General features: G+C 42.1%; 2 protein-coding genes across 4 annotated transcripts in view; one reads left to right on the top strand and one right to left on the bottom strand.

The window, feature by feature from the left end:
• Positions 1-13,811: 13,811 nt before the first annotated feature.
• Positions 13,812-56,091, bottom strand: LOC143300751 (arrestin domain-containing protein 17-like). Of its 2 annotated transcripts, none has more exons than XM_076614658.1 (8): positions 55,955-56,091; positions 42,995-43,129; positions 39,811-39,933; positions 36,747-36,961; positions 33,218-33,400; positions 32,714-32,923; positions 31,671-31,839; positions 13,812-26,517 (listed from the first exon to the last, which is right to left on the bottom strand). In XM_076614658.1, the coding sequence occupies exons 2-8, from the start codon at positions 43,107-43,109 to the stop codon at positions 26,315-26,317; spliced, it is 1,218 nt and encodes a 405-aa protein (XP_076470773.1). In that variant the 5' UTR covers positions 43,110-43,129; positions 55,955-56,091; the 3' UTR covers positions 13,812-26,314. The 2 variants fall into 2 exon arrangements, with proteins under 2 accessions (XP_076470773.1, XP_076470774.1); XM_076614659.1 differs by lacking the exon at positions 55,955-56,091 and adding an exon at positions 49,559-49,682.
• Positions 56,092-63,087: 6,996 nt separating this feature from the next.
• LOC143300195 (uncharacterized) overlaps positions 63,088-65,000 on the top strand; it is a 167,252-nt gene continuing 165,339 nt past the window's right edge. For both annotated transcript variants that reach the window (XM_076613757.1, XM_076613756.1), the window contains exon 1: positions 63,088-65,000. This exon is cut by the window's right edge and continues 913 nt beyond it. In XM_076613757.1, the coding sequence (XP_076469872.1) occupies positions 63,694-65,000 (1,307 nt within the window). In that variant the 5' untranslated portion in view covers positions 63,088-63,693.

The following is a 65,000-nucleotide window of genomic DNA, read 5'->3' as shown; positions in this document are numbered from 1 at the left end:
GAAAACGAAGCACAACTAAAAACATAACAGAGACGGGTAAAGCGAGAACAACTTGGTGAGAAAAGATGACACAGAAAGACAAGAACTCAACACTCTGTGACTCCAGAGTTCCCTTCTTTGCTACTAGTAGTGTTAAAACTCTCTCCATACGAACGGCGAAAGAGACGACGTTAACAGCGTTTCACCCCAATTACCATCATCAAAATATTGCAAGCGGAAGGCTCTTATACTGAAGAGGTGAATGTTGACAAAGAATACCACAATTCTGACGACGGAAGCTAAAGGTTGGGTCATTCAGACACCCACTGGACATCCGAGGGGTCTGTGTAGTGGAGAAGAGAGGGCTGGCCGTACTGAGTGAGTTAACTCACCACCAAGACTGGTACCGGCTCCATTGATACAATAAAGTCAAGTCACCAAGAAACATGCATTTTCTTCAGTGCAGGTGAGATACATTAACTCTGTGTGTGTGTGTGTGTGTGTGTGTGTGTGTGTGTGTGTGTGTGTGTGTGTGTGTGTGTGTGTGTGTGTGTGTGTGTGTGTGTGTGTTGTGTGTGTGTGATTTTAGCTGTAAGAAAGATGATTAGATGTCCAAATGTTGCCTAGCTATACTTTAGGAGTTAAAAGATATTTGTCTTTTCTCAACTTTTATGTGACATTGTTGTGTAGTTGGAAACAGTGTTTGTTCTGGGCATGAAAAGATTATTTCGCAGTAATCCTCCATACTCCAGTAGGAGTGAAAGGATAATTAAAGCGAAACTTGAAACTTGTTTTTTTTGTGTGTGTGGGTTTTTTGTCGGTTTTTTTTCTTCTTCTTTTTTTTTATTAATTATTTTTTTTATTTAGAAATGAAGGGGTTAATTCGAAGACCTCTCGAACTGAAGAAAGCCTATCTAACCCACATTTTCCAATTGGACACACAACATCTAATTAGACCTATGCATACACACGTACGTAACCGCCCCCCAACTCCACCCAACTAACGATGCACAACAAAAAGGAAACAGACAGACAGACAGGAAAAACAGACAGAAACAAGTACCGCTGCCGGTAAGTACAAACACACACGCACGAACGCAATCGCGCGCGCACGTGCACACACACACACACACACACACACACACACACACACACACACACACGGACACACACACACACACACACACACACACACACACACGACACACGACACACACACACACACACACACACTCACGACACACCAAACACAACACACACACACACACACACACACATACACACGACACACCAAACACACACACACACACACCAAACACACACACACACACGACACACACACACACGACACACACACATACACACACATACACACGACACACCAAACACACACACACACACACCAAACACACACACACACACACACACACACACACACACACACACACACACACACACACACACACACACACACACACACACACACACACACACACACACACACACACACACACGAACTGACTGTGACAAACAGGAAGACACACAGACGCAACTACGCAAGCACATTCTCACATTCATCATTAACCAGAAAAAACAAAACAAAAAAAACAGGGACAGACAGACAGACAGACAGACAGACAGACAAGCAGACCTACAGACAAAGAGCCCCATATAACTTTCTTCCAGTCGTGACGGTCAGTGATGGCGGACTGGAAAATCTTGTTGTCTTATTTATTTATTTATTATTATTATTATTATTTTATTATATTATCATTATTACTACTACCTTTTTTATATTATAATTATAATTTATTCATTTATTTATTTATCTATGTAAGCTTATCTATTATTTATTCACCTTTTTTTTTCTTTTTCTTTTCTTTCTCAAGGCCTGACTAAGCGCGTTGGGTTACGCTGCTGGTCAGGCATCTGCTTGGCATGGCAGATGTGGTGGTGTAGCGTATATGGATTTGTCCGAACGCAGTGACGCCCGGCCTCCTTGAGCTACTGAAACTGAAACTGACACTGAAACTGGAAAATCGGGGCCGTGTGTTACAGTCATCGTGATCCAAGAGGGAGATCATGATCATAATTTTTCCCCGCCTGTCTCCTGCAGACATCTGCTGCACTTCTTCCTTCTATTTCTATCGGCCCCCTCCGCCTGTGAAATGTCAGCTCGCTCAACTGACTGTGCAGTGGGCTACCCGTTTACAACGCTGGAAAACAGGCTGTTACAGCGATGGAAAGGAAAACAATTTCTATTAAAGAAAAAGAAAAAAGAAAAAAAAAGGAGTAAGACGCCGGGGGGGGGTTGTGGGACGGGGGGGGGGGGGGAGTGAAAGAGAGAGAGAGAGATGGTGTGTGGGGGTTGGGGGGTGGGGTGGGTGGGGATTCAAAGAGACTGGAAGAGACAGGAGAGAGATAGAGAGGAAGGGGGCAGAAATAAAGACAGAGAGAAATAGAGAGAAGAAGAGAGAGAGAGAGAGGGGGGGGGGCGAGAAAGAGAGAGAAAGAAGGAGAAAGAGAGGGAGGGAGAAGTGGGGGGGGGGGAGGCGGAGATCGGAGAGAGAGAGAGAGAGTGAGGGAGACGAGGGAAAGAGAGAGAGGGGGGGTGAAGAGAGAGAGAGAGAGGGTGAAGAGGGAGAGAGAGAGGGGCGGGCGAGAAAGAGAGAGAAAGAAGGAGAACGAGAGGGGGGAGAGAGTGAGGGAGACGAGTGAAAGAGAGAGAGAGGAGGGGTGAAGAGAGAGAGAGAGAGTGAAGAGAGAGAGGGAGGGGGCGAGAAAGAGAGAGAAAGAAGGAGAAAGAGAGGGTGGGGAGAGTGGGGGGGGGGCGGAGATCGGAGAGAGAGAGAGAGTGAGGGAGACGAGTGAAAGAGAGAGAGGGGGGTGAAGAGAGAGAGAGTGAAGAGAGAGAGGGAGAGAGACGGGGCTGAAGAGAGATACAGAGAGTGAAGAGATTCGAGATTCAAGATTCAAAAACTTTATTACTCAAGGATAAAGATTTTAGGCGTCGCCCAGTCTTCCAATCTGTCCTTGTGACAACAATAACAATAACAACATTAACGATAACGACACAAAAATAATAATTTTGTTAACACTGCTACATCTACTGCTACTACAACGAAGAATGATCACCATCATCATCATTAACATCGTAAAAAGTAATAAAATGAACGCATTCATACATTCATATCTATACACATGCACACACTCTCTCCACCCAACACACACACACACACACACACACACACACACACACACACACACACACACACACTTATGCACATACAGAGACATGACCGAAGTGAGAAACATATAGCGGACATAAAGAAAACAGAGAAGCACAACTTTACCATTGCACCTATACAAAAGTGATTAATTTGCTGATGCAGATGTTACAGGTAATAACACTGATCCAATTTACAGGCGAACCAGTAAAAACATTAAAGCACAAAGGTAGAAATAAAATAAATTCACTGCATGTGGGTATAGATACAAACTTCACGGAAAAAGCATGATTTTTGTCTTTTTCAGCTGGTTATTATATATATATATATATATAAAATTAAAAAAAAGCTTTGTGGGTCTATTGTTTCTGGAGCAGAAGTTCTCGTATGCTTGATTTGAAGGAACATAATGAATCGCGCGTCGTAATGAACGAAGGAAGAAAGTTCCAAGCAGATGGTCCAAAAAATGCAAAGCTAGATTTGTACAAATCGATGCGCACACGAGGCAGAATATAATTATCTGAATCGTAACGCTCTGATACCCGTTGAACAAGGTCACTGAGGTATGGTGGTGACATGTTTTTGTGTACTTTGAACATGAGGACCATTTTATTGTAATTGAATTGCTTGTATAGTGGTAATATTTCCAGTTTTGTTAATTTTTCATCTGTTGATAGGGAGTGGTCTGGTAAAATAAGTTTAGCTGCTCGTCTATGCAATGAGTTAACTTTTTTTTAGCTGGTTGTGAGTGGCATTGCTCCAGACTGAAGATGCATAATTGACATGAGAGAGACAGTGTGCCCCGAAAAATAATTTTCTGGTTGGAGTATCGACGTAATATCTAAGTTTATTGAGTAAGAACAAATTGCGGGCTAATTGTTTGCATACATGGTTGATATGAGCTTGCCAGTTCAGTTCTTTATCAATAATTACCCCTAGAACGCGGTGCTCACAAACTTGTTCAGTTGAGTTCTTGTTTACCTCGAGCTTTAAAATGAGAGGTTTACGTTGGTGTTTCTGTCTGAATGTCAATGCCATACTTTTTGCTTTGTGTGGGTTAAGTTCCATGTGTTTTTGATAACACCAGTCTGAAATGTCATTTATTCCCTGTTGTAGAGATGATTCTACTTGATCAATGTCGGTGTCACTACAATGAAGGGAACTGTCATCAGCGAACAGATCGCAGATGACATTGCTAGGTGATATATGCATCGGCAAGTCGTTAATATAGATCCAAAAGAGTAGGGGTCCAAGAACAGAGCCTTGCGGAACACCACGATCTACATGACCTTCAGAAGAATACGAGCCGTCTAAGTAAACACGATGTGTTCTGTTTTCCAGGTAAGACCGGAAGAAGGAAACAGTTGCCTTGTTTTGAGTATAGTCAGTCAGTTTTTTTTATCAGTATTCTGTGATCAACAAGATCGAAAGCCTTCTTTAAATCTAGAAAAACTGTTCCAGTGATCTTGTTTTGGGTGACTGCAGATAACCACAATGCCGGATTAATGCTGTGTGACAGGAGTGATAGCGCCGAAAGCCGGACTGAAGGGGATGAAAAAGGTTATTTTGCTCCATATGTTTCATAAGGTTCTTGTGGACGTGCTTTTCGAGAGGCTTGGACACTACTGATAGTAGGGATATCGGTCTTAAGTTGTTGAGATCTGTGATATCGTTTGACTTTGGCAGTGGAATTACTTTTGCTGATTTTAGCGCAGATGGAACGTTGTTCTGTTCGATGCACAAGTTGTAAATGTATGTAAGGGAGTCTACTATGTAGGGTAGAGCAAGCTTGAGAACAGATGCATTTAAATTGTCTGGACCCATTGCTTTCGTATTCTTTAGATTTGAGATTAAGGAACCAACTTCATGAACAGCAAGTGGAGGGATAGCGAGTGAGGTACTGGATTTAAGACGCTCTTGACAAAATGTTTGTAGCGACGGAGGAGTAATGTAACATTCTGAAGGAAGGTAGTTTGCAGAGAGAGAGGGAGAGAGAGAGAGGGAGGGTGAAGAGAGAGAGAGAGAGGGTGAAGAGAGAGAGGGAGAGAGAGACTGGGGGGGCGGAGATAGGAGAGAGAGAGGGGGGCGGAGATAGGAGAGAGAGAGGGTGAGGGAGACGAGTGAAAGAGAGAGAGTGAGTGGGAGTAAAGAGAGAGAGAGAGGGAGAGAGAGAGACACAGAGAGAGACAGACAGACAGACAGACAGAGAGAGAGGTGTACAAATAAACAATGCGCGCGTTTTGCTCAGTACACGAAAACAGACCGTGGCGAAACAGCTGTGCCCGCCCTCCCACTGCGGAACTCCTGCGAGGACCAAGTTACCTGCTTGCTTACATCCTGTTACTGCACACACACACACACACACACACACACACACACACACATACACAAACACGCGCGCGCGCGCGCGTACGCACACGATCACACACACACGAACGCAGATTCCTTTTATGACACACACGTGCATACATACATACACATACACACACATATATGCGCACATACACAGACATACGCGCGCGCACGCACGTCCTTTTATCACACACACCCACACACACACGCACACACACACACACACACACACACACACACACACACACACCGGTACACTGACACACACACACACACACACACACACACACACACACGCGCGCGCGCGCGCGCGCGTGTGTGTGTGTGTGTGTGTGTGTGCACGTGTGAGTTCGTTTGTCAGTGTAGGCTTTTTATGCCGCACTTTAGTGCATGTGTATATGTAAGACTCAGTTTAACATTATAAACGCCATGGGCTCTGGACTTTGGGGGGAAGGTGTGAGCGTTAGTCTATCACGGTACTATGATTTATTACTACTGACTACTACTATTTGTTATTATCATTAGTTCATTTATTCGGCTTGGACCCGTATGGACCCGGCCCGTGCCGCGGCCATTCTGAATCACTGCGACAAATAATTATGGGTTACCATCATGGACTTGTATAGAAGTCCGTGGTTACAGCACCACCACCACCCCCACCACCCAATCCGGCCCCACCGCCCTCTCATTTCTTTCAGCCACTTTTTGATGGACCATTTTCCTGGAATTCGGTCTACTTTCAGTTACGCATAATATAGAGGAGTTCCAGTTTTACAAAACGACAGGAATCGCGGGCCAAACTGATGCGCACAGGCTTTGCTTTTCCAGTCAGTCATAGCTTTCCCCCTCAGTCAGTCTGCACTGACATGTTGCACTGGGACTCTGCGCGGCGCGCGTGTGTGTGTGTGCCAGTGTGATTACATGCGCACACAGTGCGTGGGTGTGGGTGTGGGTGTGGGTAGGCTACTGACATGATGTTGTGCGTACTTTACGCGCAAGACATAGATATTTGTGAACCCTACCCCCCGCGCATTTGGAACTGGGGTCTTGATTCAAGTGTGTCAGCATGAAAGTAAAGAATAGAGGGGAGGGGGGAGATGGAGGAGCAACTTGACAACAACACAGAAAAACTCCAGAAATGAAAAAAGAGTGAGACCGAAAAAAAAAACAACTGGCAAACAATCCGGGAAAACTGGACACTGGAACATTCGACAAACTGGATTATGCAATTGCCATTTTTGCCTTTCATTGTTAGACACATATTGTAGCTCCTCCGCTCTCTCTCTCTCTCTCTCTCTCTCTCTATATATATATATATATATATATATATATATGTATATATCCACCACCCCCACCCCCATTTTTTCTTTCTAGGCGATGCCATATTGATAGACCAACTGAAGATTGTAGCCGACGCCATTTTCTTGTTTACCTCTTCACTATACAGGTTCCCTGGCCACTGTGTTGTCACGTCACGGTGTGTGTGTGTGTGTGGAGAGAGTGTTGGAGGGGGTAGGGGGGGTTGGTATGGGAGAAGAGAGTCCTTTGACGTCCCCCCTCCCATCTCCTCTGCTTTTCCTAACCTTCCACCGGCCTCCATTAAATCAAGCTGTTGCCCCCCCCCCCCTTATCAAGGTGTTTTTTTTCCACAGACGATTTTTCCTTCAGTCGTCATAAGAGCGATCGCTGGGAGAGAGAGGAGGTGGAAAAACTTCCCTGAAAACAGCTTTCGGTTTCGTTTGACAGTTGATCAGGTCACTACAATGAGGGATGAGTGGAGGGGGGGGGGGTAGGTGGGGGGGGGGGGAGGAGCGAGAGAGACAATGAGAGAGAGGGGGTGGGGGACGGGAGGGGGGAGGGGTAAAAGTAACAGAAGGTCAGGATCAGAAGAACAGCCAGAAGCACAGAAAATTAAATCTAATTACGAGAGTAGTAGCAGCAGTCTTCACTTAGACGTCTTTCCACTTTAAGTGATATTAATCTGACGTGAAAAAAGGGGAATGGGGGTGGGGGCAAAAGGGCGTGTATGGGGTAGTGTGTGTGTGTGTGTGTGCGCGCTCGCGCGCGTGTGTTTAAGAGCGACTTTCATGGGCAGAAGGGAAGGTTTGGGGAGGTGGGGTGGGGGTAAAGTGTGAACTGACAACTACTTAATTTTATCGAGCAATGTTATGTCCTCATTAGGCTTCGGACCGACATGGACCACTTAACTGGTTTCAAAAACGTCCGCAAATATATCAAAACAATCAATATGAAAACAACAACAACAACACACACATACACACACACTAACACCTACACCCACGCACACACACACACAGACACACACACACTGTATTTTGTTTCATTGGCGTGGATCTCGATTTGTTTAACTCTTCTTTCTGTCTGACCAACACCTCACCCCCTTCCTCTCCCACCCCCTATAACCTTTATCTCAGTCCATCAATCAGATCACCGACAGAAACTGAAAGCTGCTTTCTGGTGATACTGTCAAGGAGAAAGGGTATACGTGATGTCATGCAGGTGTACTTTCAAGGCTTTGACGTGCAGAACTGACGTACACTTTATATGTCACTGCATGCCTGGTTAACTGTGTTGTTCAGTTGACATGCAGCGAAACCAACTGCTGTCAGGGCAGGGTATTCAAGCACATGCATGCACAATGATCAACTCCCCCCCCCCCCCTCTTTTCCCCTGTCTCTCAACCTTTCCTTTCCCACCTATTCCGAGTCGTAATCACCCACTTACACACACACACACACACACACACACACACACAAACTTGTTTCTGGGATTACGTGTATCCATATATACGCATATATTGTTCTTGGAAGAACCAGCTTACAGTTTCAGTTCACTGTACGACGAATTCACGTTCGATGAGATTATGGTGCGGGCAGTCACAGTCCAGATACTGTGTTCGGGACCCCAGCGGCCCCTCCCATACACGCACGCAACACAGAAAAAAAAAAGTTATAAATCAAAGAGCAAATTATGCTGCTCAAACCAGAACCTTTTCACCGAAACACCACTTTGATATATTACCCACAACAGGGGACAGGAGGGGGTAGAGCAGGGTGGCTCAGTACAAACTCGGGAAACGAAAAGTTCTGGGACTATTTCTGCTCTTTTTCATTCATTTCCTTTCCTTTCCTTTCCACACGTCTCCAGAGCTGGTCCTCTCTCTCTCTCTCCACAACTTTTCTCGGAGGAACGACACTTTGTCTCCAGATGTATTGAAGAGGGAAGTTTGTGTGTGTGTGTGTGTGTGTGTGTGTGTGTTTTAAAGAATACGAGAGAGAGAGAAAGAGAGAGAACTGAGGACCAACTTCACAACTTCAGCCTTACAGATGGATATAATTTCAGAATAAAAATCAGAATCACTTCATCATCTCAGAGCTATTATTTTACGGGGTTTGCCTCATCAGAAAATCATATACCCCTAAAAAAAAGAAGCCAAAAACACGTTACTCATAGTAACAGGAATCCGGAGAATAAAAGACGTTATTTTTGAGAGCCGGCTTATGTCCCTTGATTGCATTGTCATTTGTGACTTGAGATGAAAAGAGGCTTTTGACGTCATTTAAATTTTATTATCTTTTTTTTTCAATCATCATTCTACTTTTATTTACATATTCTGGTGGAGCATTCTTCATCTAAGCTTTATTAATCACTGACAATTTTTTTTTTCCTGTTCAGACAGCAAAAATTAAAAACTTCAGGAACTGGGGAAACATTTTGAAGATAATCAAGGATCTCAATGGCATGTCTTCTTCTTCTTTTTCTTTTTTAAAATTTTTTTTAAAAAGCAAATAAACAAAATTATAACCCTGTGTGAGAAATGTAAGAACAGTTTGTTGCTGTATTTACAATAAAAAGGCAAGAGACTGCAGTGTTTGATCATTGACAAAATTGGCAGAAACTTAAAACTGAAGAAAATAAAATAAATAAATAGATTTTTTTTTTTAAATGTAAGCTCTCATTTTTTCACAACCTCTTTCCATTTTTTTCCCCTCGTCTATTTACCTTCCATAAAGGATGAGTAAAACCTATGAAACACAAAGTGGTTTGGATATCCACACATAGAGACGTACTGAATTTCACACACAAAAAACAAAAACCAGCTTCTCAAAAGACAACTTTTATTCTGTTTATTTCAACAACTTAAAAGCGTGTACATGTACAGCCAAAGTTGCCGAAGACTTGCAGAACTTTGTGATGAGGAACCACAAAAGACATGACAATTTGCACTGAATAAAACGCAGAGGGTGATGTCAAGAAAGCATATGAACTATCTAGGACTAAAAATTGTTCATCAAAGAGACCAGACAAAGTGACAGTATATTACGTGGAGAAGGTAAGTTTCATTTCATGTTAACTCATAAAACCATGATCCATACATATTCCACTCCCTTAAAAAAAAAAAAATTAAAAAAAAAGTAAAAAGAAAAGAACAAACAGAAAATAACCCAAACCAAAAAAACTCACTGCAGTGTGTGTGTGTGTGTGTGTGTGTGTGTGTGTGTGTGTGTTCAGTGAAAATCAAAAGGAAGGTGTAGAATCCCATGTAATGGAAAAAAGCATGCTCTCTCTCTCTCTCTCTCTCTCTCTCTCTCTCTCTCTCTCTCTCTCTCTCTTTCAGAGACTCATCCTATGTATATGTACATTTTTTTTGTAAAATGATCATGGCACATGGCACAGAAACTCTGTGAAAAGTCACTGACATCAATATGAAAAGAGAATGAAGATATATCATAAATCAAGAGAGAGAAAATGTGTGTGGTGTGTGTGTGTGTGTGTGTGTGTGTGTGTGTGCGTGTGCGTGCGTGTGTGCTGTTGGCATCACCTGCACATGCTCATGTTAGGATGAACAGCGCTAGCAGAGTGTGGAAGCCACATGTAAACAGTATACTATTATCAATATGCATATTTGATTTACCATTACATTGTCATTAACATTCCCATCAAAATACTATACAGGTGGAACTATATTTAAACCAACAGCTGCTTAAGATAAGAAAGAAGACTGCTAGAGGGTGCAAGAAAGACAGGATCAATATCAATGCCAATCCCTCATCAAAGTTCTGACCCAGCACACACAAAAATTATACCTTGAATGAAGCAGTTTCAAAACACAGCCTGTTGAACATGCATATATACATTCTAATCATATCAGAATATGCTCCCGTGTGCATTGATATACTGTACATGAAAATGTTGGGTTTGAAACTAACAGTATCATTTTAAATATACTACAAACTGCATGTTGTGCTTCAAACAAATTCTACTCATCATAACTGAAGAAAAGCAGCTCAAATTTTATGAAAACTTTATCAAATGGAATATGAAAGCACAACTAAATAAAAAGAAATACAAAGGAAATGAAACAAGCATATAATCAATGGCAAGATTTTATATATATATATATATATATAGATAGATAGCTATCTCTGGAAATGACATTATTTGCTAAGCATTTGTATTAATCTTATCGATCTTAACTCAGTTCATGCAATTTTAAAGTTAGGTACTAGTTGAAATCTGCATTAAAAAAAAATTTGGAAGAAAAAACCAAACAAACAAAGAACAAATGTGACTCCTGAAACATTCACATACTTGATGGTCATAATGCACAGTGTGCCCATGAAGTCTCATTCAGTTCTACACACCCATCCTCACTTCAGTATAGAAATATGACAAAGGTAACTAAAATGAACAACAAAGAAAAATCATACATTTTCAAACTGATTCAGTGCTGATATTCCACACCTGTATTCAGGTTTCTCATCAGCACTCATTTTGGTGTTTTGGCCGATAAGGAATTCCTCATCCTGAAAGTGTGTGTGAGTGGGGGCGTGGGTTTGGGGGAGGGGGGGGGGGTGCCGAGGGGGGAGGGGCTGAGTGGGATGGGATGATCTATAACACAGAACAATAACACACCACCAGAAAAACGACAAGCACATTCAGTCAGGCACTCAAATAGCTGGTTCCCAGGTAGCCGAAAAAATGCCCTCCCTTTTCCAGTTTTTATGAGGTTCAGTTTCAGTGGAAATAGGAGAAAGCTTTGTTTGACAGAATCCACTTCCCCCTACAGTCTACACAATTTAGGGAACTGAACTTCAGAAAACTTCTCTTCTGCTCCTCCTTCCTTTGACTGTCTATTAATTTTTTTTTTTTTTAATCTTAAATTGTACCCAAACTATCCCCAAACTGAGAAAACGTCTCCTCACTATTTATACAATGGACATTTTTTTCAAAGAAAGAAAAACATCATGAAACACATTCATACATTCATCAGCTCTCCCCCTGGTTTTGTGCTGATGGAAAAGACTTTAATGCCATGACAACATTTGTGCAATCCACACCCCATCCCTAACCATGTGTACTGTTGAACAACTGAAGATTATCAAAACCACCCCACCCCAAAACCAATCCATGATACATCATCTTAATTGTACCTGAAAGTGGTTTTGTGCATCTGAGAATGGTAGTTGACAGGCAATGTCCTTTGAAGTTACAGCTCCACCAGTTTGTTTCATTTCCTTTACAGGATTCTTTTTCCACATGAACATGTGCCTATAAAGGAGGAACAGTCTGACTGAATTTATACTTTGCATTTGCCCACAGATGTCACCTGTGTTTGAGATGGATAGAACTGACGGCTGATGAGATACAGGCACCTCGGTTGACCCATTCGGAAAAGAGACTTAGAATCTTCACGTCTGGGCTCACAAAGCATCTCTCAGACTAATCAATGCGCAGCCCCAGTTTCCATCAAGGATTAATATTAAAGGTGAAAACTCCCATAGTCTTTTATGGCTATCGTGGGCAGTGAATTCACACCCACTGTGTCTAGAGCTTGACACAGGAAGGTGGGGCTCAATCCTCCCCTTCCAACGTTTTACCCTTCCCCAACTGAAGTTGGGTGCCCTCATTCACACCCACAACACCAGACTCTTCTTCTTCTTCTTCTGCATTCACTCGTATGCACACGAGTGGGCTTTTACGTGTATGACCGTTTTTATCCCGCCATGTAGGCAGCCATACTCCGTTTTCGGGGGAGTGCATGCTGGGTATGTTCTTGTTTCCGTAACCCACCAAACGCTGACATGGATTACAGGATCTTTAACGTGTGTATTTGATCTTCTGCTTGCATATACACACAAAGGGGGTTCAGGCACTAGCAGGTCTGCACATATGTTGACCTGGGAGATCGTAAAAATCTCCATCCTTTACCCACCAGGCACCGTCACCATGATTCGAACCCGGGACCCTCAGATTGACAGTCCAACGCTTTAACCACTGGGCTATTGCGCCTGTCAACACCAGGCTCAAACGGAGCCTCGAACCCTCATCACTGGTGACATTTTGGTGCCTGCGATGTAGCGGTCCAGATCCAGACTGGTTTGTTTGTGGAAATTTTTACGTGACCTGTGCAACGCAAGTTCATTCATTCATGTTCCTTCAACGACAGTTGTTATCTACCACACATGTGCTCACACTGTCAATGTAAATGCAACACCTTCCTCCACTGTTTGATACATGTTCCTCATTTGATTCATATTCCTGAGCTATTTCATGCACATATTCCTGGACTGTTTCATACACATATTGGTGTGTTTCATACAAATATTCCTGGACTGTGTCATACAAAACACATGGATGTACTCTACATCAGTGTCAACAATGCATAAGGAGATGACATGCTAGGTATAGTTGACGGACACCATGGTCATGCATGTGTTGAAGCCGCCACCATAATCTTCATCTTCGCTTTCATCATCTCATCATGACCTCGTGACACAGGGGAAAGAGACATGACAGGGGAGAGGTCATTGGAGGGAAGTGAAGAAGTGTTGGAGGGGGAGGGGGGGCATGGTGGTGAGGGGGGAAAAGGAGAGGGAGGTGACAAGTTCAGTTAGAAGTGTTCACTCTCACAACCTGGTCCCAAAGGAAATGCCACTTTCAATCTCACATCCCCAGGATGGAATCAGGAAAACTCTTTAACATGTGAAGCAAACAGCGCTGGAACTTGGAAGGATTGCAGCATGCAACCCAGCCCTCGTCTGTAACAAACTACATATGTTTGTACCCCAACACTTCTACTTTAGCACTTTAGGACTTAAGTCCTCTTGTTCCTTTTTTTTTTTTTTTTTAAATTTAACTACTACTGTAGCTACTACATTCACCACACAAAACAGCTTCTTCACAACTCTTTTATCATTGAGCAAATAATGTTGATAAGATTGGAAATCAGTTTCTACATGAGGGTTTGTTTGGGCAGGAAGGGAACTGGAGGATCACCCAAGCTGAGACAGTAGTAACGGCTGAAGCTATCAGGATGAAACAGTGTCAAGAGTGAGATAATATATGACAGATAATGTACACAGAGTTTTGACAAACTTCGTCCTTTTCAGGAATATCGCCCAGTTTCAAAGTTCCATGGATCTCTCTCTTCTTTTCTTTTTTTTTAATTTTTTTTTTTTACGTCAGCTGAGTATGCATATTTCTGTTAACCTGTTATTTATCTGTTTCTTCTGAAATCATATCATGTTGATTTATAACCCAGCCAACATCAAGAGACCATTTCAGGGTTGGCAGTTTATCTATATTTTTATTTCTGCTCTCTATAGCAGTTAAAAAAAAACATGACAAATCTGTTTCCCATTTTGTTTAAAACATTTTTTCCCTTTCACTATTGAGGAAAAATCCAACAGAACATTTCAGAGCATGCTTTGTATTTATGGAGACATATGGCTGTATATGGTATAACAGGACTTAATACACCTGCACATTTTCACTCCAAAGTTGTGCTTGCCTCATTTTGAAAAAGGTTACACTTGTTTCTTTTAAATGACATATTATAACAACAACAACAATAATCATTACATGTAAATGTAAACAAGAATAGGTGCTGAATTAAACTTATTAGTTTAAATGTTTACGATGTGCACATAAAAACCTTTCCAACACAAAACAGAAAACAACACAGAGAAAAAAAGAACAACAACACACACAACCAACCACATATTTCGTACTACACTAAAATCTATCTCTGAGAGATATAACTAGGTACTGGAGGGGTGGTGGGGGTGGGGGTGAACAACTACTGAATCATACAATAAAAGCAAACCCCACGTACCTACACCCAAATAGAATCATTGGGTACAAAGTTGAAACACACAACAGAAGCAAGTCCCACACATCTCCAGCCAAACACATGTCACCAAACACTGGGTTGACACCATGCGTGCCATTTGAACTTGGAATAACCACCCTTCCATTTCTTCTCTCTAACCATGGGAGAAAAAAAAAGAAAAAACAAACAAACAACAACAAAAACCCAGCACTAAAAAGCAGGCTCACAGAAAATAATAAGATGCATTTCATGATCCTCAAGTATTCATTAATAACTGTCTGTGAACAGTACCAGAACTTGAAAAAGAAGAAGAAGAAGAAGAAGAAGAAGAAAAAAAAAAGATCAGGAAAAGACACAAATTTGCATCATCGCCAAATAAACTGCTGAAACAAAGCAAGAGTTATTTCCCCTGTTAATTGATACCTCTTCTTCTGAAAGAGCTGCAATGGATGACGGCCACACTACCTGAATCAGTAAATGGTCAAAGCGTTGGATTCCAATCCCAGGGTCTCAGGTTCCATGGTATGGTTCTTGCATCAGTGCATCAGTAGGTTAAGGTTGGAAATGTTTTTTCCTCCGTCTCCCAGGTCAAATTCATTTTCATTACATATTAGTGCCAAACCCACTTCATGTGTACACATACAGAGGACCAAATACATGGGCTTAAGATCTTCCAATCCATCTGAGTGTTGGGTTGGTTTTAGAAACATGAACATATGCTGCATGCTAACCACTAAAAACCACAGTATGGCTGCCTGCCCACATGAAAAAGCCCACTTACGTTCATAAGTGAACCTCCATTCAAACATAAGTGCTAGTTCTAACATACATGAAGTAGGTTTATAAAAACAAAACAAAACTAAAAACATCAAACAAACAAAATACGGCAGTGGATGCACCATATAACAAACAAAAAATCTTACAGTCTGAAAAATATTCAAAAGTCAACTGTTGAAAATCAAGACACTAAGTTTCTTTTCTTTTTTTTAATGGTTTGGGTGTTTTTCTGGTCCACTCTTCTTTCCCTCTGCCTTTCTTTCTGTCAGCTATGGTTAGCACAGTATTCTGAAAACAAAGAATTTCAGAGCAGCTAAAAGGTAAGAAACAACGGTTACCGTTTTCATCATCCTTTGTCTTCATTGGCTCTTCTGGAAATGTGGCCGGTTTCCAGGCTTTGAGTATATATATATATATATTAGAGAGAGAGAGAGATTTTGTCGTTGTCTTTTTGTGCCCCAGCTGCATGCAAGTTTCAAGTGCTTCACGTATCAGTCTTCACTGGCAGGGTTGTGTGGAGGAAGAGGGGTGAAGGTGGAGGGAAAGGGGAGACAATTCCATTCAAACCACATCCAAACAGTTCATGCACAATTCTCCAGCTGTCTGTTCTTCAGTCAAATGGACAATTCTTTTCCAGTCTTTAATGTTCGATGATTGCATTTGTCTGGGGTTGGGTTTTTTTTTGTTTTTTTTTTTGGGTATCTTTTAAAGGCTCTTGTGTGTGTTGCTCTATAATTATGTTCTGGAGGGAGGAACAACTCTTGGTAAATACAAAAAGGCAGTCAACAACATAAAAAAAAAAACCCAACCCAAATTCCACAGGAATAAGACACTGCCTATTTTGAGTTCACTTGATGAATATGAATCCCACAGACGTCCAGTCAGAATCAGTTCACTGTGATTTAGCACTATGAAACAAAAATGGCGTGTCCTTTGCTGATTACCCATTCAGCAACGAACTAGGATGGTGCTTCAGTCTCCCTACATCTAACACAACCATACACAAACATAGTGATGAACCAGTGTCATCAACTGACACCATGAGATCAAAACTTTGCATTGCTGTTCTGGGGGGACTGAACGAAGGAATGCCGGTTACGGATGATCATGAGGTCAGCTGCTGTCATACCACGTAAGCGCATAGAGCTTCAATGATACGCACTTTTGCAAGATGCCTTAATAAATAAATATACCAGACACACAGTTCTTTCTTCATGACTTCTATCACTTTCATTTCTGACATCAGGACAGCGTCACTAACATTGGGAATTCAGAGAGAGAAAGAACACACACACATCAAAATCAAAAACAGTTGTTAAAAAAAGGAAAAGAAGCTTCCCTCTCTGCATGTAGGGGTGGTCATGGATACCCACAGGTCATGCTTGTGGCAGCATCACCAAACCGTTTTAATTCACTGCAGAAAAACCAACCCCCCAAAAAAAACAACTAAAAAAAAACCCACCCCAACCCACACCATTTCCATATTTGCCCTTGCCTCACCAAGACTAACAATGACTTTATAAACATACCTTTCCCGTCAACATGTTTTAATTTGAAAAATCAAGGGGGTGGGGAAGAGAGCTGTGACAGCCAGGACCCACACCTCAGACCACACCACCTTCCACGGGGCAAGATTTCATTCTCGAACAACTCGACCTCAAGGGCGTCACGCAAACAGGTCGCTAACTCAACCCGTGATGTGCAGCTGTGACAACAGTCATTATGAGTAGGCAGAGACCAACAAGAAACAAGTCACCAGTCCAGATCTCCACCATCACAGATAAAGTCACACAACAAAACAAGGACGCTCCATGTACTGGACTGTGCTTGGGGGTGGGGGGTGGTGGGCTTGGGAGTGAGAGGTGAGGATGTAACGTCACTGAAACGGTGCACATGATGGGGCAACAGGCACATGCAAACACACAGGCACGAAGACACTTACTAAAACACCAAGAGGGTATGCTGCGGAACACTGTCCAGGTCCTGATGACCCACAGAGGAATTCAGGATCCATAAACTTCAAAAACTGAAAAATACTGTTCTCCCAGACCATACACTATCGTCTATGTGTTATAGAGAACTTCACAGTCCCTCTCATCTTTGTCTTGTGCATGCTGTATTTTCTTATTATTGTGGAAAATCGTATTACTGAATGAGTACCTGGCTTCACACTGCATTGCCAACCATTATGGAGGTGAGAACTGGAATGTTAAGAAATGTAGTTGTTAGTGTGTGTGTGTGTGTGTGTGTGTGTGTGTGTGTGTGTGTGTGTCTGTTCTGCTTACACATACACTAGTGCAAACATGCCTGTTGCCTGTGTGAGAGAGAAGGTCAGAAACAGAGAGAGATAGAGAGAACAAAAAGTTAGGGTGTAGGTATATGCAAGAGAGAGACTGCTTGTGTTTCAGCAAGAAACCCAGTCCATAGCATTCCCACTCACAAGATGAGAAATTCATGACGGGATGCTTATATCAACTGTGTCAGCATTCAGGTTGTTGATGACAACCACTTCACTTCATCCCTAGATGTGGTGATTTAATTTCTGAGCATCACAAAGCCAAGCTGTCGTTATGATGATTAGTATCATCATTCCTATGAATGTTTATAGCCGAGACGACAACAGGTCCTGCCAAACTGTCGTTAATGCATCAATTAGTAACACCATCAAAGGAATTTTCTGTCACACACACACACACACACACACACACAGTAAGAAATGGTGAACAGATGCCAATAAAAGGATAGGTACTATCTACAGTGACCTCTTCAAAAGCAAAATGTAGCAAATAGAATGAAAAAAGTATGGTTACATAAGGGTATAATCCACAGCAACAAGCATGTGAAGGTTTCCCTCTCTCACATGCATTTCCTCAGAAATACACCAATGAATGCAGACATGCCTGAAAGCCTACTTAACGATGTATACACATATAACCCTGGAATATTGATCTGAAGGCTTTGCTTGACACTTATGACTGAGAAGAAATAAATCATAACTCCAACATTTTGCGATGAGATACAATACAATATCAAACATCTGTCAATTCTACATACACTTTTGTGTTCAACGTTTATCAATTCTACACACAATATAATGTTGAACGTTCATAAATTCTACATACAACATAATGTCAAACATTTATCAATTCTATTTACGTTTTCTGTTTTTGACAGGTATCAATTCTACACTTTAAAACAAAACTAAATATCTTACTCCTTGATTCCTTACAAATTTACTGCTTGACTGACTCATAATCTGTTGTTTTTCGTTTCAGATTATCATTAATCTAACAAATCAACTTGATGCAATTTACACCATCATGCTGGTTTATGAGTAGAAGGACCCAAATCAAAAACCATTTCTGTTAACAACATGAGCATTATGTTCTTCTCAGTTTGTGACATTACATGGTTAGGAAAATGCTGCAAACAGGGTAGAGAGGGGTGAAAGGGATGGGGGATGCAGACATTTCATTTCTGGTCATTTAATCACTCTCAGAATAACAGAGCATTCAGTAACATGAACCAATAACAGTAACATGGGTGGCAGTAATCAAGTTCAGTTCATTTCAAAGTCAAGTTGAGTTCATTTCAAAGTCAAAAGCTCATTCTAAGATTCATATCAGCACCCCTCATTCTCTCTCTGTGCCTCCATCTCTCTCTGCCTGGTCTCTCTGATAAAGAACAAAACGTATTATTTGATGGATCTAAAATAAGAACCATCTAGACCCTGTATGCAGATACAGACACTGCATATGTACACACACACACATACAATTCTGCATGAAAAAAAAATCTACAAACAGCATCTAGGCAACACTAATCTGACCTTAATGTCCCACAGTTTTACTGAAAAACAGAAGCTGAACACCTTCAACCATCAAGTATTTTGAAACCAGTCACCAATGCCAAGCCAGTCAAGCCATAACAACAAAATATCATTTCTCACAGCGCCTGCTGTAGAAACATGATCCTTTTCATTCGGTCACTGATGTTTCTTCTGATAATCATACTGAAAAGTCATCCAATACTGAGTTATAAAACTTATTAGACTTAAAAAAATTTTCACTCATCAATGATCATAAATAATTTTCTTCTGTAAAGTTCATGACCGTACATCCTGTAACAGCTCACTAGTGAACATGCAGGAATATATTGTTTGAAAATTTTGTAGTCTCAGGCTGTATCCTTATCTTCTAACAGCTAGATCCAGAATAAGCTCTTTATGATACTGTGAGATCCAAAACAAAATATTTCAGTTGTTCATATCCAAGGACCCACACACATGTGAAGGTTTCCCAAACATATTCTCCAGCCTGACAACTTCCTTGTGAAGGGTGATAATCAGCATAAATGATGCAACCCTTTCTCCTTCACCCCCTGTCCTCACTGTGTCCTCACCCCCCTGTCTGGCCCTGTCTTCAGTATCCCTGCTAAACAACAGAGAATTCAAAGTCTGTGCATTTTGCATGCAAGTACATACACACACTCACACACACATATACAAACACACAACACACACAATGACACACGCATATGCATGCATGCATACACACACACACACACACACACACACACACAACAATGAGCAAGCTGACAATCACATGAGTCTTTAGTCCTGTATGAAACATGAGCTATCGTTTTGATGTAGTTTCTGCAACAGCAATATTGCACAATGAGGGTTAAGTAAGGGTATTGGCACTGAAGACATTTTTCCTTGCACATAGACAATCACAATATACCATATATACATGCAGGAGGGGGTGTCGGGTTGGGGGGGTCTATCAAATTATAACAACTGGCTTTACTTTACAAACATCGACCATCTTGGACTGTTTGCTTTCAGAACGACTATCTTCTCTTGTGGATCTGAATGAACATGATTCCAGCATCTCTCCAGCTTCCTTTTTGTCTTCATAATTATTACAGACAAAGAGATTTTTCTGTCTGTCAGATTTTTAATTTTGCCAAGGCAGTCAGTGACTTTTTTTTTGCAGCAAAGTTTCCTTCAGACTTTATATGTACTTGCAAGTATGACATTGTTAACTGAACTGACAGTAGGGTTTGCGTAACAAAGGACGCTTTCAAAAAAGAATTACCAAAGAGGAAAATTGTACATGAAATACATGTAAATATATCTATGTACAGGAAATTTATGGACATGTATCTATGTGCATAAAAGGGAATACTGAAGCAGCAATCAATTCAAAGCAACATCGCCGAGGCAGGCTGACTAAAACGCAGTCTGCTGTGCAACCACGTCAACTCCACGTCGGCTGTTTATCCACCATTTCACACCTGTATGTTACATGCACCTTTACCAGAGTTTACAAACATGAAACGCTTGTTGTACACAACTTGTACCTCATCCAAAGCCAAAATAAGCACAAGGCCATACAGAAAGCACGCATGTAGCAGGTAGCAAAAATAGAAGAATCAAACAATGCAACAACAGATCACTCACATTTTGCATTTACATGACAATTAACATTCACATGCATAACAGAATCAGTGTAAACCACATACCCATAGTAGTCAACAATAATTACATAACTACAAACAAAAGGAGGTACTGAACAAAGTTTTCAAATACACCAACAAACACTTCAGAAGCTTGGCAAAATGACAGACATCAATATATCGGTGGATGCTCAGAATCTGTGCTTCTTGCCCATCACTTGGGGAGGGGCATGGAGGTGGGGGTGGGGGGTGGGGGATGGGGGGTCTCTGTAGACCCAGTCAGAATCTTCCCACTGTCAAGATTCTTTCAAGTCTAGTTCATTTTCTTCTCAACTTGTATTTATAAAACTGATAGCTAGAATCAGAAGCCAATTCGGCGATGGTATGAAAAATTGTCCTTTTCCATATATTGCCATTTCATGCTCATCCTTTGCAGCCCATGGACATGAACAAATATTCTTAAAACTAAGTAAGCCACACATAAACACACACACAGAGGGGGAAAACAACTGGCCTCATTTCAGAGTGGAAAACACAAACAAACAAAGAGAAGAATTTCAAATATCTAAGACTTCAAAAAGACATGCTTCGTGTTCATAGAAACCAATATGGGCTATTCCTGGAGCTATAAAAGTATTAAGACCTTTTTTTAAAAAAATGCAGTTACTCTGTGCAAGTGCAACCCTCCTACTGATAAACAAACAAGAGTGTATCACAAGTACCATAAACGCACTCATGTACACACTGTGCATACACAGACATTCGTAAAAACAAATATGGAAGGTCGAACGAAACCCAGGCAACTGTACGCACGTGTAATTCAATGCAAACTGGGTCGAGGGGGGAAGGTTTGTCAATCTACTATTGTGCAGGAAAGTTGGCTGCAGCTGTCAAGATTTGTTACAATATAAAAAAATTTTTTTAAAACTGTCTGTTTAACCCTTTCGCTGCCAGGAAAATAAGATTTAAGTGAAATCTATTTGCCAGGGTTTTTTCCACAAAAAAACGGGTACACATTTTCAAAAAATTATGTGCTCTTTGTTATTGGAGAAAGATCTATAAAAGTATACATTTTCTGAAAGGTAAATGAATAAAGAATACAAAACACATTATATTTTCCCATTTTATATATATGTTAGTGACAAGCTGTTGTTTTGACATCACTGGGGTTTTTTTTCCACATTTTCAACTTGTTCATTACAAACATTGGTCAGGTAATTTGCACTAAAATATCATATTTTCTGGACAAATGAATATCTTCACACACAAAATCATACTAGAACCACCAAAAAAAAAAAAAAAAAAAAAAAAAAAAGATACACAATGCAGTGGGACTTCTCCAAGTGATAATAAGGATGTGAGGCCACACCCCCTCAGTCTCCACCCCCCTCCTCTTCACCCCTCTTACATGATCACTTTATCCAGTTTTCATCAGACTGTGTTGGCCGAGTGCCAAGAAAATCGCTCACACTGTGTCCTGCTAATAATTCAGTCAGTCTGTCGGCTGCTACAACTGTACAGCCGGCATCACTCGCTGATAGTCATATCTTGGCCACTCTCTTGATTGCTCCCTTTATTTTCTATCAAATCATCATATAAATGTTCATCACTGTCTTCTCTTTCGAATTCACGTTTCAATTCTTTCTCAGCATCAGCTAAAGAAAGCAATCTTGGTTGATTTAGTTCGCCACAATCGCATGTCTTGAGCACAGCATCAGTCCCACATTTTGTTGAGTAAGCGAGGAGAGGAGTCAGGCAAACACTGTGGCCAGTCACCCAACCAAAACGTTCAAATAAAGGACTGCCTCATGACGTTGATGGTGTTTCTAGCTATGAATAGAATCTAGAAAGATTCCCTAAGCTAAAGCTACCAGCATTTTTGTCAATGAACTGAATGCAAAGCAGGGAAAAGTCAGAATATTTCGACGAAGAGTTATCTTGTCATTGTGGCAGCGAAGTGTACATGCTTGTCATGACTAGTTATCTCGTCATATAGGCAGCCTAGGGGTTAACATGACTCCTTGGTATCAACTAAAGTCACCTGTGGAGGTGACCTGTCTAGTCAACTTCAGTTTAAAGAGTTAAATTCATACATAAAAATAATAAAAAGAAAAAGAAGAAAAAAAAAACAACAACAAAAACAGCAAGAAACAAACAAAAAAACAGAAAGAAAAAAAAAAAAAAAAAAATCACATGCCAACAAAACAAAATCAAAAATATAATCACATTTCTCATCTCCCCCTTCAACTGATCTGTGTGTTCTCGAATCTATGTATTCATTTTTTTTCCTTGTATTCATTATATTCCATGGCTAATATTTACTTAGCCTAGAAAGGCTTTTGGCATGACAAGATGATGCATTATACTGTTCTCCTGTATACTACAATGCAAACAAGAAAAGAAAGTGTGAGAGAGAGACATACATGTGTGTGCGTGCGTGCAACCATGAATGCATTATTTTTGTATGTACATGCATGTGTGTGCGTGTGTGCATGCTTATGTGCATGTGTGCGTGTATATGTTTGTGAGTATGTGTGTATGCATTGTGCGCATCCCTTTTTCCCTAAGCTGAATCCTATTTTAAATGTATGGGATTTTGAACAGTAGTGCCTGTGGTATTTCTAACTATAGCACCTGCTTTTTTGTTGTTTTTTTTGTCAGTCACTGTGTGATGTCTAAATTGTAGAAACTAAGGGTTCGATGTTGCTCAATAGTTCAAACAAGGAAAACTAAAGAAACCTCAGGAAACATAGTGATCTTCGCTTCCTGTGCAAGACAAAACAGAAACTGGGACAGAAATGAGTTCAACTGATCAACGCAAATGGAAATCAAGGATTGAGATCTCTGGCTAACAGTTGGTCAACGCAAAAAAATTGCTGGCTTCACTCGGATTGTAAATTATTTGTGATTTTCAAAACAAAAAATAAACACATGATTTTTTCTTTCCTTTACACAGATACATGTGTAAGAAAAAGCCAGAACCCTCACAAACACACAAGCTGAAAATATTTTCAAACCAAATGGGATTCGATTCATGAAAAAATAAAGAAATTAGTTCTTCCACAGACCGTAACACAGAAGTCAAAAGCTAAACAAACTAATGCACGCAGAAAACATTCCTTCTCCCAAGTCTCCAATGAGGCAAAGAACACCCACTTTCAACATGACTATCAGCACACACACACACACACACACACACACACACACACACCTACTAGAGAAACTACAGACATAAACTCTGTAGTTCTACTTCAACCTTACAAACTACAAACAATGCTGCATCTGAAGAATCCACGCAATGACACATTAACATCATCACGACAGTCATCAGTCTCTTATACAGTCCCCAAACCAAGCTTTAAAAAATTGTGTAAGAAAAAACAAACAAAAATAAGACAGAGAGAGGAAATAGGGAGGCTTGTGTGTTTGAATGACCCACAGAGCTATGCAGGTAGGAGACTGGTCTTGTTGGGCAACACAAGGCTGAAGGGCAGAGGATGAAGGGTAGAGACCAGACAAACAGTGATTCAATGGTCCACCAGGTTGGGGGCTTAGCATAAGGTCAGCACCCCTGTCCCATTGACAGCCTGTACCTCGGTGAAAGGACTGAGAGAGATTTTCAAACAAAAACCTTCCCAATGCCGGGATTCCTCTATTATAAATGATTATTTCTCTATTATTTTTCTATCTTTTTATCTACCATTCATTCATCTTTATGCTTATTGCCCAGCTGTAAGAAATGTTTGTTCAAACATGTTCAAACATTTTAACATGTGAGCTGAAACAAAAACAAATCTGTACCTTGACACTGCCTTCACACTGACAGAAAATGCACCAAAATGATGGACTGGACAAGTTATCCGGACAAAAAATCAGAAACATACCTGGTGTTTTGAATTCATTGGAAACTTCAATGACAGATATTTAATAATAATAAAAATAAAAAAAAGGAACACAGACTGACTATAAACAAAATGTCAGAAAATAAATAAGATGCTACAAAAATAAGGGTGGACAGCAAATATAGCACTGAAGTTTTGCACAAAGTAAAAAACAAAACAAAACAAAATAACACCCTAAAAGTAGAAAACTGCAACCTTCATCAAGAATTCAAATTGTTGGTCAGTGTCATGTACTATCAAGCTGCTGACCAGAAGAAAGAAGTGTTGGATGTAAGGCTGTGGGATTCGATCCATCCACCATGAACATGACACTGTACTGCCAGGGCCCCTCAGGGCCTCGGCAATCCCTAAGCGAGCAGAGTGACGGCCATGACAACGACCAAGTTGAGTCACAGACACCATCAGTCACAGCCAACTGAAACCATCCACGCACATCCAGAAAGTCGTGTTTACGGCAAGGCAGTGCACAGGTTTCTTGTCAATGTTCCATGGTGCTGACATGTGGAGATAGTATCAATGGAAAATTGACAAAGCTTGGGCTGTCAGCATGTAGGCATTGTTCAGCTGGTCAGGAACCTGCAAAGGGTTTGGTTGCACCCCTCAAAGAGTTTGGTTATACCCCTGCAATCAGTCTGGTTGCACCCCTCTGAGAGTTTGGTTATACCCTTGCAAAGAGTTTGGTTATACTTTTGCAGAGCACTTGGTTATACCCCTGCAGTTTTGTTGTACTCCTGTGATGGGTTTGGTTACACCCCTGCCATCAGTTTGGTTGTACCCCTCACAGAGTTTGGTTATATCCCTGCAAACAGATTGGTTATACTTCTGCAGAGCATTTGGTTATACCCCTGCAGTTTGTTTGTACTCTTGCAAATGGTTTGTTTATACCCTGGCAGTTTGGTTATATCTCTGCAGTTTGGTTATACTCCTGCAATTTGGTCACCAGGAGAGCGGAATAAACAACAGGGAGTCACAGACAGTCCAGTCACTAGAGGACCTGTTCACATGCAAGTCTTGGCTACTTCTGCCATCACTATCCTGATCATCTTTTTCGACTGAAACCACTCTTCTCTCAAAACTTCTACCACTTCGAAATCAGTCTTGCAAAAACACTCCCACACAATCTTTTCTTGATGTTTATTTTTCTTTCCAGTTCTACTTGAAGTGAGTCTTTTTTCTCACTTAATACACTGCAGCAACCACACTCCTTCACATTTTTTCCAACTCTGTTTGAGTACTTCCCTCAACAACTCACATGCAAGTCTGTCTACATTTTCAATCACTATATATGATACCTCTTTTTCAATGCTCTTTGAAGCGAGTCTTCTCTCAAACGCCATCTGTTTGCTGACTATTACCTCAGTCAATACGTTGTTTTCACACAAGCCAAAGCCTCAGCCGTGGCAACAGACTTGTGTCCAGAAAGAAATTCTTCACCACAATCACCACCAGCTCTTGTCTCACAGGGTTCTTTCCCCAACTGGCTAGATCTGATTGTAGGCAGGAGGTTCGGAGGAAGGGGCAGAGGCGGGCTGAGCGGGTAAGATCTGGAAGTGCTGTCGCGCAGCATCGTAGTGATACACAGGGTATGATGGTGCCCACCCCATCTGCCCTGACGTGTGCTCATCGTCATTCTCGTCACGGATCTCCACACGACCAAACACACTCTCCTCATAGGATGGTGGTGCTGAAACAACAACAACAACAAAAATAATACATGTAATAACCATGGTGCTGAACTAATAACAACAACGATAATAATAATAATAATGCATGTAATAACCATAATGATAATAATCATAGTAATAATGGGCATCTACACACACACACTCAGACACACACACTCACATACACACCACACCACATGCCAGCACCCCTCGACATCCATGGAAACAGATTTGTACAGATGTTTTAAGGCCAGACTTGAACTGAGATTTTGTTTCAACTGGGAGTCCACATGGTACAACACAAGCCCTCCCCTACGGTCATGACATCTGCTTCCTCACATATTTCCTGGGTCCCAAGACTGCAGACAGATACCAACCAGTTATCTCCCTTTACCCACCACTGGTCTCCTTGCTTAAATACTAACAAAAAGAGTGTCAATCTTTTAACTCTTTCCGGACGAAGGAATGCTCATGCATTCCTACACAAAACGTATTCGGTTTCGGACGAAGGAATGGAATAGCATTCTCCGAAAGTAAAATTCCATCATGCGCTGTACACGTCATTTTGTGATTAGCCAAGCAGAGTGCGCTATTCTGGGTCACTCCACAATCGAACAGTATGATTGGTTAGTCTGGGATGTGTGTCCTGTCTCGCACACACGCTGACAAAGTCACTGACCGGTCGTCTGCTCGCGTGCCAGCCTGTTAGCAAAGCGGCCTCTTCTCAGAATGTTGTGAAGCGAACAAGGCAGTGACGGCAATGTTTTAGGGTTGCCGAAGTACTTGAAATGCTACAAACTGAAGGATCGGACATTGAAGAGGTGGATGATGACGAAGAAGAAAGCGAATTTAATGCAGAAAGCGAGCATGGGTATGGTGATTCGGGGTGAAAAATAGGCAGTATTTTCTACATATGGCAAAACTGTAAAAATAAGATGAGAAATTTGATTTTTTTTTATCTGTAATAGCTCAACACGTAATAAACCAGTTCTGAAAGTTTCATTTTCTTACACAGTATTTTGTATTTTTTGTAATTTTTTTTTCCAAACCCTTACAAATGGGCCGTCTGTGGGGAAAGGCAAGGGAGAAAACTTGTCGTCCCGAGTGAGTTAAAAAAAAAAGAAAAAAAAAGAAGAAACAGAAGATAGAACAGGGCCAGATATTTGGGTGATGTTCTTGGTCCTACTAACAGCCCTGAGGACACTCAGTTTACAGTCCAACAGTAATGCTCTCCCGACTCCCTGTTCATAACACATCAAGTTATAGTTGAAATGAAAGAGGTGTGATAGGATGAACAGTGCTTTCGGCCATGATATGCTGAAATATGCTCTATGGTGGTGAATGCCTGAATACTGTTGGAAAAAAATGATATGTGGCTAGCGACTTGAGGTTATACCAGAGTAGCTAGGCCTGCAACACTATCATCGCCACTCATTCGCTGTGCTGAGAATCCTGCAGGAAAGCACTGAGTGGGCATGGGTCCTGCAGAGAGGTGAAAGGAGAGGAACTCATGCTTTGAAAACACATCTTATCCAACAACAGTCATTTTCCAGTGCTGGTTATGGTATCATCTGGTTACGAATGTATCTTTCATTGTGGGGAAGCGGTTTGCATTTGTGTGTAGGAGGGTGCTTGTGAGTGTCTGTGCATTCATGCACATGTGGGCGTGTGACTGGACACTGAAAATTCAATGTTCAATTAAACATGTGTATTTTGGTTTGTGTTTCTCATCAGAAGGTTGGGGTGGGGTGGGGAGGGATATTGAGGGTGGGGGGGGGAACAAAATGTAGAGTGCTTTGAGCAGAATCGCTGGAAAAAAACATGCGATATGCATGTCCGATGTTACAATCATTATTATACTGCATACACATGGGACCTGTATCAGCCTACTTACTGTGGAGCTACATAGCAAAGGCACAGGACAGGGAACCACTGAGGTCACTTGCTGACAGCCCATACCCCAGGAAGGGTGAAAGGCCTAAGTAAGCAACTACAAAGTTAACAAGAGGGCAGAAGAGCTGTCAAACAAAACCAGCAAAACAGAATAGAAAAGTTGATAAACATCAAGGCTGATTCTGACATTAACACACTGAAGAAGAACAGCTGGGGAAAGATGAAAAAAACAGACAAAGGAAAAAGAAGACAAAGGGTGACCCAAAGCACAAACACTAAAATACTGTCAAAGTACTGTCAAACAACACACAAGCCAACTTATCCATGGAACACAAACTCAGCAAGATAACAGTAATTAATTTCATTGCACATGAATTCTGTGGAAAAGAAAGAAAACTTTACCAAACAAAAACACTGTAGTGAAATGAAATAAAATTAACGAAAGCCCTACATCTCTTCTTCATCCATGCATGCATCAAACCCTCGCCATCCCCATCTTTCTTGTACTGATTTTAGATTTCCATCTTTCTTTTATTGCAAATTTTAATTCTATACTATTATGGAAATACAAGGAGGGAACAGCCAAGAAACATTTTTTTTATATTTTCTATGAAAAGTACAATTGACACAAAGCTGGCTTCCATTCCAAGGTCAACATCACTCATGATGTAAGGTAGCACAAACAGGGCCCTGGAAATTTTGTGTAAGCCTTTATACCTTCACATTAAACCCCCACCCCACCCCCCAGCCCCACCCCCTCCACACAGAGAGAGAGAGAGCTCCATGCTGATGTAATACTCAAAGCATGTGGATTAACACGCTTCATGCTGACAATTAGTTCTGCCTGACTTTCCCTGTGTGCTGGTTGGTTGTACAGGAGGTGGGGAGAGTTGGGGAGTGTGTGTGTGTGTGTGTGTGTGTGTGTGTGTGTGAGTGTGTGTGTGTGTGTGTGTGTGTGTGTGTGTCTGTGTGTGTATGTGTGTGTGTGTGTGTGTGTGTGTGTGTGTGTGTGTGTGTGTGTGAGAGAGAGTATGTGTGTGTGTGTGTGTGCAGAAAGGGTTAGGTACAGAGCGTAAAATGAGTATGGAGTCAAATCCCTCAACACTCTAAACTGTCATTGTTTCCACATCACCAAATTGTCTTTCTAAACTTAACACTTTCAATCTTGGCTTTTTTTCTTTTATGGTGCTGGGAAAGGGGGAGGTTGGGATGATTTTTGTATGAGTCAGGGGGTTGAATAAGCTAGAAATTCTATGGTGACAATAGAAAATTGTTCATTTATCTACTGTTTTTATGCAAATGAACATTGGGTTTATCTACTTTTTTTATGAAAATGAATGTGGGAACACAGAGCCACCAAACACAGGAAAAGATGACAAAAACGACATGTCCAAACACACACACACCACAGGCAACATGTCCAAACACACCACACCACAGGCAACATGTCCACACCACAGGCAACATGTCCAAACACACCCACACCACAGGCAACATGTCCAAACACACACACACCGCAGGCAACATATCCACACCACAGACAACATGTCCAAACACACCCACACCACAGGCAACATGTCCAAACACACCCACACCACAGACAACATGTCCAAACACACACACACCACAGGCAACATATCCACACCACAGACAACATGTCCAAACACACCCACACCACAGGCAACATGTCCAAACACACCCACACCACAGACAACATGTCCAAACACACACACACCGCAGGCAACATATCCACACCACAGGCAACATGTCCAAACACACACACACCACAGGCAACATGTCCAAACACACACACACCACAGGCAACATGTCCAAACACACACACACCGCAGACAACATATCCACACCACAGGCAACATGTCCAAACACACCCACACCACAGGCAACATGTCCAAACACACCCACACCACAGGCAACATGTCCAAACACACACACACCGCAGGCAACATATCCACACCACAGGCAACATGTCCAAACACACCCACACCACAGGTAACATGTCCACACCACAGACATGTCCAAACACACCCACACCACAGGCAACATGTCCACACCACAAACATGTCCAAACACACACGCACCACAGGCAACATGTCCAAACACACCCACACAACAGACAACATGTCCAAACACACCCACACGACAGACAACATGTCCACACCACAGGCAACATGTCCAAACACACCCACACCACAGACATGTCCGAACACACACGCACCACAGACAACATGTCCAAACACACCCACACCACAGACATGTCCACACCACAGGCAACATGTCCAAACACACCCACACCACAGCAACATGTCCAAACACACCCACACCACAGACAACATGTCCACACCACAGGCAACATGTCCAAACACACCCACACCACAGACATGTCCAAACACACCCACACCACAGACAACATGTCCAAACACACCCACACCACAGACACATCCACACACACACCACAGACATGTCCAAACACACCCACACCACAGACAACATGTCCAAACACACACACACCACAGACATGTCCAAACACACCCACACCACAGGCAACATGTCCAAACACACCCACACCACAGACACACCCACACCACAGACAACATGTCCAAACACACCTACACCACAGGCAACATGTCCAAACACACCCACACCACAGACATGTCCAAACACACCCAAACCACAGGCAACATGTCCAAACACACACACACCACAGGCAACATGTCCAAACACACCCACACCACAGACAACATGTCCAAACACACACACACCACAGACACACCCACACCACAGACAACATGTCCAAACACACCTACACCACAGGCAACATGTCCAAACACACCCACACCACAGACAACATGTCCAAACACACACACACCGCAGGCAACATATCCACACCACAGGCAACATGTCCAAACACACCCACACCACAGACAACATGTCCAAACACACCCACACCACAGACATGTCCAAACACACCCAAACCACAGACAACATGTCCAAACACACCCAAACCACAGGCAGCATGTCCAAACACACACACACCACAGGCAACATGTCCAAACACACCCACACCACAGGCAACACATCCAAACACACCCATGTGACATGCCCAAACACACCCACACCACAGGCAACATATCCAAACACACCCATGTGACATGCCCAAACACACCCACACCACAGGCAACACATCCAAACACACCCATGTGACATGCCCAAACACACCCACACCACAGGCAACATATCCAAACACACCCACACCACTTACGCTCTGAGTAGGGAGGGGGCTCCATGGGGGGAGCCGAGGGAATGGCAGTGGAGGAGGGGGATCCTGGGACCACCTCCTCTGATGGCATCCCAGAGAACTGCATAGGCACAGTGCCAATGATGATTTCACGCTCAATGTTCACTGTTGTCCAGCGCACATTCACCCTTAGCTGTAAAAGAAGGGGCAGCCGGAAATACATACTCTGGTTCGAATGAAACTGACATTGGACAGGCTGAACATGAACATGTTCTGGTTCAAATGACACTAAAAAACTGGACAAGTTGGATATACATGTTCTGGTTCACATGACACAGACTTGGACAGGCTGGAAATATACATGTTCTGGTTCAAATGACACTTAAGACTAGACAGGCTGGAAATATACATGTTCTGGTTCAAATGACACTTAAGACAGGCTGGATATACATGTTCTGGTTCAAATGACACTGAAGACTAGACAGGCTGGACATACAAGTTCTGGTTCAAATGATGCTAAAACTAGACAGGCTGGAAATACATGTTCTGGTTTAAGTGACACTGACGACTACACAGGCTGGATATACATGTTCTGGTTCAAATAACACTGAAACTAGACTGATGTAAGTATCTTCTTATGTTGCGCTTCTATTTTCCCTGGCTGTGGGTGAGCGGGTAAATGGATGGTTGAATGTGCAGCTGAACAGGTGGGTGGAAAGAAATGTCGATGAGTGGGTTTGTATGAGTGAGCTTGTGTCCTGGAAACAGATAAACAGAGTGCGTGAACGTGTGTGTGTGTTTAATTGTGTGTGCATGTGTGTGTGGATGGGTGCGCACACATGCATGTAATCATGTATGTATATGCGCATGACTGCATGCACAAAAGACACACCCTTATCAAAAACAGCAACACAATCTAAAAAATAAAAAAAAAAAAATAAAGCCCACAGTGACACACCCTCACAAAACACACAGCAAAAATTATGATCAACAGCCTCATCCCCCCCCCCACACACACACACACACACCCCGCCCCCCAAAAAAACAATCCCAAAGCACAGCCAGACCTCCACAAAGTAAGAGATGTCAATGATGCCACAGCCAGCCAGGTTAGAGGGAGGCAGGGGGGGCACGGCCACAGCCCTGTGGATGTGCTCCTCAGTGTTGCGCTTGATGCGGTTGGCGTAGTTCAGCAGGGGGAAGAGGTCCACCTTGGTGTGGTGCTTCGGGTGGCCCGACGAGAAGATGGAGTTCGAGTACCCTGTGTACGTCACCACCTGCAAGAAAGGGGCATGACAGGGTGTCAGTTTTGACTAAGTGTCAAGTGGAGTGGTTGGCCCAGTGGTAATCACACACACACACACACTGGTCTACACAGCCACAGCAGAAAGTGCAATGCCCAGCAGTGACTAAATGTCTGGTGCAGCCATCATCTCTTGAAACAGAAGGAGGCCCACGATGACGACAACACACATATACAGACAGACGCATACACACACACAAACACACACACATACATATCCCCTCCCCCCCACACCCCTACACACCCACTCCCCTCCCTACCCCCCCACCTGTTTGAGTTCCAGCTCCACCCTGTCAATGGTGGTGTCACACTTGTTGAAGATGTCCACAGTGTATGTGATGGGCTCTCCCGGTACGTAGCCCGTCTTGGCCAACGTCAGCCTTGTCTGCACACTGCCCGCGCTGCAGCAACACCCCTCCACTGCCTCGTCCTGCTCCCCCCACACCGGCATCTGTACACACATGTGATACTAATGATCATTGTCATCATCATCACAATAATAATATTGTGACTTTCTATAGCACCTCTCCATTGCATCGTCCTGTTCCCCCCACACAGGCATCTGTACACACAAAATAATGAAAATGATCATCATCATCATCATAATAATAACAATATTGTGACTTTCTATAGCACCCCTCAACTGCCTCATCCTGCTCCCCCCACACCGGCATCTGTATACACATATGAAAATAATGAGCATCATCATCATCATAATCACCATCATGATGATGATAATAACAATATTGTGACTTAATATAGCACCTCTCCACTGCCTCGTCCTGCTCCCCCCACACCGGCTTCTGTACACACGGATAATAATAATAATGACAATAATAACAAAGATAATAACAGTAATAATAATAATAGTAGTACTACTACTACTAATAATTGCAACATTGCGATTTTATACAGCACAAAAACCAGTCAGTCAGGCCATTAATCTACCACTAGAATCATGAACCCTATTCTTCCCAAGTTAATCTGTTTGTATTACCTCCCCTTGCCCATGTCAATCGGACCAGTACTGTCAGTCAGCTCAGCTGTGGCAGAAATATTCCAGTAACATTTTTGGAACACATCTACATCCAACACAACTGGAAATATCTAAGTCGTTTCCCTTTACCAGAAGATTAAAGTCATAGACAGAAAGTACTTTTATTTTTAAGTCATGACTGAATTCTAGAGCTGACAGCATTTTGCAAAATGTTAATGCTGTGGCCGTAAGTGCATGGTGTGGCGAGTCAACTAAATTTCATCATGACAGAAATGTGTCATAGTAAATTGAGGACGTACCAGAAAGATCTTACAATGCTAACTAGTTGGACAAAGGTGGCTGTGGTGTGGTGGTTATAGTCAAAGCCTACTGATATGGAGGTTACCAGTTCAAATCTCATCATCAATCAATAATGTTAGCAACACTGAGATTCTTTTTCCCTATCACAATCTGATAACTCAAAGACTGGAATTGTTAATGGTTTGAACATGGAGACTGGGAGCACTCAGTCATGAATAATCAATTTCAGGAATGTATGTATATATGTGTTAGGTGAAAAGGTTCAAGTTCCCATAGCCTTCATGGCAATCAGGACAGTGAATTCACATCCACTATGTCGAGTTCTCAGCATTTTAACCCTCCCACACCAAACTCAAGTTCCCATTCATTCAAACGTGAGTGGAGTAAAGAAAATAAAGTGCTTTTCTCAAGAACAAAACACCATGCCAAAATGGGGCCTGAACACTGATAACTGGTGAGCAGTGAATCTGAAGTCCAACACTTAACGGAATATGCCATGGTGCCTCCATGATATATGAGGGTGCAGCTCAAATGTCTTGATTATCTTTGCAGGTTTCAGTTTCAGTTTCAGTAGCTCAAGGAGGCATCACTGCATTCGGACAAATCCATATACGCTACACCACATCTGCCAAGCAGATGCCTGACCAGCAGCGTAACCCAACGCGCTTAGTCAGGCCTTGAGAAAAAAAAAAGAAAAAAAGAAGACGATAAATACATAAAAAAAAGAACTACTACTAATAATAATATGTATAAGGCGCAAAAACTTGATGAAGTGAACTATAAGCATACAATTTTTTTTAATAAAAAATAAAATAAAATAAAAAATAAACAAATGAATAAATAATAATAATATAATTTTAAAAATAAACTAAACTAAAATAAATAAATAATAATAATAATAATAAATTAAATAAATAAATAAATAAATGAAATAAATAAATAAAACAGACAACAATGATCATAAATAAGCAAATAAATGTAAAAAAAATGCAGACACACATTCACACATACACACACATATGCATAACAGATATGCACCAAACATGCAGTTTCACAGATATGAAAGCACAGTCAAATACACATAAACGTACAGGAGTCAGGATCTATATCTCTCTGTATCTTTCCAACCTGTTTGCTGCCAAGATATCTTATGAAAAGGACCATGTACAACATAATTGTGGTGTCATTCCAAAATTGAAAGTGTTTCCACAGCAATACTCACATCACACTTCACACAAATGATGCGTAAGTGTCTCCACTTCTCTGGCCCTTCAAGTTTTGTTTGCGTCATGAGCCCTTAGTGTTGATTTCCTCTCTATTCACTTCCAGCTATCGTGTGTGTTTAGATAGTTTCTGCATGCCGAAAAATGTAGCTGAGTATGTAGTTTCCGTTTCGATAGGGATTGTCTGTTTGTGTTGAGTGTGTGTTCATGGGTGTTAAGCGTGTGGTGTATGCATGTTGTGTATGTGTGTGTGTGTGTGTGTGTGTGTGTGTGTGTGTGTGTGAGTGTGAGTGTGCGTGTTTGTGTGGCTCAACCCCTATGATCCAACATCATCCACAACTGTAAGTCATTCCTCTGTCACCAATCTACAGCGTGCAGAAGAAAACTACACAATGACAAACAGCATTTTTCTTTGCAAAAACAATTCTAAACACCATTTAACTTCCATTCATCAAACTGAATTGTGACACTTAAGCCCTGACCAGTGCACTGAGTTTATGTGAAGGTCAGGCATCTGCTCACTTTTCCCCAAAAAAACAGATGTGGTGTAATGTATATGGATCAGGCCACACACTTTGCCACATCCAAGAAACTGACACTGTGTGTGGTGTAGTGCAAAGGAGCAGTCTGCATGCTTCTGACACCTTTTGATGGGCACAACAGCTGGGTGATTAAAGCGTTGGACTTTCAATCTCTGGGTGCCCGGTTCAAATCTCGGTAACAGCACTTGATGGGTAAAGAGAGGAGATTGTTTCAATCTCCCAGTTCAACGTATGTACAGACCAGTTGTGCCTGAACCCCCTTTGTGTGTATATGTACCCTGAAGATTCAAATAATAAAACTTAAGATTCTGAAATCCATGTCAGCTTTTGGTGGGTTATGGAAGCAAAAACATTGCCAGCATGCAGATCCCCCAAAACAGAGTATGGCTGCCTACACTGCAGGGTAAATACACAAAACGGTCATACATATAAACTGTTACGTATCTGTCCAAGTGTGTATGTGTGCTTGACTGAAACCTGACTGAATGATACAAGAAACGAACGATGAGCACCCAATGGCAGCCGTCAGTCAGCTCTACCCTGGTAGGCAGCCTCTTGTGCAAATGACCCCATGTTTGTAAAGCGCTTAGAGCTTGGTCTCCAACCAAGGATATGCGCTTTATAAGTATCCATATCACTATCACCTCTTGGAAACTGACATGGTGAGTGGTGTAGCGTGTATGGATCAGTCCGCATGGTTTGAAACCTCCATGAAACTGACAAGGTGATACTGACCCCAGCAGTGGGAACAACGTTGAGGTCCAGAGGGTGGATGACGGTGAAGGCCCGCTTGGTGTGCTCGTCAAACTTCCAGGGGCGGGTGATGGATGCCTTGCAGAAGTAGCGCACATAGCCCCGGCGACCCTCAAAGGATGAGGGCAGGGAGGCGCCCAGCAGCAGGCAGAAAGGATAACTGTGCTCCCCGGCGGGGTGGTCTCCTCCTCCTGAACCTGAAACAGACATCACACCCATCAGTTTTAATCACAGTGTCGGACTTCTTATTTTGCAACTTCTGTAACAGATACAAAGTACAGAAAAAAAGAGAGAAAAAAAGGGAAAACTTGTGCAAGTATATTCTGCTTTGATGTCAATACATAGCATGACAGACGACACAACGCCTCGTCCTCCTCAGTCCAAAGTTCATACCATCCTGCCACACCTGTGGGCACCTGTGCGCTTCCAACTCTGGGCTGCTGTCACTGCTGAGTGCACAGACCTCACTGTTGGCTCCCGACAGACTACCATGGAATAATACACAGCATCATGTGAACAGTTTGTGTCAGCCCTGAAATGGTCCCTTTGTGGTCAGCTGAGCTGTAAACAAGGTGATTCAGGTTGTGCTGTCCCCACCTTATTCCTTTGTTTCCTATGTGTGTGCAATGCTACCTTTATTCTGTGCTCTTGACAATGTTCTTCCTGCACATCCATAAACATAAAACAAAAACCAGGGTGGGAAAAAACTGACCCAAATGTCAGAGCAAAAAATCACTGACGCTGCGACAGACAAATCTGAATGTGGCTAGCTATGTACAGGAGACTCAGAATGAGCCATGGGAGTAACAGCTCTACTGAAATGGTGCTGGGGCAAGAAAACACACACACACACACACACACACAAATACTTCTAGAAGAGTAGTCTTGAAGTACTGTCTTTTTCCCAAACTGGGTTTTTTGGAGTAAAAGTGGCCTTCTCTTCTCCATGACCCATGTTTTCTGTTTCCCCTGATGAAATCGAGTGGTACTTGACATGGTTAAGTGCTGTGCACTCCCCTCATATGGAGTGACTGGTGCGGCAGAGATGAACTCTCTCCCCTCACAGACACCGACTGCAGACATATTTCTACTGTTGTGTCTGTGCTGTCCACTGTGCAGTGGGGATTTTCTCTCTCTCTCTCTCTCTCTCTCTCTCTCTCTCACTTTCTCCATTACACACTTCTCTCTTTTCTATTCTCTATTCCCTTCTCACCTCCTACTTCCACTAACCCCTCCTCCCGCTCCTCTCTGTCTCATCCATTCTCCTCACAACCCCTCCCCTCACAACCACACCTGCTACTGTGTCTTCTCTCTCTCTCTCTTTCAATCACATATGTATCAAGATATATTTTCCATGCTATCAATACAAGGAAAAAGTTAATCTGCAGTCAGTGATCAAGCATGGTAAAATACTATATAAAAATAATTGTCTATATGATGGGCACATTGTTTAAGTATATATTCATTCAGTTTGTACTTGTTTTTGGTTGTTGTTGTTGTTGCTATGGATATCACAATGTTATATGCAACCCCACCAATCCACCCTTCCCCATTGTATTATGGCCCAAGGCCGATGTACATTAAACTTTCTGAGTTCTGAGTTCTCTCTCTCTCTCTCTCAAAATCCATTTTCATTCTGTTTTCATTATATCATGTCTTGCATAATTTTTCATCATTTTGCCAAGTATTGCTGAGCTGTGGGTTCTCTGGTAACCTGGAGGGCTGGGCTTGTCAGAAGTAATCCTAATCTCTTTCTCTCTCTGTCTGCCAGTCTCTTTGTGTTTATCAAAAATAAATCTTAATCTCTCTCCCTGTTGTGTATCTTTGATGTGTCACTTTTTATACACCTTTATGACAAATGTAAGCCTTGTGATTTTGCCAGGAATCATTTTGCAATGTGGACCCTGAGGACATACAATGATGTAAACGTAAATACACACACACAACACATACATAACACACACACACAACACACACACACACACAAACACTTATCCATGCACAAACACACCACACACACACAACACATACATAACACACACACACACACACACACACACACACACACACACATACATAACACACACACACACACACACACACACACACACACACACACACACAGCCACCAATATCTATCAATCAACTTCTGAAAATAACAAATGATGTCTTATCCATCTCTCACCAGGGTGTGCAATAACAAAAGGCTTTCAAAGTAATGTGCTTCATATTGCAGAATCTCATGCTGTACTGCTGCATGTCAGACTGAGTGTCTGGTGTGAGGAACTTTGTTTCACTGCTTTTCAATTCATCTATGAACACTTCCACTCTAAATACAATGAAAAAGAAATAGAAAAAAATAAAACTGGAATAGTGATGTGATTATAAACATGACACATCTGAACTTACCTAAGCTTATCTGAGATGCTAAATGGCATCAACACTCACACTGGTAAGCACACATCCCCTCATTAAAGCGAACAAATAGTATCCATGCTTCCACTGGTGTGTTTAGCTGTGGTGCATTCAGTTAATACAGGGTCCAAAATTCATCAACAAAAGTGGCATTATCAATTGTTCCTTGAACTGTTTTTTGTTGGGTTTTTTTTGTTTTTTTTTTTTTTTTGCTTTTCACATTCAGTTGCATCTCAGGTTAAATTAATCCTAATGACTTCCCTTTTACAATGGCCATCGAGTAATTTTCTTTCATTTTATTTCCAATTTTTAAAAATGTTCGTCTTTTGATTCTGTCTTACCTGTCCTGTTTACCCCCACTCTCACCACCCCCTCTTTTCCTTCCTTTCCATCTCTCTCTCCCTCTCTCTGAACATACATATATATATAACACTTTTTAAAATACTTTTTCATGATAACATTCAAATGTGAAAATTACCACTTTGATGAGAAATATCTATAAAGATTGGCATGCATGAAGGCGACATGGAACAGAACTCCTTCCTTCCTTGTTTGTTTCATGTCCCCTTCTTTTCATCTCTCAATCTTCTGTCAGATCACTCTCGCTCAGTCATCAATCTATCCCATCTACCTGCATCAAAGAGGTCAAAGGTTTCGTTGATGTAGGTCTCGGTGGCCCGGTAGTCCGTCTTGCTGCGTCCATGCTTGACCTCCCAGTGACATTTGGCACGCCCCTCAAAGTACAGGAACACCTCTGAAAGAAACAGGGGGCAGCCACCGGCAGGTTGTGAGCGCTGAGGTTCTGGGCAATGTAACAAGTATTGCATCTTTTAAATCTTGTCTCAAAACTCGCCTTTTCCCTCAGCAGTAAGTTCAATTGTGGCAGGTCCACTTCCTTTGCGTTAGCTGTGCTTGACTAAGTATGTATACATATGTATGTGTACATAACTACATACATGTATATGAATGTGTATTGTGTGTGCGTGTGTTTATGTAAGTTTGTGCCTGTCTATGTGTACGTATGTGTTAGGGTAGCTGTTAGATACACATGTGTGTTAAAATGTATGTATGCAGTGTGTGTGTGTGTGTGTGTGTGTGTGTGTGTGTGTGTGTGTGTGTGTGTGTGTGTGTGTGTGTGTGTAGTCACATTTTGGTGTGTGTATGTAACATAGATATAATGTTTTATGTTAACAAAAGCGTTTTTGTAAAGCACCTAGAGCAGATTTCTGGATAGTGTGCTATATAAGTATACATTATTATTATTATTATCTTCACAAATACATTTTGAAAAAAAAACTTTTCACTTTTGATAGTCTGGTATTAGATGTGTAGTATACATGCATGTGCATGCGCGTGCGTGCGTGCACGTGTGTGTGCAAGCGTATGTGAGGGTAAGTGTGCACACATATTTATGTGTAGGTGTACTTGCACATGTGTGCATACACACACGCTCAAACACACACGCTTACACACAAAAATTGTCTAATAACACATAAGATAAAAAAACTTAAATGAAAGTACTATTCACGCACACACAAACACATGCGCGCGCGCGCACACACACACACACACACACACACACACACAGGGGCAAAAGCTGAGTGTCAGACTTTCAATCTGAGGGTCCCAGGTTTTAAGCCTGGTCACAATGTCTAGTGGTAAAAGGTGGTGATTTTTCCTTTCTCCCAGTCAGCAGCCCCAAAAAACACACAAACACATCCACAAAACACACACACATTTTCTAACAATGCTTATGTGACATTACATAAAACCCTACTGCTAAAAATCATACACAAACTCCTTTCCCAAATTGTCCATAGGTATCCAACCATGACTTTGAGTTTGACAACCCACATGCTAAACACACACACACACACACACACACACACACACATACACACACACACACACTGAGCACACCACAACACACAACCCTATTCCTGACCAACATACCACAATACATACATCAATGCACATCCTGACCAACACACCACTACACCCATCCTGACCAACACACCACAACACCCATCCTGACCAACACACCACAACACCCATCCTGACCAACACACCACTACACCCATCCTGACCAACACACCACTACACCCATCCTGACCAACACACCACTACACCCATCCTGACCAACACACCAAAACACCCATCCTGACCAACACCCATCCTGACACCCATCCTGACCAACACCCATCCTGACCAACAACCCACAACACGCATCCTGACCAACACACCACAACACCCATCCTGACCAACAACCCACAACACGCATCCTGACCAACAACCCACAACACGCATCCTGACCAACACACCACAACACCCATCCTGACCAACACACCACAACACCCATCCTGACCAACACACCACAACACCCATCCTGACCAACACACCACAACACCCATCCTGACCAACACACCAAAACACCCATCCTGACCAACACACCACAACACCCATCCTGACCAACACACCACAACACCCATCCTGACCAACACACCACAACACCCATCCTGACCAACACCCATCCTGACCAACAACCCACAACACGCATCCTGACCAACACACCACAACACGCATCCTGACCAACACCCATCCTGACCAACACACCACAACACGCATCCTGACCAACACACCACAACACCCATCCTGACCAACACACCACAACACCCATCCTGACCAACACACCACAACACCCATCCTGACCAACACACCACTACACCCATCCTGACCAACACACCACAACACCCATCCTGACCAACACACGAAAACACCCATCCTGACCAACACACCAAAACACCCATCCTGACCAACACACCACTACACCCATCCTGACCAACACACCACAACACCCATCCTGACCAACACACCAAAACACCCATCCTGACCAACACACCACAACACCCATCCTGACCAACACACCACTACACCCATCCTGACCAACACACCAAAACACCCATCCTGACCAACTCACCGCAACATAAATACTGACCAACACACCACAACACGCATCCTGACCAACACACAACACGCATCCTGACCAACACACCACAACATGCATCCTGACCAACACACCAAAACACATATCTGGACCAACACACCACACCACACATCGACAACACACATATCTGACCATCACAACACATATCCTGACCAACCAAACATGTATCCACAACATGCATCCTGACGAACACACCACAACACACATCCTGACCAACACATCACAATACATATCCTGACCAACACACCATAACACACACCCACCCACAACACGCATCCTGAACAACACACCACAACACATATATCCACAACACGCATCCTGAATAACACACCACAAAACATATATCCACATACGTATCCTGAACAACACATATATCCACAACACGCATCTTGAATAACACACCACAAAACATATGTCTACACACGTATCCTGAACAACACACCACAACACATATATCCACAACACATATCCTGAACAACACACCACAACACATATATCCACAACACATATCCTGAACAACACACCACAACACATATATCCACAACACATATCCTGAACAACACACCACAACACATATATCCACAACACATATCCTAAACAACACACCACAACAGATATATCCACAACACATATCCTGAACAATACACCACACAACACATATCCACAACACATATCCTGAACAACACACCACAACACGTATATCCACAACACATATCCTGATCAACACACCACAACACACACCCACAACACGCACCCTAACCAACATACCAGACCTGTAGCTGTTCCAGCCCCCAACAGACACACCACTTACTTCTGACTTTCATGGGGTTCCTCAGCCTCAGCACCACGTTCCCTTTCACCTGCTCCCCAGCCGTGTACACCCCTCGCGGGTTGTCAAAACGGATCTCAAACACCTCCAGCTTCATGGTGGCAAGCAGTCAGGCACCTGAAAAAAACACCATCATGTTTCCACTGTTCTCAACCTTTTGTTTTCAAGGGAACCACAACTTGTGGCACAAGCAAAGTGTGGTTAAAGTGTTGAACTTTCAGTCTCAGATGTTGGGACTTTCCATCTAAGGGTTTCAATCCCTGCTGTGAAACCTGGTGGTTTACAGTGAGGAGCTGTTGTTTTATTCTATCTCCAAGGTTAGCAGATCTGCAGAAGATCAAACACACATATTAAAAATCCTGTGATCCTTGTTAGCGTTTGGTGGATGATTGAAATATGAACATACCCAGCATGCACACACCCCAAAATGGAGGATGGTTTCCCACATAGTAGGGGTAATATATATCTCTCACATACATATTAGCCCACTCATGCACTTGAGTAAACAAGGAGTTGTATCCAAATTTTTATGCAGAAAAAGAAGGAAAAGAAACCTTTCTTCTTCTTGAAAAAAAAGTTTTCAAAAACCAGTATCCATCATCTGTTACCAGGCTACTCATTCAGTCACTGTGAATTGTGTGACTTGCACAAACCCAGATATGATGAGCAGTCCACAAGAAGCAAATAATGTTTAGGGGCACCATTTGGACACCCACCAAAAGGCCATGCACTGCTGCTGAAATGGTTGAGGTAAGAGTTGTGACTGCACTGCCCTGTTCTAGTTTTCTTCTTCAGCATTTTCATGGGCTGTGCATGGCAAAAGTGCTTGTAAAAACAAAATGACTCTGTGTGTGTGTGTGTGTGTGTGTGTGTGTGTGTGTGTGTGTGTGTGTGTGTGTGTGTGTGTTTGTGTCTGTGTGTGTGTGTATCTGTGTTTGTGTCTGTGTGTTTGTGTGCATGTATGTGTATGTACATGCATACATGTGTGTGTGTGCATGCTTGCCTGGAGGGGGCATGAGGCCAAGGGTAGGGGATGTGAGAGAGAGACAATAATTATGTCACACTATCATGAACCATAATTACATTCTAATTAATGTCACATTCCATGTCTATACTATTCCCTCATCAAACAGAACTCCCCTCCACTGGAAGTAAACATTTCAGTGTTAAATGGAAGGGGTCAAAGTGATGCATGATCTATGTTGCTGAAAGGAAAACAAGAAGTTCCACAGTAGCTGGTAAAATATTAAAAGTGTTAAGACTAGAAAGAAACTATCCCATTAGTACCACTGTATTTTGTCAAATCCCTTCATCATGCGCAAGGCAACTTATTCTTGACAGTGCACATGCACCAACAGACTTAACGTTGGGACTGTTCACCACAGGAAACCCACGTTCAGACAGGCCCTGCCTGACCCAAACAAGATGACTCACATGTACTGAACAAATGACGTTTCATGATAAAGCATGGTTGCATGCGTGAAAATCATTTTTCTTCTGTGCTCATGGGTGTTACTTACAGGAATGGGTTTATGTGTACCACTTGTTTTTACCCCACCATGTAGGCAACCATACTCCATTTTTGGGGGTGTGCATGCTGGGTTTGTAATCTCATCAGAAAGACTAGCATCCAGACCACTACACAAGGTCTAGTGGTGGGAATGGGTGGGGGAGTAAACATCCTCGTCTGTCTTCCAACCAGCTCTGAACATTTTCCGCCAGCTCATATTTCTGGGAACTACAGTACACTAACATCAATACTCGTGACACGAACAGTCTGACTTGCTTTCAACCACACCAGTATCATGATGTTGTTCTGTACAGACACACACACACACACACACACACACACACACACACACACACACACCATTACCAACACAAATACACAGTTTTTATAGGAAACCTGAACGACAGCATCTGTCAAAACAAACTTTCCTTGTCTGGCGGTGATCATCATTACCGTTTTTTTCTTTCTTTTAGCAAAACCCCTACCTTTACGTTAACCAGCATGCAGAGCTCAATGGAGATATGGGTTTCTGTAAAAAAACCAACACACGTAAATGTCAACTTTTTTTATGACAGAGTTGGTGGAACAAACCGCACCTAGACGCCAGCCTGCAGAGGTCATTAAAGCTCATTCCTTCAAAATGTCATCACTCTGTGGTATTTTTCCACTGAACTTTATGTCAGTGATGACTCTCAGCATAGATTAAAAAAGAACAGAAAAGGGGGGTGGAGGGGGGTCGGGGGGGGGAGAGACAAAGAGGTGGAAGACATGTAAGCCAGCTCCTGATTCAGTGTTCTGATATTGATAGCACTGTCATTGTTTGTTTTTTTTTTGTGTGTGTGGGTTTTTTTTCAGCTGCATTCTTCCACTACAAGATAAAAATAGTTCAAGATCATTCTTTTTATTTGACTGTTTTCACAGGCGCTTAGTCTGAAGACATAAAACATCATTCAAGCAAGAAATGAAACATATTTGTTCTGAATTACTGTCAAAATTTACTTGCCTGCTATCATTTTAATCTGTTTAATATTTATGAGAGAGAAATTGGTTTGTAAAATCAGCACAAAACAGCACCATTCTGAATTTCTTTCTTTCTTTATTTTTTTTAAAGACATGAGAGACACATTTGTTATGGAAAAATCTGGACACAGTAATGTCAAATTTGTTGCTGTTTTTCAAGGTAACCTCAGTGCATACATAAAGTCTCTGCAAGCATGTTCAACCACAACATTCTTTCCCTTTCAAAAAAACAACAACATATTACATATATAAATACGCTGAGACAGTCAAGCCATGCAAAACGGCAGACAGTCCAGCCATGCAAAACAACAAACACCCTTGGTGATGTCAGTGACCAGATGGATGGGGTTATTTTCGTACGGTTCTAATGACCCCCTGTGCCCCAGGTCAACAACAGGGCTTGTTTACAGCCTGTCTGAACTGCTCTTGTCATTGTTGAGAGCTAAATTTAACACAGCCTGCTTCTCGTGGCAGGAGTTCAAAGCTCTAAACTTCAAGAAGGGCACCTGCTACAAAGTTCTGAATTTAAAGAACACATACTGTAATCATGCTGTCATTTTTCACAACCAGTAAAAATCCTACACAGCTTCTTAAGGTCATGTACATGGAAAAACAACATTGAATTGTATTGTATTGTATTGTACTGTGTTGTGTTGTATTGTATTGTACTGCATTGCACTGCATTGCACTGTATTTTACTAGTACCATATTTTCGTCACAACAGATTTCTCTGTATGAGATTCAGACTGCTCTCCCCAAAGCAAGCACATCACCCCACAGCAGCAGCATCCTTTTTGTTCCCTTTCATCTGAAAATATATTTGTTTTTCCATCAAAGTGGGTTTTTCTAAAGAAATTTGCCTGGAACAACCCCTCTGTTGCTGTGGGGTTTTGTTTGGGACTTCTGTAAGACTAGCATGCAGGCCACCACCAAAGGTTTAGTGGAAGGGGGAAATAAAAATCCAAGTCCAGAGCAGGAGCCAAACCTGTGAACTCTTGCTTCCTGATGAAGTGCATTACCACTAGGCTACTGCTCCATCCTCCGTGATCCAGTCATGTATTTCGTGCTACACAGTGTATGTGTGCTGTGAATGCTGTGCTTCATCAAAAAATGGTGAGGTAAGGGAAGAAAGCTGTGTGGTCACTGTCCTTTTGGGAATCTACCCTCAGTGGGTTTGAAGGATCTACCCTCTGTGGGTTTGAAGGATCTACCCTCTGGGGATTTAAAGGATCTACCCTGTGGGGGTTAAAGGATCTACCCTGTGGGGGTTAAAGGATCTACCCTAAGTGGGGTTAAAGGATCTACCCTCTAGGGGGTTAAAATATCAAAACGGCCATCTGCTTCCATTCATTGCATCACTTCTAAGCCAATGGAAACTGCTACAAATCACTACCTGCGCAGGCAGAACAGCCTTTGCAGGAAAACGCAGAGACTAGTTTAAGAACTACTCTAAATCAAATCATGTTATTCATAGCCCAAGCAGGCACAAAGGAGCCATTTCAGAACTGAATACCTGTCATAACCTATTCAAAGAGAAACCAAAATAATATTCAAAGGTCAACGAAAATAATGTATAAAAAGACCAGTTCATCCACACCTTGTTCAGTCCATGTAAATTTTTAACCAAGTGAAACTAAACCGAGTATACATCAGGTAGCATTGTGTTTTATGCAAAGTGAGAAACCTCAAACAACTTTCTGACTTCAGTCAGTATGTACTGGTTTCCAAGAACTCGAGCAAAGATAAAAACTTCAGGTTTCAGTTTCAAAGAAGGGTCAAAGCATACAGACTGATCCATATATACATATGCTACACCACATCTGCTGTGAAGTGAAAAAATGAAGAAGAAAAAAAAAGGCACAGATGCCTGACCCTACCATAAACCCATCACACTGGTCAGGCATTTAGAAAACAAAATCCATCTGTAACCAGCAAGGTATGAAGACACAGTGGATTATCCCATGGTGCGGAAAACTTAAGTGCCAAAAAAGAAAAAGATATATTCAAAGCTGTAGAATGTCATGGTGCAAGCAGGCATACAGGTTGCTCCGGGGTGAGTGATAGTAATCACCATTTTGTTTCCACTCCTGTTGCTGTGCAGCAATGATTCACTGACTGCAAATGTAATCTCTCGCACTCTTCCATAATTGTGTGTGTGTGCGTGCGTTTGTATGTGTGCATGCATACATGTGTGCGTGCGTGCATTCATGTGTGCATGTGTGTGTGTGCATGCGTGCATGTGTGTGTGTGTGTGTAAGTGCATGTGCATGTAGTCTTCAGTTTAAAGTCTTCCACTTTAAGTGATATTAGAACATGTGCATGTGTGTGATTGGAAGTATGTATGCGTGTGTGTATGCATATGTCCGTTAGGGCATGTGTGTATATGCGCACTTGTGCATTTGTACATGCACACTTGTGTGTGTGTGCATGTGTATACATGCCAGCCTGCCTGTTGGACTGTGAGCATGTTTATAGACAGCTGGCTGGTATAATTAAGAACCCAATGATTCATAATTCTTTCTCTCCACATTGAAAACGGCCAAGTTATAACGGCCAAGTTATTATCATTTTCCCATACCATATCAAACCTCCCATGTATACAAAAGAACAAAATGGTGATGGGGCAACAGGTGACGGAGATTAAATCCTCTGTGTGTCACTACTCTTTTCCTAATTTCTCTCACACACTTCTGTTTTATATCTGCAGCGTTGATAGACTAAAAAAAATTAACACACGTCATGACAAAAATGCCTCACAGATGAATGATGATGATTCAGAACAATTCATAAAAAATACAATAAAAATTCAAGCAACTAAGGATGATGCATAGACACAGATAATGCTTCTCCAGCATTCACAATCACAGTGTGGACTTTGAATGTGGAAATTTCTCTGTGTGTGTGTGTGCACGCATGTGCATGTGTGTGTGTGCGCGCAAGTGTGTGTGTGTGTGTGTGTGTTGTGTGTTGTGTGTGTGTGTGTGTGTGCACGCATGTGCATGTGTGTGTGTGTGCGCAAGTGTGTGTGTGTGTGTGTGTGTTGTGTGTTGTGTGTGGTGTGTGTGTGTGTGTGTGTGTGTGTGTGTGTGTGTGTGTGTGTGTGTGTGTGAGTGAGTGAGTGAACAAAGGCAGAAAATTCATTCCTAAAGTTAGCCGTGTGCTACAATCTCAAACTCTCCCATCCACCATCCACTCACCTTCAAGCAATGTTTTAAACACTGTGAAATATATGAACATGCTGTGGGTATGAAGCAAGTGACGGAATAATCTGAGTGTTTTACTGTATGGATAAAAATCAACCCTTTCACTTTCACTCCAGCCACATATGAACACCAGGAAAAGTTTCTCTATGAAATATGTGAAAGCAAGAGAGTTTTAGAAACAAAACAAACCAACATACTCCCATCTGTGGCAACTGTTGTCAGATCAGATGTTCGCTTTGCCTGGCTAGGTTTTTTTTTTTTTTTTAATGAACTACGGAAATTGAGGAATCAAACAAAGGGCTTGTACATAAAATCAACCAACAATCCACTGTCTGGCCTACATGCTGATATAATGCACAATTATAGATGTGTAATTTTTCACTTCATCACACAGACAGCAACCAGTAGAACGAACCCCTTGTGAGTGTTTGAATTCAACAGGCAGTGCATCAATGTGTCTGCACATTTTTCTTTTCTTGCTTAAGTTTGTCTTTAAGTAACAGCTCTTTCTTTATCTTCTTTACTGCTGTTTTGCTCACTGTATAGAGTGCATACTGTACATTCATGGATGTGTGCATGTGTACACACACTTACACACACACAAACACACACACATGCACAAACACACACACCATCTAATAACACTTCTGGTAAATAGACGTTAAACTGAAGATCATACACACACACAAACACAAACACGCACACACAAAAAATGAGAACATCATTCATGCACACAGTAACTGACTGGCATGTCATTTACACAATATTTTTCAGCTGAAAGAAATGTAAACTCTGAAATACAGGCCAACTTACCAGAATCCAGCCTCAAACATCACAACAACTAAACTCTTCTCCAAACTCTTGCCCTTCTGAAGGTATCACACACACACACACACACACACACACGCTCACGCACTCAGTGGAGACACATTTTCACATCCTGCCAGTTTCCACCTTCCTGCTTCTACGTTCTTCAATCTACGATACAAACAAGACGTCACTACTACGCAGATACAATTAATCATAAGTCACTAAGATACATCACTAAAACACTGACAAAGCCTGGACCCAATACAGAAAAGAACGAAGCCTACACAAGCCACTTCAGTCAGCAGTACACATGTAAGGTCCACTCCTTCAGCTGACCTTCTTGGGTGTCTGCTGACACAAGCTGGGAGCGTTCTGAACTCATTAACTGTGGTCAGTCACAGTACTGTATAATGTAACAAAAAAGAAAGGAAATTCACTTCCCTCTGGTCAGTCTATGACAGATGGTTTAGCTCATGAATAATGTTCTGTTTTTTCTTTTAATGTGTGTGTGTGTGTGTTTGTGCGCGCATTAATCTGACTCATTCAGGCTTTGGTCCAGAATGAAGGGGTATGAACAATCTCAATATCATTATCTATGAACAATATTTGTGCATACTATATAAAACCACTGACACATACAGCATTTGACCTCCACAAAAATGATGCAAACAACATTATTGAAAAGTCACATGAATTTTTTGGATACATCTGGATGTCAAGAAACACTGTCAGTTTTTTCTCACAGCATCCACAGTTGTGGTTAAAAGGAGTAGTTTTGCTAATATGGATATGAATCAACGTAATGTGTGTGTGTGTGTGTGTGTGTGTATGCACGTGCATGCATGCATGCGTGCGTAAATGTGCGTGTGCGTGCGATTAATTCTGACTGAATGACACAGGAAATAAATTATGACCATCTGAAGCAGTGCAGATGTCAGTTGGCTCTACCCAAGTATGCAGCCTCTTGTGCAAATGATACCGTGTTTGTTAGAACATGGTCTCTGATGATTGGTGCTATACAAGTATACAAACTTGCATCGATAATGATATTTTTGTGACGTTATATCTGTACACAGAATCAGTTAAGACATGTTCACAGACAGAAAGAATGTGTATCTGTGCACATACACAAATAAACACACATAAATATGCATGTATATATATATATATATATATATATATATATATATATATATATATATATATGTACACATGAAAGCAAGAGAAAGTGCATGTGTGCATTCAGAGAGAGGACAAAAATTATTCTGTATTTTGCCATGAGTTGGTTGTAGGTCTTTTTGTGTGTTTTTGTTTTCGTTTTTGTTGCTGTTGTTTTTGTTCTCTTGGGGTGTTTTTTTTGGGGGGTGGGGGTGGCGGGAGTGCTGGGCTGAATACATTATGTATATCTGACATGCTCTAATGTAAATGCATTTGAGGGAGACTGCCACCAGCTCCTTGCAGCAGCACGAGATTAGCTACACAAAGCTGTGTCTGCCCCTGCCCTGCCTAACGGCCATGCCCAACCTGCAACCCCATATGTGCTTCTGACTTTGGGCTTCAGAGCCACATGCATGTCCACCAGTGGTTTCAACTGATGATGGTACAACACATCGTCATATTTAGTTCCTGAGAAACAATCACATACTGTATATCATATCTAATTTTGTTTCAGCGATAGTTACTAAAGACAAGTGCTCTATAATAAATCATTATTACTAAAGTATCCACTCAAAGGCTGTAACTTGTATAAGTGTGTTCAAGCATCTACAGAGAATTGGTTTGTTAATTATAATCTTCCCACACCAATGCATTTCGATCTTCAGTCAACTGAAATAAATTATATATTGCCAACACAAGACAATAATAATATAGAGAAAAAAATTAATGAAGAGACAAACTAAGTCTAACTGTGTAAAGAGAGCAAAAAAAAAAAAAAAAAAAAAAGTTTCCATGACTTTCCGGACACTGTGGACTTTGACAGAAATTCTCAGCTACTTAGAAGTAGAGAGGAAACGGAAGCTGAGGTCACCAGGAAAGTGTAGCGTGAAAGGCCACAGAGTATAGGACAATTTTGTGTTCATTTCATGACAGCTGATGGCCTTGTTGCAATCAAAATATTATGAAAATTTCTCAGGCAATGTGACTGTACACTTTTTATTGTAATCCTAGCATTGACCAGGCCTGAGAGATAAATACACTACACTCTGCAGTGGCATTTTTCTTTTTCTTTCCTTCTGTATTTAATGGACTTTCACTCTTAAGTTTACTTCTATCCAGATATCAATGAGAATGCTAAAATTATATGTATGAACATTTTTACACCACCATGTATGCAACAAAACATTTTTTTTTTCTGGGATGTTCATGCAAGGCATAACCCACCAAACACTGACATGGATAACAGGATTTATAAAGTGTTCATTTGATCTTTTGCACGTATTCACACGAAGAGGATTAAGACACTACTAGCAGGTCCGCACATGTATATGCTGACCTGGGAGATCAGAGAAAGCTCCACCCTAAATTTACCACATGCTGCCATTGGGTCTGTATGTAGGAACCTGTTATTGAAAGTCCAACACTTTAACCATTTGGCTGTTGTGCCCATCACAGGAGAGGTGTTGGTCAGGGAATGTGAGCAGCTCTCATAAAGATACTACACATGAAGTGGATGATGCTTAACTGTATGGTGTCTTCCACTTCTGAAGCCATAGCACACTAAACGCAGGGTGAAGCCTGCCAAAACATTTGAGAAATTAACTATATGCATGCATTGTGTACATATATATGATTGTAAGCATGTATGTGTGTGTGTGTGTGTGCGTGCGTGTGCACGTGTGTGTGTGCTCTGTGTATGCCTCTGTGGGCATGTATTTGTGTGTAAGTGCCTTTGTCCCACAAAGGATGTTTCTGACAACACTGAGTCACAGTCACTGAGATTCAATACAATAGTGATGATCATCACCACTAACAATGCTCAAAAAGAAAACAATGGAAGCTACCAATTGTCAAAAATAAAAAGTTGGTCAACATATCAAATATTCTTAAGAAATCAATGTGACACAGTCAAGGTTGCATACTATCTACTTTATTATTCATGTGGACAGATCATTAATTTACCCCCAGACATCTGAAAACACATTTAAAGTCTCAAGTACAGGCACATGAAAAGAGAACAGAACCATAAATAATAATAATGCTCATTTAAATTTTCTGCAAGGGTGCACACAACTATGTACCCCCTGTTAAAAAAACAAACAAAACAAAAAAAAACAAAAAAAAACCCACAAAAACAAAAAACAACAACACACACTTCAAGTTTTGCAAAACTTCTTGGATGACTATCCTGCACATACATAAAAAGGTAATACCAAAAATAAAAAAAGTCATGAGTTGAAATCTGCGCAAAACTTTAAAAATTCAGGCAGACGTTTTAAATGTTCCAAAGAAAAAAACTTTTCCACTAGCTTATGGACTATGTTTTTTCCTTTTTTTCTTTTTCTTTTTTTTTTTTTTTTTGTCAACCACAGAAAAAGTGTGGTGGTAATAAGGTGTTCACGGACATTACATGCTACTGGCATACTTTCAGAGACTGTCTCTGATGTATGCTTCTGAATTTGTAGGAAATAGGTCATATCCATTACTAGAAAATAGTCCCTATCAATTCCTGTCATTCTGTGTGGCCAGTCAGAGATGTTCACAAAATGGTCCTGCTGCAGGAAATTAGGGCTGTTTTGCTGTGGTTTTTATCTGATGCTGTGTTGTTGGTTTTTCTAATGGGCGTTAGTGTTTGTTTCTTCAGATTAGAGTTGTTTTGTTTTAGGTTTTATCATTTGATGCTGTGCACGTTTTTTCTTATGGGTGTTAGTTTCTCATTGTTTTTCTCTCACCACACACCTGCTTCGTTTCATTTTGGAGCAGCCAGTCCTTTTCTATCCAGTACCAATTCAATACAAAATCTGTCTCTCTCTCTCATTCATACAAAAATGATACATGCATGTACACATACACAGTATGATATCCTCATCCAACATCAGCCAGTTTAACACAAGTAGCAACCATGAAGCCTGCACTTATCTATTATTATACATATGTGACACACTGTGCCTTTCCCTGGTAAGCTCCTAACCTCCATTTCCTGAAATGACAACCAACTTCTCTGAAGGAAGGCAGTTCAGCCTACAAGGCAAGAGCTGTTGTTTTTGGGGGGTTTTTAATAATTTTTTTAACTGAACTTTTAAATACAGATCTGTCTGTCTTCCTCGCAAAAAATTATGCACTTAATGACCTAGCCTGACTGTGGAGGGTGCAGACACCACACCAGGTGAAACCCAAAGTGTGCAGGTGGGAAAGGCAAACAAACCAAACAAGATCCACTCTCTGAAACTGAGCCAGGCCACTTCTTGTACCAGTGTATAATTCCACTGCTGTAGCTTGCCTCACAGTCACAGTACACACAGACTCACACCCTCTGTCTGACACACCCACACTCACATAGGCATTCACATGTATACAAATGCATGATTATATATATATATATATATTATATATATACCCAAACCACACCCACACACGCACACACACACAGAGGCGTATACAAATACAGACACACATAACACACCAACGCAGACACCCCTTTCCACAGGCTCATTACAAAGCAGCCATTTGACACTCTCATGTATCTTTTTGAAGGTCTTTCCCACTGCATCATATTTATATAACTATTACTGACATTAGACTGAGCTTACTGTACATACACTGTAATGCCAAAAAAACAGAACTTGCCTCACTAGAATAAAGAAGAGTGGTCGTAGTAGTACCAGAATTAAACAATATCAGACATAGACATTCAGTAATCCAAAATATGATAAGCACTGCTGTGCAACAACTGAAATATTTTTACAGTTACTAACCCCCAATCCATCTTTTACACTACTGGACAGTGAACTATTCCTCAGCACTTCACCTGTGGCCAAATTTCTATGGGTCAGTTCAAAGTTCTGTGGGTTATCACTATTTTATTTCAGACACTAAAATCCACTGTGCATGCATACCAGCATGCATACACAAATGCACACACAGGTGCTAGCAAACATGTACATTTACACGCACTCATAATCATGCACACACACACAACTGTATAAATAACATACAAGCACTGCTTTTCTTTTTGTCATTTAACACTCTTTCTGAATAAACTTGACTCTGGTTCATGAATTTTAAAATCATTTTTCCCACCTGAGCAATGATGATGTCAAAATTTGATATTCCAGAAGCTGGATAATGGACTATTCTCCTCTATGAAACCAAAGCGTCTCTTCCTCAACTTTCAATCTTAGGAACGTTTCATGGCAGCTTAAAACTACTGCCCACTTGGAAAGGACTTGAATGGACCCAAACCAGTGTCACAAATGACCTTTGTCGAGATGACTTCCAGATAAGGCATGTCCTGTCACCCCAGCCTTATGTCTGTGGCAGCTGTCTATCACTATGATAAAACTAAGGCAAATATATCAAAAGAAAACTTGTTATCCTGTCTCTCACCATAATCTATCATCACAAGACACACAAAGAATTTTTAGAAAATCTTCCTTTATTCTTTTTTTTTTAATCAGTTATATCAATAAGTATGGTGCACACAAATTCAATGATCAAACAAATGAATAATGAAGTCATTTTTCTGTTGCTGATATTGCGTTAATAACTAGTCACAAAGACCTCTGGGAAAATTCAAATGTTCCTTGTATCATTCATTCAGATGATTTCTTCAATTTCAGTGTATCAATAAAACTATCAAGAATTTTTGAGAATATGACAACAAATATCATTCACATCATAATTCAGAGATAATCTAAACCTTTCACATTTAAACACCAGACAGCATATGATGGGTGGGGACAAACTGGAACAGTCACAGTGAGGAGGTGGGGGAGGGGGGGCTGTGGGATGGGGGGTAAGGGTGGAAAGAGATGTGAAAGGGAAATGCTGCTCTAAGGTGGTGGTTGCCCATACCATAAATGTAGTTGAATATAAAAGCTGTACGAAGTGTTCTACTTCTCGGTCATCGTAAAGCAGACGAAACGTCACCCATCCCAGTTCCCAGCCCGTCCCACCCAATGACCCAGCTGAATTTAACTGTTAGCAGTAAGGATTCAATCTTTCTACGTAAGAAACTAAAAGATGAACACGTTAGAAATATTTGACGATATCACAGCATGGCCAAGTACAATCGCGGCAACAGCGTGTTATGAAACTAACGCTGTGAAGATAGAAAATGTTACATATCAAACAAACACAAACACATTTGATGTCGGCCCTTCCTGGATCATGTGCACCTTTCAACAAAAGCTGACGCATTCATCAAAATGAAATGGGAGAAATCGAAGGTAGAATACTCACTTTACCAAAACAATATCATCCGAATGTCAAGAAAGCTGTCATTTCTTCACAGGTGTGCTCACTCCAGTGGGATATTGTAGTTTCTGCATTGCTGTGTTGCATTTGGTTGTTCGAGAAGGCAGCCTCATCAAGTTCCGCTGGAAAAAAGTAAAGTTATTCCCCATTGTTCGTCTGCAAGAGTTACGTATTCCAGACAAAAACACATAAATAAACAGCGATTGTCGTGTATTGTACACTTAACGTTTGAATAAAAACACAAAGTTTAAAATTTGATTTTTTATCCACTGATTAACTTTCATTTTAAAAAATGGATAATGAAGTAACATCGAAAGAAGTGTATGCAAGCGCAAGGGCAGCCACTGTTTCACAAGGGGCAATTGATTTTACATTACTAAGTATTCTCCCTTAGCTGCTTGTCGTGTTCCCTCGTCATCGATCTCTTCACTTCAAAAACCAAAGCAAAACAAAGACTCACTTACTCTCTTTGCTTCCTGGTCCCCATTCCTACCTTATGCAAAGGCTTTGACTTCGTCGTAATTGTTGATAGCACACCACACAGAAAACTCGAAGCGTGTGGCCCAAGCATTGCTCAGTCCTGTGACACACACCCTTACTCCTCAGTCCTCCCTCCCTCACACACACACACACACACACACACACACACACGGACCTGACGCTCTAAGAAGAAATTACTGAGCTAACAAAGTGTCCTGAAAATGCATGATCTTCAGTACGCCCGCGGTACATCATCGTTGAGAAACTGTACCCTTTTGTTACTCAGTCGGTCACGATGTACAATCAAATGACCGCGGATTCAGCAATCTAAGTTATTCGATAATCACCATTCTCATCATCGCGACTTGACATCAGTGTTACCGGCATGTCATTGCGCTTGATCATGTTGAGGGAGAAAAATTGCACCAGACTCTCGCGGGGGCACTGCACACATGGATATAGGCAAACTGACTCTCAATCAAAGGGGTGAAAGGCAAAAGGCTTCGAAATACACTGAAGGTTATAGACTGACAGTGTGGTAACGACGGTGATTATAATGTTTGTGGAAGTTCATGGCTTCTTTTTTTTTTCTTTCTTTTTTTTCTAATCACAGGAGCAACTGAACTTGCCCCCCGTATTTTGATTCTGCTTATTTAGAAATGAAAGCAACCTTCTTTTTGAAAAGAAAACTGGAGTGAGAAGCAGGCACAAAACTTGAAGGGGGATGGGGAGACTGAGGTGACACTCATCATACTGAAATCACCGGTACTATAATTTATTTAGTCACGTGCAGTCTAGGCCAACCGTGCATCTAGGCAGTCCATACCAGAGGCTCAGTGAAATGACAAGCCTAGGTCTGTTATGAAATTTTTGTCATGGATTATTTTGCCTTATATACGTGTCCTCGGGTGATTTTCAGTGAAAAAACTACCATCAGTCTCCCGGCCCAGACCACCCATGCAAGCACATAGAAAAAACAACCGTGTCTTGTGGGCACAGGCAAAGCCTGTGGGCACACACACACGCGCGCGCGCGCGAACTGAACGCACGCACGCACGCACGCACACACACACACACACACACACACACACACACACACACACACACACACACACACACACACACACACACAAGCACACACACATACACACGCACACTGACACAGACACACACACCGTCACACTGCGGCGGGCGACATATACCCACCGGCCGCACACACTGACTGACACAGACTGTATGCCCGACGTGCAGCGACGGACGTGCGTCTTCTTCTTCTTTTATTTTTAATTTCTGTGTGTGTGTGTGTGTGTGTGTGTGTGTGTGTGTGTGTGTGTGTGTGTGTGTGTGTGTGTGTGTGTTCCGCGTGTGTGTGTGTGTGTGTCGAGTGTGTGTGTGTGTGTGTGTGTGTGTGTCACTGAGTGCCATGTGTGTGTGTGTGTGTGTGTGTGTGTGTGTGTGTGTGTGTGTGTGTGTGTGTGTGTGTGTGAGTGCTTTCGAGCCACAGATCAGTGATACCGTAGAACAACTGAGACACGTGTACACATGTACAACTGAATCAGCTCCGTGAATCAGTTTACTTCTAAGAACTATAGCAACGCGAGTTAGACAAATGCTACATAGAATTTAAAAAAAAAAATTTTTAAGAAAAAAAGAAAAAGAAGAAGCTTTTTGATTTTACTTCTTTTTTTTTCTTTTCTTTTTTTTTTTAACTAAAGTTTACTTTACCGTGAAAAAGCTTAACCGCCGACGCACGTAGCACTGTGAGATCAAGATCAGATGACGGACACGCATGTAGTCTTTTTCCAGTCGGGTCCGGGTTGAAGAAGGCCGGCCCGATCAAGTGAATGCGTGTCGGGGGTGGTGTTGGAGCGGCCAGGGTGGAGGGGGATAAAGACTGAGGAAGGACGAGAGAGAGAGACAGACAGAGAGAGTGAGAGAGAGAGAGAGAGACTGAGCCGAGACTCAGTGAGAGAGTGAGTCAGAGAGGAAGAGAGAGTTTCAGTGTCAGTAGCTCAAGGAGGCGTCACTGCGATCGGACATATCCATATACGCTACACCACATCTGCCAAGCAGTTTTTAGTCAGGCCTTGAGAGGCAGAGGAAGAGAGAGACGAAAATGACAAAGACATGGACAGAGAGACAGACACACACACACTGAGACATACAGACTGGGGTAAAGGTGGGAGGGAAAGAGGGACAACATAAATTATATATATATATATATATATATATATATATATATATATATATGTGTGTGTATCAGTTATATATATAGGCCTATATATATATTTTTTTTTTATCAGAGAGAGAGAGAGGGGGTGGGGGGTGGGGGGGGGGGGGGGCGTGATTTGGAGAATAAGCACGTCACGTATTCTGTCAGGTCTATTGTACTGGCTCCGAGAGATCATTATACAAACCGTCTACGACCCTGGCGTCTATACTGACAAACTCCACTACTGTCTATACGTGACATTCGGCACGTCAAGTTCACGCCCCGCTGAACACGTGACTGGATGATAATACAGCGGCGCCGCTCTGTGGGGTTGAAGCAAACATGAATGCAAACAGACATGCATGCGTATAATAATAATATGTAGGCCCCACATAATACGCACATGCAGGGAGCGAAGTCAGACTCTTTTTTTTTTCTTTTTTTTTTTTTTTTTTTTTAATCTCGGTGTCTCCCCGCCGGGTACCGGGTGGCCTCGCCTGATGTCTAGAGCGCTGCCGCCGGCGACTCAAGTTATACTCGTCCCGGAGTTTCCTCAGTTCGATCCTCGGTTCAGTTCGGCGCACCTGGTGTCGGTTAAGGGTGCAGATTTTCCCGACTGACTGACTTTCCAGGCAAACGTACGTGCAGACCTGCTTAACTGTACCTAAGTGAACTGAACCCTCACGAGTGTTTTGGCGTGCAGAAACTGACCGTGACATCACTGATGTCCGTCAGTGCATGTTAAAGACTCAGTGTGACTAATCCTGCAATCCGAATCAGTGTTTAATTAATGTGTTATCCGTAGTCGGGAAACAATTAGTAACATACCAAGCAGGCACACCCCTGAAACTGGGAGTATGGCTGCCTAACATGGCGGGGTAAGAACGGTCATACACGTAAAAGCCCACTCGATCGTCCATCCCGAGTGAACGTGAGATGTTACACGACTGACTGAGCCCACTGACGAACGAAGAAGATCTGCATGTCTTCCCTCCTTTCTCTTTATTGCTTGTCCTCTCTCTCTCTCTCTCTTTCTTTCTCTCTCTCACTCTTTCTCTCTCTCTCTCTCTCTCTCTCTCTCTCTCTCTTTCTTTCTCTCTCTTCTGTTTCTCAGATAGAGAGGTTAGCAGACAGAGACGCATGCTAAACATAATTAATTATAGGAACGCATTCATGCACATGATACATGCTGGGCGCCACATATAACCCAGAGGCATAATTATAATATGAACACGAAAGAAAAAAAAAGAAAAAAACACACAAGAAAAACACACACACACACACAAAAAAAACGTGCGCGCGCCGGCGCACGCACGCACACACACACACGCGCGCGCGCGCGATTGCTTTTCACCTGAATGTAAAACATGCACAGAGAAGCCGGAAAACAGTTCTTCATACTGTGATCCCACTCCGCAAGATGACTTGTGGTTTAATTCTCCTATTGCATACGAGGAGTTGCAAACCGCAATAGCTTCCTTTACCAATAAAAATGAAGAAGTTCAGTTGGAATTGAGTGCAATATCACTGAGTTGTTAAATCACATTCCAAAAAATGTATCAGTGTCTTACACAAAATATATAAGAAATATTGGATATCTGGAACTCTAGTGTACCACAGATATGGAAAACATCGATAGTTTACCAGTTTTAAAAGCGGGAAAACCTAAACGTAATAAAAAAAAATAGCTATAGGACTATTGCTTTGACCTCGCATGTAAGTAAGTTAATGGGGGAAAAAAAAAGTCCTGCTGAGAATAATAACTGACTGCGAAAAAATATATCATTCTAATGAACCAGGCAGGCTTTAGAAAAGGAGGGTGAACGGTCGAACACCTAGTAAAGCCGGATTACAACTCATATCAAATAAAACGTCAGTTTGCCCGCAGAAAAAAGTCTTTGCAACGTAAGAAATAGCCTGCGATCAGGTTTGTCACATCGTACTCGTCAGTTACACAACAAACTGAAATCAGTCGGAATATCTGGTACTGAATCTGTATGGATATATATATATATATATATATATATATATATATATATATATATATATATATATATATATATATATACTAAACAGCTTTTTATCTAACAGAACTATTCGTGGGGACAAATTATTATTTGCCACGTAAAGTGTACTTGACATGCCGCGGAATTCCACGGAGCTCACGGTGTCTGTGTGTGTGTGTGTGTGTATGTGTGTGTGTTGTGCGCCTTGTTCAGTTTCAGCCGGTGTTTTTCTTCAGGTTTCTGTGGATGTTGAAGTTACTTCCGTCAGTCTCGGGACTGTGTGCCGGCCTGTTCAGTAGCCATATGTAATGATGTACTTGTGAAACTGACTGACATATTGCATTTAAGTTGAAACCAGTCTACAAAATTATCGTATCTTCTCATTTTCTTCGTTAGTGGACTGCAACTCCCATGTTCACTCGTATGTACACGAGTGGGCCCGCTTTCAAGTTACGTGTATGACCATTTTTACCCCGCCATGTAGGCAGCCATACTCCATTTTCGGTGATAAATCATTCTATAAACGAAAGAAAAAAAAGAAAAAAAGAAAAAAGAAAAGAAAAGGATGATGAATGAATTTGTAGCCTTAATATAGCGTATCCTGTTTCAGTACGCAATACACCGTGAACAAGCCTTCTTTTTTTCAGTCGCGACCAGTGAATTCTGGCAATTCAGATTATATTCATTCAACAAATTATTTGATGTTATCATATATATATTATGATATATCTATATACATATATATAATTTTAAAAAAAAAAAATAAAGGATTATGAATGAAATGGCCAGAACTTGATTCACTGATCGACTGACTCGGAAAAAGAAGGATTGTATATATTGTGTACTGGAACAGGATATGCCGCTGTGAACTTGAACCTCAGTAACACTTGAATATATTGATACATGTAACTTGAACTGAGACTGAGTCTTTGTGTCAGTTTTTGTTTTTGTTTTTTTGTTTGTTTGTTTTTTCATCATTGCCGTTCAGGTCAGCGCGGTTCAACTCTGCGGTTTTAAGAGACTGATGCACACGGCACTGAAAGTGACACACACATACACAACACACACACACACACACACACACACACACACACACACACACACACACACACACACTGACACACACACCGTGTGACACGGTACGGTGACTGACACACACCGCCACTCAGTGACACACAGAGATAAACTGATGTACACACATAACAACAGAACGACCATAGTTGACCACCACTCCGTCAGCTGACAATCACATGCGCCGACATTAACACGAGACACGCACAGTCAGTCGAACACATAGTGAAACAATCGTCAGTTGTCGGGACGCCGACTTGAAATAGCATACTTGAAAAGACGATAATCAGGCTCCGCCCAAAATCTTCGATCTTTTTCATTTTCTGTCGGTCAAAGACTGATTCACCCATTCAGTTGAAACAGATCAGTATCGATCGTATGCCCAACTGGCAATCGTGGCATTTGTTACGTCATAAATCTTACTACAGGCTGCCAGTGACGGCAGTAATTACACTGATATAACGAGCTTGAGTTTTGTTTGCAGTTTCACCTAACTTTCAAGTTATTGTTAATAGCACGTCATTATATGTTTGATCAATACCCCAATCCGCGTGCACATAAGTATAGAGACGTTTAATTCAAAACGTGTGTGTGTGTGTGTGTGTGTGTGTGTGTTTGCGGCGCGTGCGCGTATGTTTACTTTACGTTCATGAACCATCTGGTTGTATTATCATGAATGGAGAGACGTAATATATAAACCACAATTGAAACACCCACGATCATACACTAGTAATAGTGAAAGTTAGTTCACTGCTGGCGCCTGTGTTTTGAACAAGGCATTAAAAACGCCCGCCCGCCTGCACAAAACGCGGGCATTTTTTTTTTTTTTTTTTTTTTTTTTAATACTGTACTTGGTGTACATGACGCCTTCAACAGCACCGCTCAACAATTGTTGTCCTTGGCCGCTATACATACGTCACACATGACATATTCGTGTTGGAAAATTTATCTTCCCCTTATCGTACACTTTCTCGCGCACTGTGTGCTGCAGACACACCGGAATGTATGACGTAGTCTGTCTCGCGTGTGCTTTTCCGCACCTGTCTTTCAGCTGCTAACACAGGTGATTTGACAAGCAATCCAGATTTCGTTTGAGGTTCTAATAGGGATGGATATAAACATCTTTTGTATACAATCCAAATTGAAAGAAGAGAGCCTCACACTTCAATAAATAAGCTATATTTGATGAATTACAAGATGGTGAATTCTTACAGCTCTTTAGAAAAGAACAAGAATTAAATATCAAATACTGAGGTCTTCCTTGGGAAGGCCTCAAACCGAGTTTTGGATGTTATACATGTTCCGGTTTAGTTTCGAACGCATTGTGGGAACGTGGATGAACAGATGTTCTAAGATGGCGGAATCCCTTACCCAGCTCGGCGGGGATTCCCTTCGATTCTTCCCACAGATCACCACTGTGCGCTTAATTTGAATTTTATCTACTTCTGGTCCACTCCTGTGTGGTCTGTTCTTGTACGGTAGTCGATAGCAATCCCGAAAAAGTGTGTCATAGTCTGCGATCAGGACAATGGAACGGTGCCATTGTTCGGTCGAAATCTTAGAGCGCTGGCACACCAAACAATGAAAAGAGCACCCCGATTAGAATTCTGTTTTGGCCTTGTTAGGTCTCGGTGTCAGCTCACGGTCGCTCGGTTATTTCCACTGTCATTATCAAGGCCAAGACTTTGTACCAGAATGACACTGAGCGTGTGACGGTGATCGCCGGCCGTGTGTTTCGACTTGGAACGCAAGTGATGACTAGCAGACAGCGTTTTTGAAAACCGTGTTTCCTGTGTTGGTGTGTTGCTGGTGCCAGTGATGTTTGGAATCCTGTTGATGTTAACTTGCCGCTCATTGTGACTCGGGGTTGTGTGCGCGTGACTGTGTGTGCTGGGGAGAAGAAGGGAGGGTGAGATTCGAGATAGGAGGTACAGACAGACCGACAGGCCGAGACAATGCCAGGCAGTCGCGGAGTGTGTTTTGTGTGTGGCAGTCCGGGTGCGGAGCTGTTCCTGCACAGCAAGGCCCGGGACCAAGGGCCCTACTTCCCCTTCCTGGAGCACCACGAGCCGCCTAAGGGCTGCCGTCTGCCCGGTCCCGAGGGGGTGGTGGACAGTTGTCGCGTCTGCTTCGCCTTCCTCACCCAGCAGTGGGAGACCTATGAACGGAACAAAACTCCCGCCCTCAAGCGCCTTTACTGGCTGAAGCGGACGGACGAACTGGCTTTCACTGGTGCTGAGATGAAGTTGCAGGGGGAGTACATGGCTCAGGTGATGGGCCTCCAGTACCAGCCCAGTTGCCATGACAACTGTTCTACAGCCCCCTTGTCCCCAGATGACCGCAGGCCTTCAGGGTTTTCAGGAGCTGCCGGTGGTGCAGCGCGTGAGGGTGCCAGTCATGACGGGAGGTCTGGTGGCACCTCATCTGGGCGACTGGGTTCACGGCATTTACCTCAAAGCAGCATGGATACCCAGCATTCGTCACGTGTTCGAAACTCAGAGCCGGAGGGAGCATTGGACTTGACAGTCACCAGCAAACCTGCAGAAGGTACTGCTGATGCTTCCAGACCTCCTTCCAACCGATCCAATACTACCAACTTCAGAGATCTGATTGTCTGCTTTACCTGCGGCTGTGAAATGTACGTCATGAACTCCAAGGTGGTGTCCAGTTTGCGCGTTACCACCAGTGAACCATACTTCCCCTTTCTGGAAAAAATCACCCCACTGAAAGGAGCAGTGCCACTGAGCAGAGAACGCTTGACCCGTGTCTGCGAAGGATGCTATTTGTCAGCGTACCAGCAGTGGATCGGGTTTGAGCGTGCGTGCACTCCTGCCAGTGCTAGGATGTACAGAATCAAAGATAAGTATTTCTCAGATGATTCCAAGTCCCACCCAACACAAATGGAACAGAAAGCTCCCAGGGTCAAAGCTGATGAGATCTGCTATCTGTGTGGACAGATGAAATCCCAGAGTCAAATTGTTCCTCTGTACACGGTGCCCCCTGTGGATCAGAAGTGGACAATGTATTTCCCCTTCATTCGTGAGCTGCGACGTCCTCAGGGTGCTCAACCCCTGAACCCTGATGGCACGGTGCTGGTGTGTACATCCTGCAACAGCAACTTGAAGGCGCAGTGGCAGCACTATGAGCGGGAGTCGGTCCCTCTCCTTCATCGCCGCTACACCCTTCTTCCTGTTACCACCACGCCATCCGCCGTCAGCAGCAAAAGTGCTGAAACTAAAAATGGAATTCCTGCAACAGAGTC

Source organism: Babylonia areolata, chromosome 26, assembly GCF_041734735.1.
Source record: "Babylonia areolata isolate BAREFJ2019XMU chromosome 26, ASM4173473v1, whole genome shotgun sequence".
NCBI lineage: Eukaryota > Metazoa > Mollusca > Gastropoda > Neogastropoda > Buccinidae > Babylonia > Babylonia areolata.
The sequence above is the reverse complement of the archived record's forward strand: the minus strand, read 5'-3'. Positions and strand labels throughout refer to the sequence as shown.

Coding starts and splice junctions, on each gene's coding strand:
- LOC143300751 (XM_076614658.1), bottom strand. CDS start 43,109: ATGAAGCTGGAGGTGTTTGAGATCCGTTTTGACAACCCGCGAGGGGTG. Junction 33,401..36,746: donor ACGTTGTTCCCACTGCTGGG/GTCAGTATCACC, acceptor ATGTGTGTACAG/ATGCCGGTGTGGGGGGAGCA. Junction 32,924..33,217: donor TGGAGCTGGAACTCAAACAG/GTGGGGGGGTAG, acceptor CCTTTCTTGCAG/GTGGTGACGTACACAGGGTA.